The 72,089-nt window shown below is 33.3% G+C and overlaps 3 protein-coding genes and 1 long non-coding RNA gene across 4 annotated transcripts; 3 read left to right on the top strand and 1 right to left on the bottom strand.

Annotated features, from left to right (window-relative positions):
* The first annotated feature begins 5,240 nt into the window (after window positions 1-5,240).
* LOC114186308 (bidirectional sugar transporter SWEET2-like) lies at window positions 5,241-8,040 on the top strand. Its single transcript, XM_028074366.2, has 7 exons — window positions 5,241-5,499; window positions 5,586-5,622; window positions 5,731-5,947; window positions 6,060-6,218; window positions 6,309-6,428; window positions 6,555-6,706; window positions 7,496-8,040. The coding sequence occupies exons 1-6, from the start codon at window positions 5,439-5,441 to the stop codon at window positions 6,666-6,668; spliced, it is 708 nt and encodes a 235-aa protein (XP_027930167.1). The 5' UTR covers window positions 5,241-5,438; the 3' UTR covers window positions 6,669-6,706; window positions 7,496-8,040.
* A 23,174-nt stretch (window positions 8,041-31,214) lies between these two features.
* LOC114184638 (putative sodium/metabolite cotransporter BASS1, chloroplastic) lies at window positions 31,215-37,086 on the top strand. Its single transcript, XM_085672847.1, has 7 exons — window positions 31,215-31,828; window positions 34,871-34,964; window positions 35,096-35,129; window positions 35,244-35,298; window positions 36,019-36,102; window positions 36,200-36,487; window positions 36,776-37,086. The coding sequence occupies exons 1-7, from the start codon at window positions 31,313-31,315 to the stop codon at window positions 36,914-36,916; spliced, it is 1,212 nt and encodes a 403-aa protein (XP_085528973.1). The 5' UTR covers window positions 31,215-31,312; the 3' UTR covers window positions 36,917-37,086.
* Window positions 37,087-47,861: 10,775 nt separating this feature from the next.
* LOC114184002 (uncharacterized) lies at window positions 47,862-50,837 on the bottom strand. The gene is made up of 2 exons (XR_003604531.2): window positions 50,294-50,837; window positions 47,862-48,423 (listed from the first exon to the last, which is right to left on the bottom strand). It is a non-coding gene; the product is annotated as an uncharacterized LOC114184002 (long non-coding RNA).
* A 3,890-nt stretch (window positions 50,838-54,727) lies between these two features.
* LOC114183698 (putative sodium/metabolite cotransporter BASS1, chloroplastic) lies at window positions 54,728-64,432 on the top strand. The gene is made up of 7 exons (XM_028070812.2): window positions 54,728-55,292; window positions 55,568-55,661; window positions 55,742-55,775; window positions 55,866-55,920; window positions 63,308-63,391; window positions 63,501-63,788; window positions 64,113-64,432. Exons 1-7 carry the CDS (start codon window positions 54,780-54,782, stop codon window positions 64,263-64,265), a joined length of 1,221 nt encoding a protein of 406 aa, XP_027926613.1. The 5' UTR covers window positions 54,728-54,779; the 3' UTR covers window positions 64,266-64,432.
* Window positions 64,433-72,089: the final 7,657 nt, after the last annotated feature.

Below are 72,089 nucleotides of genomic sequence, written 5' to 3'. Positions count from 1 at the left end.
ATGATATAACAAATTATTGATGAATTTTGGAAGGTATCTCAAACATCATCTTGTTTAAAAACTTAACTTAAAAAATAATTTAAAGCAAATTATACTAATATTTAAGGAAATGTAAATAAATAAACTATTTCAAATTATTTTTTAATACTTAATTTTTAAAACTATTTGAACTATTTAATGAACATCTTGATTTAAAACATATTTTCTAATTTTACAAATTATGATTCAGTTTAATTTAAAAGATTTTATTTAAAATTATGTAATTTTAAAAACTAAACTAAATGAATCATTCAACTTGACTTCCTTCAAAATAATTCTATTCAATTCAAAGGTATAAATTGTACTTAAACTATATCAATAGTGTACTATAGGATGAAGTAGCCAAAGAATATAAATATTTTTTGGAGTATCAGGAATATCAACGTTGACATCATTTTTGTATTTCAAAGACTCTCATTAAGCCTAAGGACTAGTATATTATATATGTTCAAGATCATCTCAAGTACCTTGTTCGAGATCATTTTGGCTTATATTTTCAATATTGGTTCATACACCTGTTATGCTTAGATTGTGAGACCCTAGAAAATGATGTTTTAAAAAATGATAGTGGTTTAAAAATAGTGAGACTCGATTATTTTAATATTAAAAAGTTTTAGTATAAATAGAATTGTTATAAACGAGTTTCATTATTTTACAACACACTATCTCTCTAGAAATCACTTTTCTATAGCTCTCTGACTTCTCTCTAGAGGTTCTGTCTCTCTCTAGTCGTCTGATTGAAGAACCGAGACCGTAGGATTGATCCTCTCGGCGAGCTCTTCAAATTGGACCGATCAATTTCTCCATTCGCGTAAGTTGAGTTTTCGTTCTCTTTTTAGTCTTTTTTTTTTGTTTTCTGTTGCATGCGAGCCCTTGTCCGCTTGCATGCGACGTTTTAATCATCATTATGAGTCTTTGTTGATCAGTGATCATAACGGTATATCCTGATCGTTCTTGTGATGTTTCTATGTTTAGATAGAGCATCTTGTGGAGTTAGAAGCGTTGACGTTTTTAAGGCATTGATGTTTATAAAGTTGTCTAAGCAGGATAGCAAGTAAGGGAAGCTAACTGATTCTTCTAAATTTCACATATAAACCATGTCTGATGAACTTGATTCCATAATTGTGTGTTGATTTGATGTTTGGAATGTGTGATTAGGTATATGATTGAATGTGGGCATGAATTCTAGGTTGTTGCATGTGAGAACATATTGGGAATCTGATATTTTCACCTAAGTGAGTCGCTCTCGCCTGAGCAAAAACACCATAAACGCATCCCTGTCACTACTCGAGATCTCGCCTAGGCGAGCCAATCTCGCTTGAGCAAGAGTCACTCTCGTCTAAGCGAGACAACTTAGCTTGAGCGAGAATTCGCCCAGAGTTTGGGTTGTTCTCTGTTTCAAGCCTCGCTTAGGCGAGAATGACTCATCTAAGCGAGAGAGCCCTTTCGCTTGGGCGAGACCTTCTAACTTGGGTGAGAACCTCTACAACTTAGTGTTATTTCTTTGTTTCTAATGGATGAAACTATGTTTGAATGTTAAAATGTGAACTTAGTTATAATATGCATGAATTGTTATGACTGGTAATAGGTGTGGTGAAATTTCATGAATTTGGATTATGAAAAGATGTGATTGAACTAGGATTTCAAGGGAAATTCTAAGGAGTATGTTTTAGTATGTGTAAGGACATAAGGACTAACTATTGGTTGATATTCTGAAACTCCAATAATCATTCACGCTCAGATAGAGCAAAATAGATTATGTCGTGAGCAGTGGCGGAACTTGAAGAAAATACGTAGGGGTGCCAAATTAGATGTTTTATATATAATTTTTTAATTAAAAAAATTATTTTCTTTATTTAAATCATGCAATTCAAACTTTTCAATTTTTAATTTTTTTAATTTGTTGAATTCATATAAATGAGTATTCTAATTTTTATTTCAATTCAAGAGTATTCAACTAATTCATTGTATGCATTTGAAAATACAAAATATCAACATTTTATAATGTTGGGTTATATTAATTTGAGAAAATATAATTAAGGTTCATGCCAATTTCATACAAAAAATTCCTAAAATCATAGTTAGGGTTTATACTATTTTTGGGAAACTTAATTTGGGAGAAATATCGTAATGGAAGAATCATAAATCTAACATACATATATCATATTAGGATACTTATTAATGAGATCGTGTGAGTATGCATATTTGTTATCTTTGTTCTCCAATTTCTTTTTCCTAATCTGTCTTTCTTTTATTTCATACTTTTTTATGACTAATTGTAGATAAACCTTATAACCAGATATAAAACCTTAATCTCTTTAATTCTGTTACTAATCCATCAAATTAATTTTTATTTTACTTTTTAAACAATAAAAATATATAATATATATAACTTAATAAAAATAATATAAATTATATATATATATATATATATATATATATATATATATAAAATTAAAAGTTTGGGGGAGCCTTGGCTCCCCTTTGTCCTAACCTAGGTCCGTCATTGGTCGTGAGGAGTAGCAGGAGGTCCTAGTCTTTGGACTTGATCAGTTTTAGACGCGAAGGAGACTTACCCTGGGAGTGGTTGGGTGATAACCCCTTGAGCCCAAACTCTGCAGAGTTTGAGAACCTTCATAGGTGCAAGCCACCAAGAGGCCTGATGTCGCTTACATAATCCGGATATCGAGTCTAGAGTAATATATCTATATTGTGTTTGTGGTGGCCTACGTGATTCTGGTGTAAATGAGAAAGATTGAATGGTTTATATTTATAATTGAATTGCATGATTTTTTCTTATCAGATTAGCTTACCCTTGCTTTTTGTGTTTCGGTATCGTGTTGTATGTTTTCGTTTTGCGATGATCACCTTTTCGGTGGGAGCAGATGTGGTTGCAATGTCAGAGACACTTTTGGAGGATGAAGAGCCATCATTTATGGTTGAGAAGGAGCCCTCTTAGTGGGAGCTTTAGTAGTGGTCGATTCAAGTATAAAGTTTTATTAGTTTAGTTTAAGTGTATAAGTAATATATTTTTATAGTCATATATGTTGTAAGACTGTATTAATGTATTGTGTCAACTGGATTATCTGTTTTGAAACTATGATGAAACTACCTATTTTTATTAAGTTTTAAGCTGATAAAAATGGGATGTTACATAGATAGTTGAGATCTTCTCGATTGACACTATATTATGTCGGTCAATACATTATGAAAGTAGAAAGAAATTGTGACTAATTAAGATTAATAATTAAGACTTATTAGTACTTGTTCAACTAAATCCAATTAGGTAAAAATTCGTAAACATGATATAACTAGAATGTTTATAGGATAAGTTAATTACATTCGTTATTACAATATTTATTATTTGTTGACGTATACTCATAACTTGAATGTTAGAGTATTTTTTGTAGATATGATCTTTTCCGATTCAAAGCGAAAAAGTGAACCCTAAATCAGGGATGAAGAAACTTTTTAGATTGAAGATTGAAAAGTGTTGTGAACTTTTAGAGAAATTGTTATCCGTAAGAACATAAATTATATCTAGTTTATTAAAAATTTTATTTATTTTTAAAGTGTTTGTTTAATTTATCAAAATAAATTCGTACATAATATATAATATAATAGGACTTTTAACATCTGCCTAATAATATCAAAAGTTTCATAGTCTTGTTCAATCACTCTTTAACATTTTATATCAATTATCCCTTATGTTTTATCATAAAAATTACAGTTACACTATAATGACTCGTGAATTGCGTTTTTTTTTTCTAAATTATTTCTTCTGTATTTTTCAAAATAAAAGATTAAAATAACACTAATAGTTTCTTTTATATATATGTTAGGAGTTTTCCGACTAATCCAACAAAATAACTAAATAATATTAAAAAACAAAATTGAAAAGTGATCAAAATCAAATAATTTCTAAAATTCCTATTCTATCGGGAGCAATTTGATTCATACTTGTGATTGAAAAAAAAAACTGCAAAACAATTATCTGTTGAAAATTAATTAATAACTAACAAATATAACAAATTTCGAAGTTGTTTCAGAATTTGAATATATTATAATTATTGTATTTCCCAATTTTATGACGATTTGGTAACAGATATTATACTAACTAGTGATCATTATTCAAAATTTATGAAATGTCTTTTCATTTGAAAAATTTACTGTTTTTTTTAAATGCTTAACATTTTTATAATACAAAATAGTAAAACTAATTATAAATAGTATAATATTAAAATTTAACCAAACAAAATCTCATTTGACTTTTTATGTTTGTTTGAATGATATTTTTATGAAAAAACAGAATGAAATCCAACTGAAGAACCAATATTATTTTTAATAAATATAGAATGCCAGTGTTATATATATATATATATATATATATATATATATATATATATATATATATATATGGAATAATTAAAAGAGATATGTAATTTTAACAACGACTGGAAATGTCAGTTTAATGTATTCTGTAAAAAAATTTCACATTATTATAACTATAATAATACTTTAATTACTTTTCTTAATCTGCGAAAATAAAAATAGTTTCCTTCAATGACTAAATTCTAAAAATTAAATTATCGAAAATAACAATATACAGTAATTGGTTTGGTTTATTCCCTTCAAGATTCATATATACAAAGAATATTCGTAGAACATATCCATAAGAATTAAGAATAACAATCCTACTCAACCACGATAAAGATTAAGACTATTAAAAAAAACATTTTTTTAATTGTTTACAATAACATCATTTAATTTTAATAGTCTTTCTGACGTGCAATACTCCTCAATAAAACCAGTAAATATTTTATTTATAAAATGGCTGATCTTATTATAAATATATAAAAAATTAAACCACGTGCTTTATTAAAATTTACGAAAATCAGTTTATAAAGTGAAATAAAATTATTTATAAAAACTAGAAAGAGAAAACATTGGTATTATTATATTTTCATCACCGTTCTAATCCTTAACAGCTCATCCTTATTCCCAACACAGCACACTTTCACTATAGGCTAAAAAAAGTGCCGTCAAATTAATAGCAATATGTGGACGAACTCAAATCTCAAATGCAAATTGGTTTCTTTTTCGTGGCTTGAAAGTCACTTTATTTTTATTTTATTTTATTTGTGAAGTCCTTTGCTTCAACCATATATAAATAAAATATATATAGATATATATGAGGTTAGCGTTAATCATAAATTTGATTTTGAAGAGAGAGATAAAGGAGGTACCTTGGTGAGAAAAAGGGCAGACGACTTCAAGGGCATGCTTCAAAATTTGTTACAAATAGAAAGTGCATCGTATAATTTGCTTAATTGAGGGTTTGATTTCATTTAGTTAACTCTGTTGGTGTCTATCTGGAGTTGGTGTTTCAGGATCCATCAATGTCTCTGTTTGCTGTTTTTTCCATTTGTAAAGTTGCCAAGGATGCAGCTGGGGTTGCAGGTGCTTTGATGATTTCTATATTAAAAGCAGAACAATTTTAGTTGTTGATTATCACATTTTCACTATATTAACTTGCTTATTTGCAGGGAATGTGTTTGCTTTTGGGTTGTTTGTGTCTCCCATGTAAGTTTCATTATGGATTTTGAAGAACTGTTGATGTCAGACGATTTTTATTTATTTTTTGTTTATTTGTGTTCATAGTGTAACTCTTGTTCTGTTTTTAATACGCAGACCCACATTTAGGAGAATTATCAGAAATGGGTCCACGGAGATGTTCTCAGGGTTGCCATATATTTATTCTCTTTTGAACTGCTTGATCTGCATGTGGTATGGCACACCTCTGATATCTACTGATAATTTGTTGGTTACAACTGTTAACTCAATTGGAGCAGTCTTTCAGTTTGGGTATATAATTCTCTTCCTGATGTATGCTGAGAAATCAAAGAAGGTTATATCTCTGATTCTGTTGAAATTTGGACGATTATTTATTTATTTTATATGATAGAGGACAAAGTTCAGTGGTTACTTCTGAAACTGTATTTTAAACTTCCATTGAGTAGGTGAGAATGATTGTATTATTGGTGGCAGTTCTTGGAGTATTTGCAATCATATTAGTTGGAAGCTTGCAAATAGATGACATTCAAATGCGTCGGTTCTTTGTGGGATTTTTGAGCTGTGCATCTCTCATTTCGATGTTTGCCTCACCATTGTTTATAATTGTGAGTGTGTTGTTTCCTTAATTTCCATGTATAATATGAGCAATATCTATTAAGGGTCAATTTACTTACATTACATGCTATATTTCTCAGAAATTGGTCATTCAGACAAAGAGTGTTGAATTCATGCCATTTTATCTCTCACTTTCCACCTTCCTAATGAGCACCTCTTTCTTTCTTTATGGATTGTTCAATGATGATGCCTTCATTTATGTAAGTTTGCTTCCAACTCCTACTTTTATCTATTTTATTCTTGGATACCCATTTTAGTTTGAAATGTTCATTTTGGTGATTTATATTTGCAGTACAACTGTACCTAAATCTTTACTTGATTTGTAGGTGCCAAATGGGATAGGAACTGTTTTAGGAGTGACACAGTTGATATTATACTTCTACTACGAGAAAAAATCCAGGGACAGCTCCAGAGAACCTCTGATAGTGTCATATGTATGATCAGTTCTGCTGAAAAGACCAAAGGCAAAAGCAAATATGTAATGTTTCTGGTCTTTGCCATAGGCAATCTTTTCATGAGAATCTTCTCAATGCACAAGATAGTTTTCCTACTGAATCAATATATGGACTTAATAATAAGTATTTTGATTCCAAAGAAGAAAAGTAATGATGCAGCATACTCATTTCTGGTTATTACTGAAATAAATAAGTACTTTTATGAGGTTGCCTTTCTCTACTTGTTTCTGGGTACAAGAATGTTTTCTATGAAATTAGTGGATAAAATCCTTGCAGCCAGAGGGTGATGTTAGTCTCTTCTGATAATCTATGGTTTATAGTTAAAATGTATGTGAGCAAGAATTATTCAGTTAAAATTATGTGATTGGTGGGTGCCCACATAGAATAACAGTTTTAATTTGTATGGGTAGTTTTCCTAATAGACAACATGCTAGTTGACATGAAGCATAATCCATGTTATATTTGTTTCCAATTTTCCATATTTTCCAAGTGGCCTTTTATAACCTTTTTGTTCATCATTTATCTCTTTGTGGCTTAACTTTTTAGAGTGTTGATGAATCCTGTAACCTATATTTACTATCTGGTAACAAAATGTCATTTAATGTAATAAAATAATGAGGAAAGATTCATTCAGCATAGATCTGTTATTACTGAACTGGAACAATGTCGTCATAAAACATGCAAATATCAATCTCTATCTGTAGTACTCTAGTAAGAAAAGGGAAATTTCACTAACATAAGTGCTACAGTAATAAATAACTCTTTCTAGTGTAGTTCTTATAGTGACAGCTTCTTGTTCCTGCACAAAACAGATTTCAGGGTAAGAAAAGACCTTTGGCTGCTAGATGTGGTCTGAAACTGGAGTTGGCAACATCCCTGTTTGATTCAATTTGTAGGAGCAATTACTATTTGAGGGTGACAACCAGAAGTTGTGACAATGAATAACTTGAAATTTTGTGTATCATAGTTACCAGGTACGAGGTACAGGTACTGGTATGTGGTACTTATAGGTATAGATTGTCACTTATTTTACATTATTATTGCAAGACTTCCTTTGAAGAGAATCTATTTTGCAATATGTGGCACGGTGAATTCAGTATACAATACTCAGGGTTATATTTATGCAAGCCTTGAGGAGGTGAACAATGCTTTGAAATATGGTATTGCAAGAAAGGCACATTGCACCACTCCTGCAGTCGTTGGTGATGGTCTAAGCTAGCTTCTCTTGCTTTGAGGCCCTTTCCTAGTTCATCAGATGTTAGAGACAAATTTGTACAAATTATTTAAGTTGTTCCATGTTGATCCTTAATGAAAACTTATGTGCAGCAGACATACTTTGTCTCTGTTGATATCCAAATAGCTGTTGAATCATTTAATGACAAATATTTAAGCAGCTATATTTTTATGCCATGATTATATTAATTATGAAACAGCAAAATTATAAAAAAATATTAATAATGTCAGCTCTGCTTATTTTTTTTTATAATACATAAAACTTGAATAATTAAAAACTTTGCTAATTTTCATGACTAGAAATTTAATCAAAATTTTGAAAAGTAGTAATTTAAACAGATTCAATTTTTGTTATTAGCAAATTGTTTGAGGATGTTTTTCACTCCCACAATATCCAGGCAAATACATTTTTATTTAAGAATTTTAATTTTTAAGTAAACATGATTATTATTTTTATCAAAATTTTCCTCTTTGCATTTTACTTAATAAACTTCAACATTTTTTAATTGAGCTAAAAATGAAAACTAACAATATACAATCAAAGTTTGTCCTTTTTATAGAAAAACATAATCCAATCTAAAACAATAATCTTCAACCATATATATATATATATTATATATATATATATATATATATATATATATATATATATATATATATATATATATATATATATTTAAAAAAGAAAATATAATAGTGAAAAATGAAATGTTTAAAAGGCCTCAATAATATTTCCGTATCAACCGTTTAAATTTCAATATATATTAAATTATAAGATACTCCTGTTAAGTTACGTATTCAGCTCTATGGTTTAAAAATAAATAACTAATATCAAATTTTGTACAATTAAATTATCTGCATTTCTCATATTTTTTCTTAACACACATAATAAAATAGAAAGATAATAATTTTATACGTTAAAAAATATCTACTTGTTAATCATTTTAATAATATAATATTATATACTAGTATTTAAATTTTATCGAGTATTTTTTATATAAGATATCAATCCAAAATAAAATGTTAACAAAAAAAGGTGAAGATAAAGTACAAATTACACAATTAAAGTACAAAAGAGAACATTTTAATTTATGCATATAGTATAGCTAGTAACATAAGAATTATTAATTTCAGAATTGTGTGTGAAAACTGGTCAAATATACAAGAAGGAGAGTTGAATTATGTATTTAAATTTTTTGAAAATTTTCCAATGTATGGTTTGATGATGTATAGTCAAATAAGTGTTTTATATCACATATGATATGTCAAAAGTTTTCTAAAACTTAGTTTGTAAAACTCATTTTGTAAGTGCAAAACAATAATATGTAGTGAACAAAGAAATAATAAATAATAGGTAAGAAAATTTTTGCTGGAAATTTTATTCTGATTTGTATGTTAACGAAGATTACATCCAATTCTTATTAATTAATCAAGACTTACTAAGTAGACTAATACTACAAAGATACAAACAAATATTATTTAGAATGTAGCTATTCCTAGCTAAAACTCAAGTATTATTTGGACTACAATGATTTCTTGCTAAAAACGAAAGGTTTATAAATATAATGATATAAAATATCACTAGATTGCTAACTAAAAGAGGAATTGTCTTACGAGGAACTAAATATCACTAGATTACACTTGAATAGTAGCAATGTTCCTCCTTAACATGAGCTCGTTTTTGTATTAAGACCTTTGTCAATCTTCCTTCTTCAAAGAGATCTTCTATATATAAAACTCGGGAATAAAAGAGTCATTGCATAGCCTTTGTGGCTGGTGTGAAGTTCTTCTTCTGCTACTTATTCTTCTTGTATCTAAGCATACTTTAAAGCTTCAAGACTAATAAGTGTCCATTTTGCTTGTTTTTATATCTAATTTAGGCACTTATAGACAACTTTGAAGGATTTTTCGTGAATTAGACCCTTATTAACTTGGAATTACAAAACGATTACATGTAAAGAAGTTACTTCAATTCGTTGACTTAAGTTTACATTTTCTTACATTACAAGAATGTTATTAAAGGAAAATAAACTAGCGTGATGAATTAATGGGTGCCGTCGGATGGTTGACTCATAATGCCTCAATTAGTGGTGTCGGATGGCCTACATATGCTTCAGTTAATTAAAAGAAAAAAAAAATATTAGGTCAAGATTCACAGTAAATTTCACGTTTCCCCCTCTCCCAATTTCACTATTTCCTCCTATTTTGTTTATGCCAAGTGAGGTTCAGCTTGCGCCCCCTTCTGCCAAGTGCTAGAGTGAGCCCCATTTCTAAATGTTTACCCATTTAGGTTTACCCCCATTTCGTTTTCCCGTTTCTGCCACGAGTGTGAGAGAAACGTTTCTTTCTCTACGACGAGTTTCCTTGACCAAGTGAGCCTTAATGGCGACGAGCAAGTGAGTAAGGAATTCATTCCCCCATTTCTCTGCGACGAGCTTTAATCGCATAAGTGAACCTTCAGCAAACCACATTTCTACCTCCTTTCTCTGTGACTGCAAACAATGCCTATGAACAACACTTACGAGGTGATTGGGAGGTGATTGAGAGGCTTGCAAGATGAAAGGGTTTGCGATTTCGTTTGCACTAGGAGGGTTTGTGAAGAGGTAAGTGATTGAAGGCATTGCATTTTTTATTAAATGTAATAAATGCATTACTAACTTAGTAATCTTTTGGTGGTATTGGTTTCTGAATTTGGTGTTCGTCGTTAAGGGTTTTAAGTGGAGGGAAAGAACTTTTGAGGAGTTGAAAGATTGAACCTCAGGTGCGTAAGTGAGATGGGTTTAAAGATTACTTTTTAAATGTATAATATTTTACTTTTGATGTCGTTTTTCACTTTGAATCAGGTGGTCCTGTGATTGGAATCACTGAGTGTTGGGGTTGAAGTAGGGTGTTGGGGCTGAAGCAGAGTGTTGGGGCTGAAGTAAGGACTTTGGAGTAGAGGTTAATTTGTGTTGGCAGTTAACAAGCAAGGTCAGTTTTCTCTTTGGATAATGCCATTGATTAGTCGAGGTTTCATATGTTTTAGCCTATTATAATAAGACTTGCTCTTAATGATATGGTAACATCTCAATCTCTTGAGACTTATTTGATCCCACATTTCTCATTCTACCAAAGTTTGCTATGATCATAACTGACCCATTCAATGAAATCTGCAAAATAGACAATTAAATTTGAAAATTTCAAAACTCATAAGTATTTAACACTACCATATGTTCAAAAAAATATGATAATCATCTTCTTGTCAACAATATATATAACTATTTTTTATTTCTTTCATCATTCTTGTTGGATTCCCTTTGTTGATGATCTTAACTAACAAACACCACACTATTAGTATCTTTTATAACATAGGAAAAGGAAATGTTATGAATACATGTTCTAGTTTACTTCTTTGAACGTATACTTATTTGTTGAAATTTATTGAATATCAATTTTTTTATAGGTCATGTGTAATTCATAAAAAGAACGTATATTGTAATTCAGTTGGGAATTAGTACCATACCTATTTTTCTTTGTCAAAGTATTATATATATATATATATATATATATATATATATATATATATATATATATATATATTATTGAAAACAAAAAAAATCAATAAAGAAGACTTAAATTAGTCGAGATTTCGTATGCTTAATGTTTATTCTTAAAAGAGGAAAATGTAAAAAATGGGGTTGTTTTAGCCACCTTTAGGTATTGGGGGAGTGTATTGGCAGTAATTTTTCCCCTCTTCGGTGAATTGAGTTCACCACAAGTGGGATGCTATTAGAGTCAATTAAATCGACTTTAAAACAACACTATATGTATGTATGGTTGAACATTTTATGTAGTTGTTAAAGTTTTGATGTTTGACATGTAGAAAAAATGGATCGTAGATTGATGTATTACATGCTCGATCCTTCAAGGAGACTTAGACAAGAGTTCATCATTTGAGTGACAAAGTTATAACCAAAGTAATGGAGCAACCTTACTTGATGGAGCTCCAATGTGTGGTGGTTGGTACGAACTTCATAGGAAGCGAAAAGTGGCATGGAGACAAGTTTTTAAGGCTCTTGTAGCAATGGAATTTGGAGTGGTGAAAGGAGAACTAGACTAGAAACTAGACTAGTGGAAGGTGGCTAGAGGAAATGTTGTAAACCTCTAGCTTAGGTACTCTCAAAATAATAGAAGAGTGGAGTGATCTCAACACAAACATTCTATTAGAAATTTCAAGAGTTAAAATGTACAAATGGTCTACTTTTGGCTTTTATATGTGAGCCTAAAAGCTAGACTAATTCTTGGCCCTTAGATCAAGCTTGGAGGAGAAGCTTTAATCATCACTCTTGGATGGTGGCTTGGAGAAGGAGACATCTTCCTAGCCTTTGGATGAAGACTTGAAAAAGAAGACACTCTCTTAGCCCTTGGATGAAGGAGGCGCATGGGTGGAGTGTGGACTTGGCTCCATGGGATGCATGATCCATGAGGATGTCATGGCCTAAGGGAGACTCTTAGTGGGTAGAGCCCATTTGTACATGTAACACTTACTTTTATGTCTTACACCATTATTGAAAGCAAAACCCAAACATTGGCCCAATTTAAAATCTATTCTACTGGGCTTTGATGCACTTCTTTAAGTCTTATTGATTTCTTTGCCCCATGAAAATAATGTGACAAGCCCATTAGATTTATGTCCATCTATTGGGAGGCCCATTTGAATCTTCTTCATCATACTTCTTGTTATTAGGCCTTTTAATGGGCTTGGGCTTGAGCTTGGGCTTGAAGGTGCAATTGGGCTTGGTGGGGTCACATCATTACTTTATCGTAGATAAAGGGATAAGGTGTTTATGCATCAATTGCAAATGTTAGAAAATCCTTAAGCCACCATATGTGAGGGCTCATTTGTTACAATCTAAATTTATGTCAAAATACAACATTTGAGTCAATCATGGAGAAGATGAATCAAATGTTAAGAACTTATGTTATGCATCTAGTAGCTACGAAAGCATGAATTATGGCTTTCAATTTCCAAATGTGACTGAGATGGTGTATGATGCATAGATGTAGACATGTGATTTGTTGCTTGTTGATGGCAGCGTGGGGAGTGAAGAGTCCTCTAATGCTGAAGCGCAAAGGTTTTATAACATGCTAGCTACTACAAATGAAATAATTTATGAAGGGGCAATTGAGTCAAAATTATCAATAACTATAAGGCTTCTAGTAGCTAGAACCAATTGGCATGCTACTGAAAAATGCTTAGATTATTTCATTCAGATGCTTGTTGATGTTACTCCTAAAGATAATTGCATACCTAAGAACTACTATGAAGCCAAAATGATAGTCTCAAGTCTTGGGTTGAAGGCTCAAAAGATTTACTGTTGTGAAGATGGGTGCATGTTGTATTATAAGGATGATGAACAATTAACAAAATGGAAGTTTTGTCATCTTAGCACGAGAAGACACAGAAGTGTTCCGATTAAAAGAATGTTTTACTTGCCAATAATCCCAAGATTACAACGTCTATTTGCATTAATGGAAACTGCAAAACAAATGAGATGGCATTAAGAAAATAAAAGATATGATGGTGTGTTGCGACATCCATCCACTGGAAAAGCTTGGAAACACTTTGACATTGTGTATCAATTTTTTGTTGACCCACAACATATAGGACTCGGTTTATGTTTTGATAGCTTCACTCTTTACGTCTAAGCTTCAACATCTCCTTACTCTTATTGGCCTTTGTTTGTTACTCCTTATAATCTACCACCTGATTTGTGTATGACTAAACCTTTCTTATTTCTAACAAGTCTTATACCAGGTCCAACAAACCCAACAAAAAAAAAATTGATGTGTACTTGCAACCGCTTACTAATGACCTCATAAATTGTGGAATGAAGGTGTCATGACATATGATTGTTTTTGCAAAAGAAAATTGTGTAATGTGAGCTTCCTTGATTGGACAATAGATGACTTTCTTGCTTATGCCATGTTGTGTGGCTGGGGGATGAAAGGAAAATTAGCATGTCCCATTGTATGAAAAACACGAAAGCTTTTACATTAAGTCATAGGGGTAAAAGTACTTGGTTTAATTGTCATAAAAGATTTTTTCCAATAGAGCATCCATTTAGGAAAAGTCAATGAAGATTTTTGAAGAACAATGTTTAATTACCTTTCAAATGGATACATCCAGCGATATTGAATAGGACTACCAAGCATTACTTCGATGGGTAGATGAATAACCTGGTGTTCCATTGAATCAAAGAAACCTAGTGGAAAAATTCTTTCCAATTTACATATTATGAGTGGTATGACGCTGAGGTTCATGTGAAATTGGATGTGGACAATGAAGCTAAGGTTGAGTTTGATGTGGGTGTGAGTGTTGGTAATGCTGAAGATGAAATGTAGTTTGAAGAGTACCCTCAGCCTCAGGTTGAGGTTCATATGGGTGTGAGTGAGGGTCTTGCTAAGGTTGATGTGGGTGTGAGAAAGGGTCAAGTTGCAGTTGATGTGGGTGTGAGTGAGGTTCGGTTGAGGTTGATGTAGGTGTGAGTAGGAGTCAGGTTGAGGTTGATGTGGGTGTGAGTGAGGGTGTTGCTGAGGTTGATAATAAAGACGATGGGATTTAAGAGAGTGTTCATAAGCCGAATGTCGATGAGTTTGATGTGAGTAGTTAGGATGAGTTCGTAGGGGATTCTTTTAATGAAGAAGAACTAGTGGATGTTAGTATCCATAATCAAGATGATGAAGATGACTCTTGGGAAGGTCATGATGATGTGGATGTGGAAGTTGGGATTGGTGAAATTGATTTTAGTGGACCAAGTGTTGATCGCAATCATGCAGAGAATAGGGGTTTATCTGACACTGAGTGGGAATTTGAGAGTTTAAATAGTGTTGAATATAGTGATTCATCTGAACATGATAGAGACAATTTTGGAAAGTGGGGGATTTTTTCAATGCCAAAAAGTATGGAAGACTACAAGTGGGAGGTTGAGACATACTTCACCGAAAAGGAAGAATTTGTAGAAGCTATAGGAACTTATAGTGTGCACAATGGAAGGAAGTTAAAGATTTTTAGAAATGACAAACAAAGAGTGTGTGTTAAATGTTTAGGGGCAAAAGGCACATGTAATTGGTATGCTTACTATGATTATAGAGCTGCACAAAGTAGTTGGCAATTAAAAAGAATAATCAACAAACATAGCTGTAGTAGGGAATTTAATATCAGGTTGATGACTTCAAAATGGTTAAGTTAGAGGTTAGAACAAAAGTATTAGAGACAATCCTGAAATAAATTTGACAAACATAAGAAATAGAGTTGGAAGGAAATAGAATGTGGGCATCTCGAGGTCTACTTCTCATAAAGCAAAAACCATGGCATATAACAATATTGAAGGTTCCTTTAGGGAATAATATAAAATGGTATATGACTATGCACATGAGTTGTTAAGGTCAAATCCTGGATCTACTGTAAATGTTAGTGTTGAAGACAATGAAGGTAACAAAATTTTCAGAATACTTTATGTGTGTTTAAAGGCTTGTAAAGACAACTTTGTAAGTTGTAGACCTATTATTAGGTTAGACATATGTTTTTTAAAAGGAAAATATGGAGTGGAGTTGTTATCAATTGTGGCAAGAGATGGCAATGATCAAATGCTTCCATTGGCATACTCCGTGGTAGAAGCTGAAAATAAGGAAACTTGGAGTTGGTTTTTGGAACTTTTGGTTGATGATCTTGGCGGGCCTAGAGTGTGTTCAGGAACAACTTTCATGTCAGACCAACAGAAAGTGAGTTTCTTTGTCTGAATCATATTTTTTTATATTTTTATTTATTTGTTGTGTAGTATAATTATGTGAGTGTTATTTTACAGGGTCTACTACCAGCATTACAAGAATTATTGCTTGGGTAGAGCAACGATATTGTGTGCGCCACATAAATGCAATTTTTTGAAAAAAATTTCCTGGGAAAAAATTGGAGAGATTGTTATGGAAGGTAACAACATGTACTCACCCTCAAGCTTGGGAGGCAGTCATGAGAGACATGAAGGATATCAATGAAGATGCCTTTAAGCATTTGTTAGCTATTCCACCAAGGTTCGCTTTGCATTCACTTTTGTTATAATCTGTCAACTATTAACATCTGCTATAGTACTAATTGATGCCTTTCATTTTGATGTTTTGCAATAGATTTTGGTCCAGGTCCAAGTTCACGGGCAAGGCTATATATGACACACTTATCAATAATATGCGCGAGGCCTTCAATAGTGTAATAGTCAATGCCAGAAGTAAACCAATCATCACAATGATGGAAGAGATAAGAATATATCTTATGAAAATATGGATAAGAAATATGACTAACATCAAGACCATTGAGGGATCCCTCTACCCCAAAATAAAGAAAAGACTAGACAAAGAATTAGAGAAGACCCAATTCTGGATACCAAGGTTTGTGGTTTTGCAATTTCATGTAGTTTGTTTAATAGAATTGTTTCATAAGCCTAATCTTAATTGACTTGTTTTGATAGTTGGGCTGGAGAAAAACTGTTTGAGGTCAGGCACATGACCATGGTTGGGGACAAGTTTGTGGTCAACCTTGATCAATTTGAATTTACCTGTAGGAAGTGGACAATTACGGGAATACCATGACGTCACTCCCTAACTATCATGAGGTTTCTAAATCTGAATGTGGAACAAACTATCCCACACTAGTTTAATAGATCAACCTATGAAGAGACGTATATTCCACTCATACCCAGTCAACAATCTAGATATATGGGAGATGAATTCAAACATTGAAGTTATGTCACCATCAAAACGGATCTTGCTAGGAAAAAAATGCCATTTAGAAAAGGAGCAGTTTAGAAGCCATGAATTAGTTGTTCTTAAAGATTTTGAACATGTAAGATATATTTATAATGTACTTTTTGGGATTTAGAACTTCATGATGTATTTTGAGATGCATTTTGGTTTGAACAAGGCCCCACTAATATCACTGTGAAATTGGAAAGTTGTCTGCTACTGAATGTAAGACTCGTTAAAATTAATTAATTAATTAATTAATTAATTAATTAATAAATGTAGGTAGGAAGAGCCTTTATGACATTAAATATTGTTTGATGTGACGTGGAAAGGTAGTAGCTCAAGTGGTTGAGAGTACTTTGATTGTGTGAGAGGACTTGGGTTTGAGTCTTATGTATGCCTGTTGTGTGTTATTTGATTTATTATCATTTTGTTAATATATTTGTAAATAGTGAGTGATATCATAACTATAGGATTATAACAGTTATCACTAAATGTGAATTGACATAGTGGTTGTGCTTTGGCCTTATGAGTGGAAGGTCACGGGTTTAAACCTTGATAGAAAGGAATTAACCTTTATTTTTGCCAAATTTAGCTTGGAGTGAACGTGAAAAGGTAGAGAGAACCCTAGCAGAATGGGGAAGCCAAGAGGGTCTAAAAAAGTGTTGAGTTTATTTGTACGAGTTTTGCATGTGTTTCTGCATTTTATTCTAAATTGGACTTTATGTGGTATGATTGTGGTATTATGTGCACTGTGATTGAGAATTGATGGATGGGATGTTGTGTATAAAGTCCTTTTGGGTGTTTTATATGAGTTGAATGAGGGTTTTCGTACTGTTGATGTTGTTTATGGCCAAACCTTGTTTTTTGGGGATTAAAACATGCTTAAAGTCTGTTCTTATGGTTTTATTGATAAAACAGATTGAATAAGAATGTATATATTGTAAATTTGGCATTGTTTTGGTGTTGTTGGTGCATGAACAGTGGTGAAACTCTGCAAGTTTCGCCCAAGCGAGTCTCTCTCGCCTAGGCGAGAGTTGCAAAAGCTCATTCAGGGTTTTGGTTTGAGTTTTTCACTCAAGCGACCAAGTTAGGGGTTGAGCGACATGTTCTCTTGCTCAAGCAAGATTGGCTCGCCTAAGTGAGGTCGCAAGGAAACCTGGACGTTTTGAGCGCGATTTCTCGCCCAGACGAGGAGTTTTGGGGTTTTGAGCGATAGATACACTCGCTTAGGCGAGAATGGTTCGCCTAAGCGAGGTCGCGATGAGACTTAGTGTTTTTCTTCGTTGAATCCTCGTCCAGGCAAGGAGCTTTGAGTGTTGAGCGAACAGAGGGCTCACCCAGGCGAGAAGAGCTCGCCTAAGCGAGATGAAGTGGTACAACCACTGTGACACGCTCGCTCAGGCGAGGTAGGTTGGCTTAAGCGAGGATGATGGTTTAGCCTGGGTGAAGACACTTGGCTTAAGCGAGAATGATGCATTATTTATGTTTGTGTGAGCTGTTTAAGCTAATTTGTTTGTTGTTCATAAATTTTAGGGATTTTATGCTTGTGTTGGTGATGTTATGGCTTGAAGGACTAAGTCCATAGGATTTTGGGATGTGCTTCGAATGAGTCGTGAACGAGGAGTTCGTGTTGAGTGGACCGCATGCGGAACGTGGACAGTTAGTTCACCGGAGGTACTCTTGTTGGGATGAATGAGTGAGGGAGTTCATTTCATGTTCAACTTGAGAATCCTATGAGCGAGGGAGTTCATAGTAGGAAAGGCGGGTATGCGGTCCGGGTCTGAGTGAGGAGTTCGGATGACGGACGAAGGAGTCCGTGAAGCAGGACTACAAGCGGGATAGGCTTGTAGGTTGGACCACGAGCGAGGAGGGTCGTGGAAGCACATGAAATCCCAAGATTTTAGAATACATGCATGAACTCATAATTTGTTATGAGTGGGGGAAAATGGGTGTTTTTGGAAATAAATAAATAATTATTCACTGGCTGGGAATTATTTCATATTTAATTATGATTATGTGCATAACTCACCCTATCTCTGTGTGTGTGTGGCGATGATCGGGTAACTTGTTATTCGGGAGCAGATAATATTTCAAGTGAGCCAAGAGATGCTTATTGGCGGAGTGAGGGATCAACATACATGGGAATTTTACAAAGATTATTATTAAATTTTCTTGTAATTTGAATTATTGTTTTTATTTTGGTTTTAAATTTGTAAATGTGAATTCTAGATATTTTGACTATGAACTATCGTATCACGAACTTTAAAGTTTTAAAATTTCCCGCGTGTTTGGGAAACAGATTAATAATAAATGAGGTATTTATTTCTGTTTTATTTAATTATTTATTTTTAAGTAATATCCTACCGGGATGTTACACTGGACACATTATTTTGGTCTTTATCTTGTATTCAACAATGAACGTGCTTTGTTATCGTATGATTGTGAATTTGGGTGTTTATCTTGGATGTTTATCTTGTAGTCAACAAATATGACTGTGAATTTGCTAAATTGGATCTACGAATCATTGATTTTCTTTTGTGTAACTTATCGTATGCAATTACCATAGTCAAGTTTTTAAGTGAGAATTTAGATTTAATGTTGCTATGTACATCTCATTCATTAGATCAATTTCAGCCATATTTAAACCACATTTTATGCTTCTCTTTATATTTGTATACAAGTCATTATTGTAACAAGAAGAAGAAATGAAACTTCCCATTCATTTCATATTGCAGTAAATTACAATCATTCAAAAAAATATAATCATTCTTTTTCACACCATATCCAAATCACTATAGCCATTCAACGAATTTTAAACAACACATATACAATGATGATGTTAATCAAACCTAAAAATAATATCGTCCCAATTAAAAATTTAACCCACTTCTCAAAATGTATCAGGGCTTCCTCTAGATCATTGATTTTTTTGCTCTGTCTACCAATAGTTGCATCCCTTTCATCCAAAATATCTTCATTGCACCATTTGAAGTAATTGCATCCTTTGAAATGTTCGTTTCCACTTCGCTGTTGAACAAAAAAAAACATCAACAAATATCTCCTTATCCTTCAACACTACTACTAACCAAAAAATTAATGAAAATCATAGCTCAAACCTTATAGTTAGGGCAACCCCAAAATTTTTTCCCACCATTCTTCACTATTCTTACCACTCTCAACACTACAATCTCCCCATAATGGCAAATTGGAGATCCACCCAATGACCCACACCACCCACGATGATAAAGGATTGATCCCTACCAAGGATGATGGCCCATGGCACATGCTTAGAAAAAAAGGAGTTCCTTGATCCCTTCCTTTGCTTTTATTTTCTTTAGTTTAAAATTCCATTAAGTTGACTTGGTTGACTATTTTTAAGTTGACTTGTTGACCTTGACATTGGGTTGACTTGTTGACTTAAAGGATTAGCTTAACCTAAAGCCCACATGCTAATTCAAAATTCACTTGTGTTTGTAGGTTCATTAAGAGGTGGGACAAGGAAGGACAAGTGGCCCATTTAGATGGCTTTTGGAAAGCACATGTGGAGGAAAGAGAAGTAGCAAAGCTTTCTAGAAACATCTAGAAAGGATGACCACATGCCTTGGCCTCCAAGAAGTCTAGAAACATCTAGAAGGAGCATCCACCTTGCCTTGGCCAAGAAGGCTTCTAGAATGTGTCCATGTGCTCCTTTGTTGACCTACTTTCTAGACTCTAGGTTTTGTTATTTACATTATAATCCTTTTTAACTTATTTGTTTTTGCCAATGGCCCCTAGATAGTTCTATTTAAGGGGACCTCTAACACTTGTACAAGGGTTTAAAATTTTGGAGAAATTAAACAACTTTGTGTATCAACCATTGTGAGAGTCTTTCTCCCTAGGGAGTGGAGTTCTTTTAAGCCTTATCTTGAATCTTGATTCAAGTGGCGACACACATCCACTCATCTTCAAGGTTGCCATGGCTTCTTCTAGCCTAGCCTTGTAGTGGTGTGCTTCTCGCATTTTTATCATTCATTTCCTTTCCATTTTATGCTTTCTTCTTTCTTTGTGTGTGTGAATTGGGTTTTACTCTTTTTATGTATTGTCCACTCTTATTTGTTTTGAATCAATCCATTCTTCTCTTCTCTAGAACCTTGGAAAGGAACCTTCACATCTAGATAGTTTTCTATCTTAATGTCCAGTGGGGATTTCCTTGGTTTTCTTAATCAATCATCACCATATTCAATAATATTCTAAAAGGAACAAGATAATCCTACATCACATGAGAAAAAGAGACGTTGTGATTTTGGGACCCATACGAACAAGAAGAACAAGGATGACTACGACTGCGAGACATTATCTTCAACAAATCCCTTTATCTGCTCAGTGATGAAGATGAATAGGAAAATGGAGGTTGGGGCAAAATGAAGTTTAGGGCAAAAAAATGAAGACCTCCATTTAAAACAAACCACTACACACGTAACACAAAAAATGCCATAGTACAATTTAGATTTGTGGCACATTTCAGTTATCCTATGCCACATCACCTTATTCTTAATGGCGTTTGTGAAAAATTAATCGGATGTACTACATTGATGCCAATTAACAAATTTGTGTACTAAATTGGCACAAACATAAAAGTGGATACCATTTTAAAATTTTGGAACGAAACTAGGTATGTTTCGAATAATTAAGCATTAAATCAATATTTAACTTACTAATTGTGTAAATTTCCTCCTGTAAGATTGTTCTTACAAATGAACTCCATCAATCCTGAACAAGCCTCCACTGCTATACACCAGTCCTTTCCCGAATGGTTTAACTACTATGTAAGTATTTGTGTATGAGATGTCCATATCTCGTTATTGACTTCCTATCTTCTAACTTGTATATGTGTATGCAAAATATAGGTTAACAATGAAATGAATGAGATCACAAACCCAAATCTAAAGGCATTAGCAGGGGAACCTAGTTCACTTGCAACATCATGGAACATGTACTTTGTTAATGGGTATAAGTTTCATACAAAGCAATAGAGTGAGGAAAAAAAACCACGAACTGTGGGGTTCATGTAAAAGGTGTAACAGAAGGAGAAGAGGATGCCTTCTATTGTATCATTGAGAACATTTTTGAGTTGGAATACGAGAAACTAAGTAAGAAAATTCCTCTCTTTTATTGCAGATGGTTTGATCCCACATCGAAAAGTGGCACAAGGATTCATTCACAACACAATATTGTAGAAATCAAGATGAATGTAAAAATATGCTATACGATCTATTCATTCATCCAGAAAAGTTAGACAAAGTGTACTACATCCCTTATCCTGCAACATGTACAAGTTTTCATGGTTAGTGCGTAGCAATCACAAAAAAGCCAAAAGGTCATGTTGAAATAGATAACTTAGAAGAAGAATTTCCTTATAGAAATGCCAAATGTTGTACCAATTCCAACAATCGAACGATTACAAGGTTTAATTGACTCCTCAACTCTAGAATTGATAATTGATGTGTCATCGAAATATTGGAGGACTATGATGAACATGTACATGATTCCTAAAAAGAGGATGAAGATAGAGACGAAGATTGAGACCTTGACAATATAGATGATTAATTTAGGTCTATGTTATTTCTTTGCATTTCTTATAAAGAATTTGATAAATAAAGAAATTTATTGCAAACTTAAATTTTATATTCCCTTTTGTAGGAAACATGCCTAGAATGTGAGGAAGGGATGGTAAGGTCATCCTATAACATTTCGGTCGGATATTACGGATTTAAATAATAAAATAGAGAAATAAAAGCAAAACCTCATTTATTATGAATTCATTTCCCAAAACGCAGAAAATTTAAAACTTTGTTTACATCGTAAAATAACTTAAAATCCATACTTATAAAATTTTAATACAATATCCAGGTCTGATAATATAAAAGTTTACAATTTATTCAAAAACATAATAAAACTCTGGTAAAAATTTTCTCCCAAACTAGCCCTGCTATGGCGCTATGTCTCACCAGATCCACCTACAACATCATCTGCTCACGTGTAACACAATACATGATCATCGTCAAACACAAGCAGATAGGATGAGCTAACAGTATAAAATATACACACACATTGTATATAATTTATTACACATCAAAGGAACTCATATCCTTCAATTCCACACAACATGGCCACCACCATGTCACCTATGATCTACGTCTTTAGGTGAATACCTCAAGATGTCTTGCTGCCATACCTACAAGCCACAACTTGTAGAACTTGTGCGGGAAACCTACAGACCATACTTTATAACGCTAGGTAGAGTTCCTAATACGAACATAGTTCGTAACATCCTAAGACTATGAAACTCGTCAGCTAAATACTGAGGAGGACAATCTATCTGGACCCATCCGTACGAGCCACAACTCACACCTCACACCAGTAGCACTCGCCAACCCGAGCCACAACTCAAGAGTTACTCATGTTCATCTGTCATCCCGAGCCACAACTCAAGAGATGCCATTTCGAGCCACAACTCAAGGAACATTCAGCAAACCGACCTTTAAGGTATCACCAAAGCCTTGTAGACCACGCACATCCAAAGCAAACAAATCACAAGCCCTGCCTCTGCATTATCGTTTAGTGCTGGTCCAAAGCCACCAGGCGAAACTCGCTTCCAAACCGCCTGGTGAGGGACACGTGCAGCCATGCGCCAAGCGCCTCGAAGAACACTGATGTTGCAGACATCACCTGGCGAGACCACCCTCACCACTAGGCGCCACACGTTCCAGTGCGCCATACCCTCGCACAGTACTAGTTTTTAAGCACACAAAACAGATTGCAACCCCCAATCTTGGTATCCAAACTAATAGTAATATCTACCAAGTTAATTGCCTTAATTCTCACGGGTTTAGCTTCCCCCCAATTTTCCTATTCCTTTTTAGATTCACCAATCCAAGGATCTTAATAATTTGAGTTGCTTCAGATTAACCTTGCTCACCCACATGTGAACCCCATCATAGGATAACACTCCAAGATGTTCCAACTCCCGTTATTAGTAGCATTACTCTCAATTGAAGTTCCAATCTTAGTAGTTTACTCAACTATAATCAATACTCCCAAATAGTTTTCCTATCATTTCAATGATCACAACAATCCTTAGAATCATAATTTTCTCCCACTTTCAACTGGTTACTTACAAAAGAGTCTCCAGAGTTTTTCATCTTATTCTGTCACAAACACATGTCTAACCAAAGTGTCATTAACTTAGTCTGCACTGTCTACATCATAACAATTCTTCTAACTTACACTTAAACCTCAATTTAATCTTATCTAAAGGATATGCATATATCACGACCTTAGGTTGTTGTCTGAGTCTTCCTCACTTCAATTTTCTTTGTAATCAACTTCTCAAATTGACCAAAATCACCATTTCTTCATAGCCACGCAGATCCTATTTTTTCTGCGCTGGCGCCTGGCGGCCCAACTCGTATCGTCAGGCAGTTCATGCCATTTTGAAAATTCCAGAATTTCCAGAATCTCCAGCACCTGCAAAGCCCCTACCAAAAGTTCCCCAATGCATTTCCCTGCCTATCTTTGTCGTTCCACAAGTGATCATGATAATAGTGGTACCATTATTCAACTTACAATATATCCAGCAACAATTCCAGTGCAAATCAACAACAATTACACTCAATTCATCAAAACCCCCAATCTTCCAACCCTAAAAGATGTTCATAGGAATTTCATCAAATTAACTTCCAATGTCAACCTAATTCAACAATATATGACATCTGATAATCAATCAACCGATATAGCTTCTCGGTTTCCCAATCAGAATCAACCTAGACATCCCGAAACACCAAAATCGAGCCATTTTTGCTCGTGTTGCCTGGCGACTATTCATCACAGCCAGGCCGTTCATCAAAAACCCAGAAAATTGTGTTGCTCAACTTGCGTCGCTTAACGACACATCGCTGACCGCCAGGCGATTCCTCACAGGAACGTGGAATTACACTAAAATTGGCATAAGTCGCCTAGCGTATTTAAAGGCTCGCTAGGCGGTTTCTGGAAAATTTTCTAGAAACGCGAAATTCAAGCAACAATAGAGAATATTCATACATAAACATGCCATACATGATGCAGTTAAACATGAAATTAACGAGGCTCAGCTCCCCATAACCTGGGTTCCTTGCTTAAGTCTTGGAATTTCTCAAGCCTTTGTGTACCAGAAAAAGTCCAACCCCTTGTCTCCTTCAAAGCTTGTTTCCAATCCTCTACACTTGACCTCCAACTCGCTCTCAAATTCCAATTTCTAGTGCAATTGATTAGTATCTCCTTAGAAACCATCTTCCTCTCACTAAACTTCCCTTTACCCCTACTTTCAAGCCTAGTTTTAATTGCCTTAATGACCAAAACGAAAATTGACATTAAACTAGACATAATGATCATTCAATGGCTATTTTGCAATAATTTTCCCAGCCTTCTTAGTTTCTCTCAGACGGCTAGGGTTTCCCTGCCCCTCAAATTCATGCAAAAAGAATTTTGGCAAAAAAGAAAGTTTAATTTGTGTCTACCAAGGTTCAAACACACAATCGTGCACTTATGTCAAGTCAATGCACAACCATTGAACCAATTCATGTTTCGTGATAATTCTTATAATTCTAGGATTATATTATGACTCATCACGATCAAGCATATTATTAAAATAATAACAATTAAATAACACACAATTGGTACACATAGAACTCGAACCCAAGTCCTTTCAACACAACTAAGTACTCTCAACCACTTGAGTTAGTACTTTTTCACGTCATTAAAAATTAACTTTAATTACCATAAAGGCTCTCACCACCCGTATTTATTAATTAATTATTTGTTTAATTAATTAAATTTCGCGCTTCTTACACATCTGCCAGGCCAATATTGGTTTGGCATGCATAGAGCCTTGCATGGTCGTCTTACCATTTAACTTGTCAATATTCATTTTAATTCTCAGTCCTAGCTGACAACCTCTAACCTTTCTAGTAGCCAACAACCTCATATGTTTGATTCCTCTACAACCTCCACAACCCCACGGTCTAGGATGTTTGATTTCTCTACCCCATCCACAAATCAACATCCTAGTATACACTATTCCTCTATACCATCCACTAGTCAACAACCTAGAACATCTAATTCCTTTCCCCCACACGGGCAGACAACCTATGCTCTCTCATTCCTCTCCACCCTTCTAAGGCCAAAATGCTACGATTTCATACGCTTCTTCACACTCTGGAGTGCCACATATTACTCCTTTTCACTCCTCTACTATAGTTGGTTAGACTATTCAGTTTGGCCCAAATCATATAGTTCTCATCCCAGCTCCTATAGGTCCTGTCGTCCAGACCGCACCTGATGTGACCCCAATAAGACTTATAGCATTGGGCTAACGCCTAGGCCCATTTCTTTTAATTTCTTTTATTTTTAATCAAATAAATGATTATCTAATTTGGTTTTTTTTTTTAAATTGTAGCTATTTTTCACGCTGCTCAATTCTTCACAATACCAATGTTTCCCAACCAGTGTGCATAAATAAGTGGACTGAGAAGCCTGCTTTAATTCTTAGCATGGATCAACAACATATTAGAAGCCCAAATCACATTAGCTATAATGAGATGTTGTTGCCAACGTTTTTCATCACGTGTTGGACTTCCGGATGATTCTGCCAGCAACCATTTTGTTTCAAAGCCAACACTATGTGGCAGCATCAGGGATCCCAATCTTCACGTGTGTCAACACGTATTGGGCTTCCAGCCCAATTCCTCCAGAACTAACTACAGCCAAACTCTTCCTTTCCGGAAAGTGAATCAGCCCACTTCGTGTGCGTCAAGATTCAGAATTCCTTTCACGCGTGTTTTCCTGAAGCACGCTTGCTAGGGTTTCAGTACTATATCTTCACGCCTCTCCCCATCACGCGAGCTTTCTCTTTTAAAGCCCAACCTCTGTTAGGGCTAGGGTTCTATAACGTTGTCTAAACCATTCTTACGTTTTCGTCATTAGGAACCTTGTTAGATGGCGTTTCTTCGTTTCCAATTGCTTTCTCACGGCTGCCCTTCAATATATAAAAGGTGCAGGCCATTTCATTGTAAATAAGCTTAGATGAATGAGATAGTGGTTGAGTTTTCTCCCCCCATTCGTCAGCTCACCTTTCACCTTAGATGAGGATTTCTCCTCCTAGGGTTCCAAACACACAACTGTGTGCATTTCCGTGAGAGACGAGAGTGCACCGAACCCCAATCGAGTATTTCACTGCGTTTTCAATTGATTCCACCGAACGAATCAACATCTAAAAGTCGATCCAGACGTTCATCGTCGAACGGAGCAGATTTCCACCGATTAACGACACCAACAGCCTCATCACCACATCCTTCTCTCCAGACCTCAACTGATGTCCTAGTGGACCCCTCCCCATCTATTGAACCTCTATTGAACCATGATTTACCTATTAAGGAGGTGCAACATAATGAACATGGCAAGGTCATTATTACACCAATTGGTAAAGGGTAAGTTTTCTACGTTATTTAATTTTCTTTCTAATTGATGTACTTAAAAACAAAAAAATGTGTTTCTTTCTTTTTAGGTGGACACTTAACCACCATGGCAGTGAGCCAATTGGCCAGGCAATAAGGACACAGTTCAGGGGGCTATACCATCATTATGAGGAGGTTCCTAAAGATGTTCAACTTAAATGGTTCACATATTTTAAGGTAATAGAATATATTTTTTATGAGCTATGATATTATATAAAAGTTATAATTATATTTTTCTATTTTTGCAGTGCCATATTACTTGGGCACCTGAGAACATGTGGCATATTCAAAAGGTATATGAGGCGAAAGTTAGAAAACCCCTTTGTGATATGCTCACCAAAGCTAGGACCAAAATGAAGAAACCTAATTGGATGGGTGAAAATACTTGGTCTTAGTTGTTGGACTATTGGGAGAGTAAAGAGTTCAACGACATATCCTTTCAGAATAAAACAAATAGAGCATCAGGTAAAGGTGGAACAATACATTCTACAGGGCACAAATCTCACCTTGAGATTGCATTGAGACTTGTAATTTTTCTTTAACACGTCTAACACATTTGCTTACATTATTGAACATTCTATATGACTGAATATAAAATCTTACTAATTGCATAACTTTTATCAAGAGCGAAAACATGGTCGTCTTGAATCCAAATGAGTTATTTCTTGTCACTCATATGAAGAAAGACAATGCTTGCGTAAATTCACATGCACATGAAACATATGTAGGTTGTCGATAGTTGGTTTAGTTTTCTTTTCTTCATATAATTCTAACAATTTTCAAATATTATGAATAAATAGGAGACATATCATCAGCGTGTGCGGGACATGGAGATGGATAGTTCTACAGGAACTACAACAACAAAGATTCAATGCTAGAAATATGTTATTGGAGGGGAAAGTAGAGGTAGAGTTTATGGCACAAGAGACTTAGCTGCCAAAATTCATCATGGTGTGTCATCTCTCACTCAGCCTTCTACTTTAGCCTGCACAATTCATCATGTACAGGCATGACAATTGCTTGAGATAGAGAGGCTTCTAGAAATAGTAAAAGAAGCCACTATGAGAGCTGAACAAGCCACTATGATAGTTGATGAAACTGATAAGAAATTTGTTCTCGTTCAAGAAAGATTGAGTTTGATTAAGCAACAATTAGCCATGATGTTAGAGAAATAGGTTGTGGACTCTTCAACAAGCACTAGTCGCTTACATCCACATTATGATGAAGACTTGGATGATCAGCTCATCCCTATGGTACATCTTTGTCTTTGTTAAAATTGTGTATTCATGTTTTAAAAATTTACTTTCTTAATTATATTTTAAGATACTCATTAAGTGGCTTTAGAGATTACTCCCTTACATTTTAGTTTTTCACTTTTTAGGTTTCACTTCAATCCTTTTCTCTTCCATTGTGGATTGCAACTTGGATGAGCATTGTGGCTTGATCGTGGTTGCTACTAGATTTTATATGCTTAGTATAAGCTAAGTAGTTAGGCTTAGTATATGTTAAGTAGTAAACTTTAGAATGTAATGCCAATGTGACTATAATGTGGCTGTAATGACAATGCCAATAGACTCGTCTTATTTTGATCTTAGACTTATGGACTTTGTATAATTCTTGTAATTTGATCACATTCAAGTCACAATGCTCTTAATTTTTTTTTGCAATTTCTTGGATATGCTTGGATGTAGGCTTTGGGATGCTTGAAATGATAATGGATTCCTGGATTGTTGTTCGAATGCATGTTCTTGAATTGGATGCAGTCTTTGGGATGTGCTTGGGAACAAATATTTCATTTCCAAATTCGCAGACATTTGCGTCAGCCAAGCCCTCGCTAAGTCGACGCCAACAATTTAATTTGAATATGTTGCGTCCACTAAGCCCACGTTATACCCACTCAAAGCTATTTTAAACATTTTTTTATTTCCATCTTGAGTGGGCTTAGCCCACGCATAAAAAATGATTATTATATTCTGATGTGTTTTTGTCGGTTAAGCCGACACGAATTGATCCGTAAATCTCCATCTGCTTTTGACCTTTGAATCTAGGAAATTGGCATGGTACACCATACAATCACTAGGCCGATACGATCTTCCTCCTAGTGTCAATTTTGCTCGTATTTGGTTTTGGCTTTATAGCGTCTTATTTGGGCCGACGCCAAAAGGATACATTCTTGTAGTGTTATTATATCAAGCAAAAATCAGAACAGTTAAATTTGGTAAGCACATGAAGCTAGAGTTGATTAAGTGCAAAAAAACAAGTTCAAAATCTTACCCTCAAATTGGAAATGCACTAAACTAAGAAGAAAACCATCAAAGGAATAAATAAAGACCTAAGCAAGCTCTAAAGGACTAAGCAAACTGAAAAGATTCTCAACAGTAGAAGAAAACCCTTCAGAAGAGGTAATACATCCTCTTAGTGAAGTGTAAAAAAGGTGAGCACAAAAGCAATCCTACACATATGGAAAGATCATATACTAACTGGAGCACTTAGGCGTTGAGTGAAACATTCGGTGAAAACAAAGCAACTTCACTCTATAAATAGAGAGAAGTTGTAGTGATTTAGTAGGTTGTATTAGATAGAGTTTTATATAGTAAACAATGTATTATATGTTGTTTGGATTCATATTAACATCTTACTCATCATGAGTAGCTAAGCTTCTTTGTGTTGGAATTGAAGGGCATTATAATCTCTTTGTCTCATATATGCAATTATATTTCATTGTTTTCCATTTGATTTAGTTTTATGCATAGTATTTGACTAAAGAGGAATCTTTGTACTTGATTATAGATTTTTAGTGGAAAATACTTTCATTATCTAAACTAAATGAAATTATCCAAAGACAATTGTTGCGAACAAAGTTGTGTTTTTGGCCTCCACTATTTTGAATCCTAATGTATGAATTTAGTAAATTCAGTGCAAGGAATTTATTAAAGTTGTTTGGATCGTTGGATAACCATGATTAAGGAATTAACTTGGTCTGGCCGAATGGAATAGGGAAAACTAAGATATCATTGTATGTATGAGCAAGAGCTGCATATTAGTTTACTACCACTATTCAGTTCCAACACTTATTAGAACTAAAAATCACAATCATTATATTTAGTCTTTATCTTATTCGATCCATATTTGTGTAAACTTTAATTTGTTCTTTGTGTATTTGCTATTGTCATATCTATGAAATTTTGTGTAAAAGTAATCCATAACTATCAATATACTTTATAGTCTTGTGGATCAATTTGACAACTCCTTTTTTGGTTGTACTACAAGTGACTTGGTTCACTTGTTGAGATTACAAATCAAAACCAGATCATAAATATAGATGCATTAAATGCTCTTGACATAACATTGAATGCATATGACTTATTTTGCATGCCTCTAGAGAATGATAAAGCTTCACAAACCAAGGTAGGCTTCTCTCAATCTTTTTTAGTAGAGCGTAGGCCTGAGCACAACTGAAATAACTTCAACTCAAATAACTTTGAAAGAGTAATACCTACCTTTTCTAAAAAAGTTGTTTGCATAAAACTTTCAACACATTATTCTTGAAGGAACGAGGAAGTATATAGTCTCTATAAGTATAAATAAAAATTTATTAAAGTTTGGCATGTATTATAAAATGTTTAAAACTATATAATCACAATCTTTTCAAAAGATGCATGTGTATGACACTTTGCATTTGTCAAGCACACTTTAAACCGTGCTTGTATATATTCAGTCACATATGTATACTATTAGGTTAGACTAGATACTTCACATTATTACATAGTCTAATTAATACACAGAAAATTACGTTTTACATTTGATTATAAATACACAATCAAAACCAAATACGAGGGTCAATTGAATTTCGATCTAACACTATATAATAAATGAAGCCATACTACTTATTATTAATTATCTTCATAAAAAAGTTAGTATTAACTATCAAAACTGTACATAAATATTTCTATTTCAACAATTGTATTATTCATTAAATATATTTGCTAACGTTAATCCGCAACTTTAAATAGTTGGGTTGTGCAACACTTTATTCATCATCCCAAACTTTCCTTGTTGGGTGTGGAACAAGCAACCCAGAGAAAGAAAATGCAAGCTTCAATGGCATGCAGTCTTCATGTACATGGATTTAATCCTCTGCAGTCCCACACCAACCATCTTCCTGAAACAACCCTTCGACTAAAACCTCCCTACTACGCTTTCACTCAACCCAGATCACCACCTTCTGGGATAACACTCAGGCGCAATTTCCAACCTCAACCACTGCTAAACCTTTGCACACCAAAAGTGTCCAGTTCCAAAGTGAGTCCACTTCGATGTGGCATTTTGTCGAACATGTACGGTGGAAAAGAAAATAGGGGTGTTGGGGAGTGGCTTGTGGTGGCTAGTGAGGTTCTTTCAACAGCATTTCCATTGTGGGTCTCAATTGGGTGTGTTGTGGGGTTGATGAAACCCAGTTTCTTCAATTGGGTCACTCCCAAGTTGACAATTATGGGACTCAACATCGTCATGCTTGGCATGGGCATGACTCTCTCCATTGATGATCTTCGTGGGGCACTTGCCATGCCTAAGCAAGTTCTCTATGCTTTTGCCCTTCAGTATTCGGTCAGTATCTGCACACAGTGATTATTTGGAGTTTTATCAGTTCATAATATGATTAGTATCATCCACTTAATTCTTCAACAACAGTTCATAATTACTACACTTTTAAACTGTTAAAACAGATATTAAATTCACTTATACATAATGATTTTACAGTTTTTGGCTTCGCGCCCTCTGTTATTTATTATATTTTAATGATTGAAATTTATTTATTTTTTAAATAGGCAAATTAAAATGACTAATTTTGAAACAAAAAAGTCGCAATAGTTTCGATTTTAGCTTTTTAATTATGATCTAATGGGTTTCATAATGAAATCTGATTCAATTGTTTGTTTAGTTTCAATTAAATTGGTTTTCGATTGTTTTTAAAGAGTGTATGATTGTTAAAGAAAATTATAAAATCCATAAATTAGCCTAACATGGTCAAACTCAAACATTAGATTTTGTAAATAACTCTCACCGTGTTTCTAAATATTGATTTAAATTCTGAGTTGGAGATAATTTTTTAAATTTTCAAAGAGCAAATACAAAGTAAATTTATAGTTCATACGAGTTCTGAAACATAAAGTGTCTAATTATGAAAAAAGCATTGAATGGTTTTAAAAATATATATCTTGAATAATTATTACAATAGATACACAGTACAATTAGTTTGGTTTGCATTATATCGGATTTTAATTCAGAAAAAAGATCATTTTTTTTAATACAGACATTTGTGATATTACGAATTTTTTTGCTTCAATTGTTACTGTTTGCATTAAATTGAATTGGTTCATGCATAAACCGTCTAAATTGAATTGCTTGATGAACCCCCAAATTTGACTATGAATTTGAGCTGCCTTTTAATTCAACAAAATTCCTTTTATTAGATTTTGTATTGTGTGATATTACCACGTAGTTATTATATTCAAAACTTTTGATAATAATAATTAATTAAAGAATATATATTTTTTGAAAAATCTTTTATTGTTTTACAATTTTATATTTTAATTATTATTTTTTAAATTTAAATAATTATTCATAATGAAAAATTATTTAGTTTAATAATTTTAATAACTATTTTCTGATTTTAAATAATTATTCATTATAAAAAAGTTATTTATTATTTATTATTTTAATAATTATTTTTTTAATTTTAAATAATTATTCACAATAAAAAATATTTACACAATATTATTTATTTTATCTATAATTATTTATATTTTTTATTTTTTCAATTTTATCTATTTAGTTATTATTTTTAAAATTTAAATAATTTATAGATATTTGAAAAAATACGAACACATGTATTCGACTAGTGTTGTACATGTGTGATAAGGTGTGATAATTAGGGATATCAATGACGCGTGTATAGTACGGGTAGTAGTTTCCCCATACCCTAACCGCTACATAAATATTCGCCCTATACCCGTATCTATATCCGTGCAGGTATTTGTTATGCGGGTATCCATATAATTTTTTAATATCTGCAGGTATTTACAAAAAAAATAAAAATAAATATTTAACGACATATTTTAATCATAAATTCAAATAAAATACAATATATAACATTCATAAATTTCAAATAAAGTCCGGATAACCCATTTAAATAGTATTGAATGACAGTTTACAAAGAAATAATATTGTTTAAACTAATTAATAAAAAAATAACTCATTCAAAATCAATATGTTAATATTTTAATCACATTTTTTTTATGTTTTTAAATTTAAATTAGAGTATAGCGGGTACGGGTATCCACGAGTACGGATACTATAATACCCATACCCACCCCGCTAACATGCAGATATAAAAAATACTCATACCCATTATCCACGAGTATCCATTTATAATATTCATTTCTCAACCGTTACGAATTTTATCTGTGAATGTCCATGGGTACAAATTTTTTTGACATCCCTAATGATAACGCCTATTATTATTATTATTATTATTATTGTTATTATTATTATTATTATTATTGTTATTATTATTATTATTATTATTATTATTATTATTATTATTATTATTATTATTATTATTATTATTACGGTTTGAGTGTGAATAGATAATTAAAGTACTTTAATTAAATATTTGTAATTAAATTATTCTATTGTCTGTCATTATTTTTACTTTTTATGATTATGTAAATATTAATCAAAGGCTAATTATACTTCCAAATATCAGTTGTCCATCTAAAAATGGAAACTCAATTAATTACTCATAAAAATTATTAAAAGTATCGTAAAATCAAATAAAACTAAAATTCCTATGCAAAATACATAGGTACGAAAATCTAGTTATTTGGAAAAAAACAAAAGGTTAAATAATTTTTTTTATTTTGTTTTTTATAATATCTTTTAGTTTCATTTCACTATTATAAATTATTTTATTGATACTATTTTTTAAAAAATGAGTCAATTTAATTTTTTTAATTATGTCAAATTTGTAATGAGATACGTGACATTTATTATTTATGTACAGTTTCATCATTGTTGTCAAAAGTCAATTTCGACAAATAACATATAGTTTGTCATTCATGTAACGTATTACTAACACTTTAACAAAATTAACTTATTTTTTTAAAAGATGTGAAAGCAAATTGAAAATATTTAAAATACATAAAAAAAAGTTTTACCAAAAACAATAAAAATAAAGAAACAAAAAATATATTTGAATTTATAACATATAAATGAATATAAATTTCATCTTACGGGTAAATCTTAAATTAGTGTTAAATTTAGCTTCTTATATTTGAATTATTCAAAATCTATTTTATCATCTATCAAATTATTATTGAATCACTTATTAATATTTAATATCATACTCAATAAATAAATATATATATATATATATATATATATATATATATATATATATATATATATATATATATATATATATATATATATATATTAACAGGTTATACGAAAGATCACTCGTTATATGAAAGATCAAACATCAACTAAAATTTAGACATTTTTACAATATATAATCTTAAATTAGACTAAAATTGACTTCCTAGCAGTATTCTTGATATGTTTGTGTGAATTGCTAACCATTTTCAGGTGATGCCACTGACTGGAATTCTCATAAGCAAAATTTTCAATCTCCCACCACATTTTGCAGCAGGTTTAATATTAATTGGTGGCTGTCCAGGAGGTATATGAATTTTAATTTATCTGAAAAAAAAATCCAAGATAATATTATTAGAATTGTTTATATTTTGTGAAATTATTTATGCAGATTTTTCATAAAAAATGAAATGATTTTTAATTTTTTTTTTCTTGCAGCGGCTTCCAGTAACATCATCACGTATCTTTCACGGTATTATTATTTATGAAATTATGGATGAGTTATTGGAATGAATTAATAGTTGTGGGTTTGATTTGATGATAGATGAAGCAGAGATGACGCAATTAATGTGTTTATGTTTGACAGGGGAAATGTGGCGCTGTCTGTAATAATCACAACTGCGAGCACCTTAACTGCAACGGTCTGTACTTTATTACAATTGCAATTTGGTTTCCATTTTTGACCAAATTAAATGTAGGCAGGGCATTATATTATTGTAAGAATTATCAGAGTATATTTTTATCCTTATTTTATATAAAAATAGTGACAAAATTAACGAAAATTAAAACTTATTTAAATACAAAAATAAAATTATGATTGATATGGTAAAAGTTGACAAAATTTAAGGTAAAAAAATATTTTAACTTATAAAAATATTATAAAACACATATTTAGATAAGTTATTTACTTTTATAATCTTTATTTATGATTAAGGTCTTAAATTATTTATGAATAAAAAAAATTGTAAGACTCAAGTGATATATTGTCTGGCCCTAGAAAAAGACATAATACAATCAATTTTTCATTGTCAGACCAAGTTTTCTCATCAGCAGCCCCCTCTTGTAAAGCCTAATAACTTCAAATATTTTATCAATTTATTTTCGATTATTTTGCTTATAAATATTATTAAGAAATCAAGATAAAAATTAACGTACAAAAATATAAATTAATTTCACTGTAAATTAAAATTAACTTATTTATAAACTGTATAAAAATAATTTGTTTTTCACATTTTGTTTTTCGAAATTCTTACGATCAGTTTGTACAATTATACGGCATGTCTTCTATGTATACTTGCAATGTTGTACAATTATACATTTGATTTTGTTTCATGTTTAAAACTGAATATTAAATATTGCAGATGATGACTCCTTTTGTGACAGCAAAACTTGCTGGTAAATTTGTGACAGTGGATGCATCTGGGTTATTGGTTTCAACATTGCAAGTAAAAGCCTTAACTCTCTCATGTTAATCAATGTTGTCTTTGTTTAAAACTATGTTGCAAATGCTCTTTGTGATTGTTACTTTGTGTCTCTCAACAGGTTGTTCTTGTTCCTGTGCTGGCTGGTGCATTTCTGAATCAGTTTTTGAAACCAACTGTGAAAGTTGTCTCTCCGATGATGCCACCGTTTGCAGTAACAAGTGTGGCAATTTTATGTGGAAATGCTATTGCTCAGAGTTCTTCAGCAATCCTTGTGTGTGGTGGAGAAGTTATTTTAGCCACCTTTGTTCTTCATGCTTCTGGCTTTTTCTTTGGCTACGTTTTTGCAAGATTGATTGGGCTAGATTTGTCATCATCACGAACCATATCCACTCAGGTTGGCATGAAGGTATAAAGTTTATGTCCCTTTTAATAACATCTCAAGTTAATGAAAAATAATTGTCCATTACCATTTGTGAAGCATTAAGTCATATTATGTAATTTTTATTTTATAAATAGATTTTATAAAGATAATTAAGTTACGTTTAAATTCCATTTCCGATCGATCCTTCCTTAAAACACCATCAAATTCTTTCTTTACAAACTAATTTTATAAAAATAAATCAAGTTTAAATTCATCTTCTAGGAATAAAAACCATTTCATTTATGATGACTGTTATTTGATGGGATTTTGTAGAACTCAATTCTTGGGGTTGTTTTGGCAATGAAGCACTTTGGGGATCCCCTGGCTGCTGTACCTGCTGCTGTTTCAACTGTGTGTCAGTCAATCATTGGTAGCATCCTTGCACGAATTTGGAGAAACTCTGACCATGTTTAATCGCTGAGGGAAACTATCTTCCTGCATTCGCTTATGCTCATAACCCAAAGGAAAATCATGAGCACAAACCTTATGTTAGTAAGGAAAATAAAGACAGATAAGTGTTAGAAAATGTTTAATGGTGAGGGAATATTTACACATAATGGGAGGTGTATTCTCATGTTTTGAAATAAATCATGGTTCTATTATTTAAATAAGAATAATTATGTGTGATGATTTTTATATATTCCTAATTTAGAATTTAGTTTTCACATTTTAAATTATATATATTATTCACTAAAAAAAAGTTTTTTTATATGTTTATTATTTTATGTTCGTTATGTTTGGTCAAACATAATTGTGAAACACGTAAATTTATATTTGTTTATATTTTCGATGTAAATTTATTTTTTTATGGATTAAGATACTTAAATTTATGTTTATCGGTAGAACAACATATGTAAATTTATGTTTGTAGATGGAACATCATATGTAAATTTTTTAATTAGTTTATAAAAATTACGTTTATAACTAGAATAACAAACATTAATTTATTGCTATTAATGGAGTAATATACGTAAATTTATTTATTTTTTATTTATTTAAACTGATTATTTTTTTTGCATAAAATCAAAAACATGAAAAATAAAAATTATTTATGCATCTCAAATATAACATTTCTCGTACATAATAAACATTTTCAAGTTAAAATTGTAACGTCCCATTTAATTAATACGTATAATTAAAAGAAACGCCACACATAAAATAGTATAATAACGCAGTCTTGGGGTTCTTAACACCACCCCTACAAAACTGGGCACACTATGATGCCAACAGAAATAGGATAACGTTTGACTAAAAGTATACAAATCCAAGAACAACGAATACATGGGCCATAGCCCTAACGAAAAGCCCAAAAGAAACTAAAGTCCAATCCACGCGGACTATGCAGCGAAATTGCCACCTCCCTGTTGTCCACGGGTGTTCCTCGTCTCTGCTCACACCAACAAGTTGATGATCATCGCAACAGAGAGTACCACACAGCAAAACACACAACAACAAAAGTAGGGTAAGCTAGAGCATAAAATCATTTCATCAATGGATTTAGATACATTTTCACAGTCCAGCATACATACATCGCACAAGCATGTTACGACCTTCCAAACAATACGCTACGACTCGACTCGACTCATCCGGATATATTTATATATATATATATAACTTGGTCAGATTCAGCGGACACTTTGCTCACCCCCGAGCTATGTGTTACAAGTGTTTCATTGAATCAATTTCCCTCACCACAAGGTTAGCCCTTAATGAATTTCAGGCCTCCTGCTACTCTCACCACAGGATTCAGTCCGCTCTAAGTGAGACTAACTGGTCCCTTAGAGTGTCAAGATGCAGTCCTTACCTTGAATCCTTACCTAGTTATACAGATGGGGCACCACCATGGGCACCCACTAACAAGGGCCATGGAATTACGTCCCGACCACTGAAGCACGACCCTGAAAAGTCTCACCTAGAGACTCCAAGGAATTACGCATTGACACGAACTATATCGAAAATCAATCAACAAGGGAATACTCATCATGCATATAACCTCAGGTCCACCTTTATAACTCATACTCATTCGTATATCCCAGCGGGATCAACATCATCTCACTCCTCCTAGAGCACGACTACGGATTTGCATCATCACACCACAACCATGTCTCTTTTGTACCAACCCTCTCATTTAAGTTTCATACCCATCACATACCAAAATCATACATACAATTCAATATCTAAAGATTTTCATTCTCTTTACAAGTCTCATACTTTAATTAGGGCAGAATCATACCACAAACAGTTCACAACCATTAAACAGAGATAAACAGCGCGTCCCGCAGCGGGTCTCGCTCAAGCCAGAGACATTCGCTCAGGCGAGGGGAGTGCCCTCGCTCAAGCAGCAGGCTCTCGCTTAGGCTAGACTGCGTTGAGGAACCTGGGAGCTTCGCGAAGGCTCGCTTAGGCGAGGCCATCTCGCCTGAGCGAGATGGACTTTCGCACAAAACACCATCCACTCGCCTAGGCGAGTATTCGAGAGAAAAATCCTGGGTGAGGACCTGTAAATCTCGCTTAGGCGAGATGAGCCCGCCTGGGCGAAAATAACAGGTTTCCCCCACTATTTGACATCTGCAACTCCAAATACAACACATTTCCATACCAATCACACAAAACGAGTCCATATACATTCAATAATATTCTAAGCACGCACAGATAAACAAACCACACTCTTTATCATGCACACACGAATGGTCTAGCTTCCCGTACTTGGACTAGCCAAAGCTTTGACACTTGAACAGTGAAGAACAATAGCTCACGGGACAGCTTTGCGAGCTGAAAAACAGTGGACAGGTTCCGAAAACGAGCTCATTAGGAAGCTCTATCTGAGAACATACGGGAAAAACAAAAGAACAAAGAGTTTGAGTTAGGAGGAACTTACGCGGAACGGAAGAATGAGGCTGAGCTTGCTAAAGCTATGACGATTCCAAACCCTGGCAGAGGATGACGGCAGCTGCTCTAAGAGATGTGAGGGATCTGTTTTACAAAGAGTGGTTACTAGTTAGGGTTTTGGGGTACCTTAGGTCAAATTTTGAATTGGGCCAACCCCATGTAGGCCCAAAAGATTGGACAGCCTCTAAAATAAAATGGGCAGAAAATAATTGGGCCTTACAAAAATAAGTATCTATTAAATAGAAAAGATAATCTAACTTAAAATAAAAAGCTAATATTTGGATCATATCCTTCCTTGATATAGGTGATGGATTCTCAAACACATAAAACAATGATAGAGTAGAGTTTCTCAAATCACATAATTCATGCACATGTTATAAGTGTTTATCCTTATCCAGTTTTCATGAATTCCTGCCTGAATGATAAACTTATCCACTACATGATATGATACCCACATTCAAAGCAAGTAATTAATATGCTTATTACACTAAATAAATGATGAAAAAAATTAATATCATACAACCTCTACACAAAAGAATTAGACTTAAATACACATTTAGTCTTTATTTCGTCATTTTTATTCAATTTGTTCCTCATTTTGGTTTAGTGTTCAATTAGGTGATAATTTTCGTCATTTTTTGTCAATTTGGTCCTTTTTGTTAACGATGAATAATTAACAGTCACCACATGAAAATGTCTCATTAGTAACTCATCTTAGTGACGAAAAGTTGTTAGTTACTATAATGACTAATTTAGATATCAATTTACAAAGTAAAAAATTATTGGTTACTGAAATAGTTACTATTATAAATAAAAAATTATAATTGGTCACTAAATTGGTTTTTAAAATTAGGTACCATGGTATTGATTACCAAAGGAAACTGTTACTAAAAATTAGTTACCTAGGTTTTGGCTAATAAAATGACTTAGTTACTAAATTGGTCTCTAATTAATTAGTGACCAATTATAATTTTTAATTTTGTAAATTGATATCTAAATTGGTCACTATAGTGACTAACAACTTTTGGCCACTAAAATTTGTTAGGCTTAAATATACATTTGGTCCCTGTTTTTGTCAAAATTATTCAATTTGGTCCTTATTTTCGTTGTTTGTTCAATTTGGTCCTCATTTTTGTAAAATCGCATTCAATCGAGTCCTTTTGGCAAACAGTGTTAAAATTGTTAATAGCATAGTGACACGGTGTAACTGTTTGGGTTACGTGTCAAAATTTTGAATACATGATGACACACGTTGGCACAATGTTTCGTTAAAAAGAGATTAGGGAAAAAAGTTTGAATTACGTAAAAAGATAAAACATGGTAAAGTGAAAAAAATTAAAAAGTTTGAATTGAGGGTTTACTACAGCGAGAGTTGTCGTTGAGTGAAAAACTGAAATAGTGCATTCGAGAGCTCGAGAGATAAGGAAAAATTAGGCTTGGTGAGAAAGGGGAAAGTTAGGGTTCTTGGGTGGTGGAGTTTGTTGTTCATCAATTAGGGTTCGTGAAGAGGGGAAATTGCGCTTGGAGAGTGATTTACGATTGAAGCTTCGAGATTGCGCTTGGAGGTTGTCATTCGAGATTGGAGCGTCAACCAGGTTCATTCGAAGTTCTTGCCACTCGAAGCACTGCAACTTCTCCACATTTGCAAATGGGGATTAAACCCATACCCTTGGAACCACGAATATGAGACCCACCACAATTTGGTTGCCCCCAACTATTACAGCAAGAGGAGGAAGACGAATGGTGACGAGACATACCTCTCAAACACGAATTCCGAATCACCAATTGGATTGTGCACAAGTTTCTTGCTGGCCACAATTTTGCTTCAAACCTCTCAAACCCTAATTTCTTCCCCAAATCAATTTCACTAACTTTTAAACCTACAACGGCCATAAAATTTCATTGTGCCAACGTCACTGCAAAAAATTTGACACGTAACCCAGACAGTTCCACTATGTCATTGTTCCGTTAACAATTTTAACACCGTTTGCCAAAAGGACTCGATTGAATGCGATTTTACAAAAATGATGACCAAATTGAACAAACAACGAAAATAGGGACCAAATTGAATAATTTTGACAAAAATAAGGACCAAATGTATATTTAAGCCAATTTGTTACTAATGAGACATTTTCTTGTAATAAGTGCATGTCACGTGTCAACTCTTATTTTCTTTTTCTGTTTTTGTAATTTCTTTTTTGAAAAACTTAAATTTTAAAAAAATTGTCCATGTGTCAAGTCACTATTGTGCCACGTGTCAATGTTACTAACATGTGTCAGTTTGTGGTTATGTTATTCTTTTTTGTCAATTTAGACTTTATATTCGTTATTTTTGTTCAACTTAGTCTAATATTTTGTTAAAGTGGAACAATTTTGTTTCTTCTAAATTAAGACTAAATTTATTTTTTTATAAATATTATGCTAATATTTTTATTAAAATTGACATTTCTATTAATTATTTTTAAAATTCAATTATAAATTATTAGATTTAATTATTAAATAGAATATTTTATTTAAAATATTATTAAAATATAATTATTAAATATTATTAAAATATAATTATTAAATACTAACATTTCTAAAATTGACATTGAAATCTAAAACAATTAATATTTTTATTGTGTTTTAGATATTAAAACTTAAAATATTTTATATTTAAATGTTAATTTTAAAAATATTTGTATTTTAGAATATAATTATTAAAGGAAAACATTTAATAATTATATTTAACATTTAACAATTAATCTATAAATTATATTCAATTTATAATTAAATCTAATAATTTATAATTAAATTTAAAAATATTTAATAAAAATGTCAATTTTAGAAAAAAAAATATTAGTTGTCTATAAAAAAATTAAATTTGGTCTCAATTTGAAAAGGATAAAATTATTTCATATTAACAAGAATTGAGACTAAATTGAACAAAAGTAACATATAGAGAATGAATTGAACAAAAAAACAAATATAGGGACTAAATTGAACAAAAGAAAATAACACACTCACAAACTGACACATGGAACTGACCTTGATACATGGCACAGTGGTAACTTGACTCATGCACAATTTTCTTTAAAATTTTAAAATTTTTAAAATTAAAAAGAAAATATATATATAAATTGACACGTGACATGCATTGTTCATTGACGTTAACTATTTAAACACCGTTAAAAAAAGGACTAAATTGACAAAAAATGACGAAAATTATGACCTAATTGAACACTAAAACAGAATGTGGACCCAATTGAACAAAAGCGACGAAAATAAATGTGTATTTAAGCCAAATAATTAATTTAAGGATTAAAAAATATATAACCTTAGGATATATAATTTGAACTTGCATTGTTTATTCCTTTGACATAAAATGTTTGTGCTAACCACAACTATGATTAAATTAAAGACACGTTAGTCATGACTGTTATATACAATTTTTGTAGTTTAAGTGAACTTTTATGTAGCTATTGTCCAAATAACCAAAGCATAATGGGCTTTTTACTTCATTCCTAAAGAGCCGAAGCGCAGTGGCTCTAAAATTTTTCAAAATTTTCACTATTTTAAAATTTTTAATTTGAATATAGAGGTTTAGGCTGCAGTCGCTTTGAAGTTCGTTAAATTAACAAAATTGCCATTTTTTTAATTATTTTATTTGGGTCATGGCATCGATTCTCATAGAACCGAAGCAGAATAGTACTAAATGCTTCAGTTCTTTATTCCCATAGAATCGGGCACAATAGTACTAAATGCTTCAGTTTTTTAATAACCGAGACCTACAAATTCTTGGAAGACTTAAAAGTAATACATAGTATTTCAACCCATCATTGAAGCATAATATCTCCATGACTAACACCATGTGGATTAAGAATTTAAGGGATTGAGATACTTTATCCAACTCTATTGTAATAGTGAATAAACTATTTATAAATTCCGGATTTTCTATATACAAATAAAACATATTGAGATTAATTACTCCTTTATTTGTGATGAGATTTCGATAAATAATATTCAACCATCTTATATTCCTATCGTAGAGATTGTAATATATTTACGAAAACTCTTGCGATAAAAGAATTTTTGTTTCAAAACTTTCACAAGCCAACTTAATGGCGGTAATGTGAATATATGTTATAAATGTGAAGATATATGTGCCTTGGTTGGTTTGTGAAATAGCTAATTATACAAACAATGATTAAGTTTTCATTGGATCATTATGTCTAGGAGGTAATATGCTTATATAATTTACTTTCTAATTTTGGAAAGTTTGAGATTTATTAATGTGACACTAGGAGAAAATATGTTCTAATTAAATATGTATATAAATAGGTGTTTCCATAAATAAAACAATTCGAGAGATACTTTTAGTTGTTTATTAGTATGAGATCCGTGTTTATGCACGACTAATTTAGATTAAGAAAATTAATATTTTTATTGTTATATTTGAATAAATTATTTATTTATATTATTATATTTTATTATTACAATTACATATATGATATTTTTATCTCGTCCAATTCTTGAACGTATACCATTTCTTTAACTAATTTATTCCTTTTCACTCAATACAATACATACAAATGTCAACAAAGGTTTCGTATTATTACATTTGAGGAAGAACAAATCAAGAAAAGGGATAGAGAGTATTATTCAAAACAACTTTCAACTACTACAACAAATGGCAAATTACAGAGGAGGATGAATGCATGTTGTAGACTGCAACACTTCTGAAGCACTTTTGTACATGAGGTAGCTTCTCTGTTTATTCAAATCAACCCATCGAATACTCTAAAAAAACCCATATTAAAATCAACCCATCGAATTCAGCTTCTCTCATCTAGAATGATGGAAATCATTCACGGGAAATTTGGTTCTGCTTAATAAAGGCATAAACATCACTGTATATAGCCACCACGTTAGAGAAGACATCCAAGACTATCATAACATAAAATCTTGTCTGATCTAGTTGCAATGTTGTAGCGGTCCCTACATGGTTAAAATGATGGTTGGAAATACATTAAATAGGTATCGACATAGGCCAAAATCAACCAATTGTGTCTATGAGTTTTCATTTAATAAAATATGTGCATTCTTCACACATCTCTATGGGATTTTGGGTGGATAACAACTATTATGTAGATATTTGAACCCTCCATCAATCAAATTCTTAGCACGAATATATAGAAAGAATCAATAAAGGGGGCTTACAATCATTAGGTGAGATTCTTCAATATCTATTAGCATTCCATTGAACATCTCCATTATGTAAAGATTACATGTTAGAGAAGATAGCCAAGACTATCATAACATAAAATCTTGTCTGATCTAGTTGCAATGTTGTAGCGGTCCCTACACGGTTAAAATGATGGTTGGAAATACATTAAACAAGTATCAACATAGGCCAAAATCAACCAATTGTGTCTATGAGTTTTCATTTAATAAAATATGTGCACTTTTCACACATCTCTATGGGATTTTGGGTGGATAACAACCATTATGAGTTATTTGAACCTTCCATCAATCAAATTCTTAGCACAAATATATAGAAAGAATCAATAAAGGGGGCTTACAGTTATTAGGTGAGATTCTTCAATATCTATTAGCATTCCATTGAACATCTCCATTATATAAAGATTACATGTTAGAGAAGACAACCAAGACTATCATAACATTTGTCTGATCTAGTTGCAATGTTGTAGTGGTCTATACACGGTTAAAATGATGGTTGGAAATACATTAAATAGGTATCAGCATAGGCCAAAATCAACCAATTGTGTCTAGGAGTTTTCATTTAATAAAATATGTGCACTCTTCACACATCTCTATGGGATTTTGGGTGAATAACTATTGGCACAAGCAAGCTTGAAGCAAAGAATTGATAAAGCCATGTGCATGAAGATTTTAAGTGCTTGATGAAGATTGATAAAAATTGATGAAGATCCTCTTGAAGATTAAGTTTTAGTGTGTTAAATATGTATATAACATGTTAAATGTAATGTGTTAGTGTTATACTTTGTTGATAGGCTATATGACATAGGTTAGATGTCTTGTGTGCCTTAGTGTGTCTGTTTTAATCTATTAAAATGGGTTCTAAAAGGTTAAAAGGCTTGTTGTATATAGTTTCTGGTATGAATGCTTTCAGTCAGTTGAATTATTTTTCAATCGACTGATTTGATTTAAGTCAGGTGAAATCAGTTGTCTGTACGGAAAATTCAATCGACTGTTTTCACTTAAATCAGACTATATAAGCTGTGTTTTCGCGAGAAGAGGTTTGAATCTGAGTTTTTCTGAACGAAATCGTGACATTCATCTCTAAAAAGCGTTCTCTCTCTGCAATACACAACTGCAACTCGTGTTTGAAGATCTTGGTTGATCTTGGAGGCATTTTGGCTTGTGAATAGCTTGAAGAACTCATGTATGGTGTGCTAGGGACAACCACCATCAGGTTTGGACGTTCTTGTGCCTCTGAATGGTTTGCCTTATGTGATTTCAAGTCTGCAAGTGTGATTCTTGTAGGTTGTGGTTCTAGATTTTTGTGTGAGTCAAAAATCTTGTGTGCTTTATGTTCAAAAGTGTAATCTTGGTGTTTGATCTGTAAAACTTTTGAATATAGTGGAAACCAGGCTGAGGTTGTCCTGGAAAACTGGATGTAGCTTTGTGATTAAGTGAACCAGTATAAAAACAGCTTTGCATTCTTCTTTCCCTCATCTCACTCTCTTTGAAACTCTTTAAAAACTCAAGAAAACCTAGCAATTTGATCTTTGGTGTGATTTAATGCGTTCTTGTGTAATCTGAGGCTTTATACTTATTATAAATACTTATTGGAACATGTCTTGTATGTAAAAGATTGTTGTTTGAGTTGAATTCGTGAATTCTGCATTTTTCATAATTCTCCAATATTTTAGCCGACTGATTTGTATTTTGAATCGACTGTTTCATAGCATCAAGAACAATTTAGTCTGCTGTTTTATATTTTAATCGACTGAAAGTGTACTGGTCTGCTACATTTACATCCAAACATTCCAATCTATTAGATTCAATTGAAAAAGGTTTTAAGCTTTCGAAAAAGTTTTAGAAAGCCAATTCAACCCCCCCCCCCCCTTCTTGGCTAAACTCACCATTTCAAAACTAACAATAACAACTATTATGTAGATATTTGAACCCTCCATCAATCAAATTCTTAGCACGAATATATAGAAAGAATCAATAAGGGGGGCTTACATTAATTAGGTGAGATTCTTCAATATCTATTAGCACTCCATTGAACATCTCCATTATGTAAAGATTACATGCTAGTGATCTTACATAACCAAACAATGGTGAGTGCAATGTTAACCACCAAGCTCTCAACTACTAGAACAAGTTATTGATCAAGAAAAAGGAACTATAAACATATTTATAAATAAAAGAACAAGTTGTGTTTGGAATTCAAATAGCATAATTCACTACAACAAATTCAAAGATTAGCGAGGGAATAATCCCAAGCTAATCCATCGCTAATCCCTCTAAATCCATCCCAAGATAAATCATTCAGCGAGGGAATAACGAGGAAATAGCGAGGATACTAAATCGTCTAAATTATAGGTAGCTAAGTCGCTAGGGAACTACTCCGTAACTAATCTCTAGCTAATCCCTAGCCAAATGGTTGTAGCAAATCCCTAGCTAATCCCTAGCTAATTAGTTGTAGCAAATCCCTAACTAATCCCTAGCAAAAAGATTGTAGCAAATCCCTAGCCAATCCCTAGCAAACTAGTTGTAGCAAATCCCTAGCTAATCCCTAGCAAAATGTTTGTAGCAAATCCCTAGCTAATCCCTAGCAAAATGTTTGTAGCAAATTCCTAGCCAATCCCTAGCAAACTAGTTGTAGCAAATCTCTAGCTAATCCCTAACAAACTAGTTGTAGCAAATCCCTAGCTAATCCCTAGCAAAATGTTTGTAGCAAATCCTTAGTTAATCCCTAACAAAATGTTTGTAGCAAATCCTTAACTAATCCCTAGAAAATTGTTTGTAGCAAATCCTTAGCTAATCCCTAGCAAAATGTTTGTAGCAAATCCCTAGCTAATGCCTAACAAACTAGTTGTAGCAAATCCCTAACTCATCCCTAGCATAGTGGTTATAGCAAATTCTTGCTTGTTGTAATGGAGGAACCGAAAAAGATTTTTATCTCTAAACTAATTCATGGAAACTATGCAAGCCAATTTGTAAGTTAATTGTTAAAAAGAGGAAATGTCTTAACCATATTACTTAAAGCCGAGGCTTGAACAACCACAAAAGATTGAAAAGATGCCACATTTGTTACGAACATGCAAGAAAATAAAATTTTGTAAATTTTTACTAAATTGAATGTAAAGGAATTACAAAAAATGTGTCAAAAAGAGTGTTACAAACAATTCTCTTCTGAAATAATTCCAAAATGTTAATTTCTATGCAAAAAAAAGCATTTATAAATTAATCTAAATCAACACCAAACATAATAAGATAGGATAGAAAGGATGATGAATCAATGGGATAGAAAAGCCAGAAAAATGTTTACACGTTAATTCAGATCTTAGCTATACATTTGATGCTGAGAGTAAATCATGTGAAAGCAATATCCAGCTAAATATAAAGCAAATTTGCTTTATATTTAGTGTAATATTTGTCAGCTAAGAGAATCCATACAAGATCAGGATCAGAAGATGCAAGTTCGTGGAGGGAATTGAGAAGCATCCCGAAGTCCAACAACACTGCTACAGGCTATTCCCACAACCAAATCACTAAACTTCTTCAATCTGAACCTTGAGATTGCTTGTCTCAGCGAATGAATCCTCTGAATTCATGGAATTGCTTCTATAAGGTAGTTGCAAAGGAATACTTTCATCTTTGGAACATGACTCTTTATGAAATGCGGATGTGATCAGAAGTTTCCAAAATTGAGTCCCATCAGAGAGGAAACGACGTGTGAAGAAATCTCCTCTACAAACGGGCATTAAATTGTTGATCCATTGTTCCTCTATATCTTCTTGAATCATTTAACTTGAATAAAAGTTCCTCCGAGTAATCTACAAGCAAAACTCTTCACTTAATAATAATTGACAAACAACCATTACCACAAGAGAATAGGTATCACATAATTTGGTTGATGCAAAAGCACCAATATAAGTCCTATTATACTATTTTATAGCAACACAATCAAGGAAATTAAGTTTAAGAAATAAAATTACGGGTGTGAACCCGATAAAGTCTTAGGAGGCCTAGCACTTGAGAGACATGGTAATCGTAACAACGTGAACATATAAATGATTGATAATATACTTAGTAAAATTAAAGTAACAATAATTCATATTATGTAATTATTACTTACTACCAATTATTTTCACTCTAGAATTATACTATTATAAACTGAAATATGAAGAATTAGAAGATAGTTGTTTGTTGGTGGCTAAGACCTCATATTATTATCCATTCATGGATTAGGAATTTTAAGAAATTCTCTTTTTAAGTTAACGCACGAAGCAAGAAATTTTAGAAAATCTAGATTGATAAAAAAATGTTAAATATCTCATGTAGATATTTTGAAAAACTGTTCCAAACCTGGATTCAAAGATGAATATAAAAAGATGAAGATAAACATTGTGAATTGAATTCTTTAGGTGGTTAATAAAGTAAGAAATTGTACTTGTTGAGAAGTCACAGCCACCAGGACTTGGAATCTGTATAGCCAAGGCTTATAACTATAGTTCTTGAATCAAATATGGTGGCAATATAGATATTTTAATGATCAGATGCTTGGAAAAAATAAACTACCTAGATAGACTCCATGGTTGAGCCTATTATAAATAAGTACATCATATTATTTAAAATATACATATTATTTTCAAGAAAATATGTGGCAATTATAATAGAAAATTACAAGATATTGGTGCCCATATTTTATGAGCAACTTTATATGCAAGGGCCAATAGGTAGTAGGAGGGAATTTTTAAGACAGAATAAAAACACCTAGCCCATTCCTCGGAAAACTTAGTTATATTGGGTAAAGTCTGGATGAAGTCACTCAAGTGGTATAGATAGAGTGCTATGTGTCCATTACAAGGGCTACTGTACTGGAACAGTTTAGTGTAGCAGCCATAGCGAACCAAATATTGGGTTGAATAGTGGTGCTATGCTCTGATTCTAGAAAATCCCTCTGAACACGTACAATACAGTTCTTTCATTAATATTGCCAATAACAAAATCCCCACAAAATCACTTCTAACACTTGTAGGACCAGAAACAAATTTATGAATCAGATTTAATGGTAAAAAAAGTTAGACTAGGTGATAATACTTGTATCAGACATAATGTGTCATTTTCCCACTAATATTATTATTTTAACATGACATAATGTGTCATTTTCCCACTAAATCAACTTCATTAAACCACTGAAAGGGTATTCTATACCTAGGCTACCGTTCATCTCCTAAGATCAAGTTTTAATGATAATAAACTATCAAAATATAAAATTTCCGTATTCTGAACTTATAGTATCAATAGTTTGTCTAAAAAATGTGATTAGAGAAAACAAGACAACAACACCTGACAAATCACAAATTGTCTTCGAAATTAGACCTTAGAATACATGATTAAGCAAACATTAACATTTTACTCACAAATTGGCAGCTTCTTTGGTAACTTGATATATAACCAACACGTTTTTATTCCAAAGCATGTATTCAAGGGCATGAAGGAGTTTAAACACAGGGACTAACATGCATTTTTTTAAGTTACAAAGATGAATTCTAAAGTTGAAAGAAAAAAAAAGTTATTCCAAATCAAGAAAATTAAAAGTATATGTAATCTGCAATACTTTAATTATTGTTTGATCTCAACAATTGAATCAAAATCCAAAACCAGAGATTCAACAATTGCAAAAACAATAACTAATAATACCTTTGGAGAAAACATAGGTTTGGCCATTGAGTTGTTCGAGCACCTAATTACCTAGTTAGAGAGAGCGAAGAAAAGAGAGCACAAAAGAGAAGATGAAAAACATAATAATATTATTACAAAATAAAAAAAATCGGTGCCTTGGCAGTGCGAGTGAGACGGTCACCGTTCTCACTGACGGAGATGTTGAGGATCATCGCGAAGCGCCTCTCTTTGCTTTTCCAGCCTGTGGAGGATGATAACGACGACAGCGATGGCGAGAAATGCCGAGTGACATATTTCAACCTTTACGGCGTGCAGGTTTTTGGCGTGAAGGACGATGCCACAGATTTTCTTCAACGAGAATAACAGCGGGGAATTAGACCGGATAGTAACGGAAATGCTCAACAAGAGGCGGTCCGATAGAAATGCACCGTGGCCGCTGGAGAACGAGTTTGATTGCACGGAAGAGGTTGAAGTGGTTAGGGTTCTGCAGTAGAGGATCGTGATTGTTTGTTGGTGAGAGTGAAGATCGTGATTCGTGAGTGAGAATGTCGTAAAAGTATCTGAGAAGCCCAATAACGATAATAATAATAATATTATTATTTATTAAGATTTTAAATATAACATTTTACTTATAAAAATAAATATATAAAAATATAATATTATTCTTAATATTATTAATATTATAAAATTTGTATGTATTAATATTGATTTTCTAGTGATATCTTTTTGAGAAAGAATTTGTAATTTTTAAAAAAAAATAATTTCCAAAACTTTATAGATATTTTTTATGAAAAATAGTTCACAGTATAAAATAATTCTAAAACAATTTTATGAATATTTTATAATTAAAACTACAAGTATTTTTTTTAGATATTTATTTTAAGAAAATTTGAAACAAAGGATTCTTTCTCAGTGATCTCATGCTAAATAGTGAGGAATAATTTTTCATGTTAATTTCTTTCGCAAATTAGCTACGATTTTTTTTTTGTCATTAATTCCTCTCTAAATAGTGAGGAATAAATTTTCTCACTAATTTTTCTCGCAAATTAGCTACAGATCATTTTTGTTGCTGATCCCTCGCTAAATAGTGAGGAATAAATATCCTCGCTAATTTCCCTCGCAAATTTGATACGGAACTTTCTTGGTTGCTGATCCCTCGCTAAATAGTGAGAAATAAATTTTCTCGCTAATTTCCCTCGCTAATTAGCTATGAAACTTTTTTCGTTGCTGATCCATCGCTAAATAGTGAGAAATTAGTGAGAAATAGATTATCTCGTTAATTGCCTCGCAAATTAGCTACGAATTATTTTTGTCACTAATCCCTCGCTAAATAGCGAGAAATTTTTTTCCTCGCTAATTTCCCTTGCGAATTAGCTTTTTTGTTGTAGTGATTCTCACAGGCTTATTCATGGATTTGATTCGACAGTAGCTGGAAGATGTCATAAATCTGCATTTCATGCACCAAAATGAAATTGTTGGCCATTTTACTCCAGATGATTTCATCAGGCATAAATGTAGGTGATTGTTTTAAATAAAGAGAAATATTTCAAAATAAAAGACAAAATCAATAATATGCAGGACATAGTGTTAGATAAAAGTTAAGAAAGAAAACTTATGAAGAAAGGCCTGTAACCTTTATAAAATGAGATACTAATGGAAAATGACCTTTTGTCCACCTCATTAGTAGCCTGGAAAAACAAAAAGGTAAAGCATGTAAAGAAGTTATGGAAGGCTCTCAGCTTGTTCATAATTTTTAATTATGATTAAACAATACTATCTTTTTATTAATAGACAATCAAATAGAGAATGTCATAATTTTGTTATAAGAATATTAATTCTATAAGCAAGACCTCTATCCAAGATCCTTCCTTAATATTCGTTGGCATCCTTACAATACCGAGGTCTAAGCTTTACAAGTGTATTGCAACTACCAAAAACATGGCCTGATTAGAGTCCCTAATCTGCAAATACAATAGCTTACCTCCATTTTAATTATATTTACCAATTAACTCTTGCAAATTATGGCACAAACACAAATATATACCTAAAATATATGTTTTCATATATTTTAGATTCTACGGTCCATAATCTGGGGAGCCAGAATCAGTTTTTGAATGTAGAACTAAACATGTGAGCATATATACCTAAAACCAAGTCAATCCATCAATAGTTGAATGTTAATTCATACATGTAGTGAACAATTTCACACTAAAGGTAATTGACAGGGGATCCACAAGCTATACAAACAGATAGAGTACATGAAATATCCTTAAAACCTGTTGGATGGAGGAAAAACTAATAAAAAGAGTATTTCCATGGAAACAAAAAGGCAAGCACAACACACAACAAAGCAAAAAACATTGCATAAACATAAAAATCAAAACCTGCAAATAGGTAACAATATCAGACCCTTCTTGCTGTTGCTTGAGAATCCACTGGTACAATTTCTCCTATCAGGACGAGACAAAAGCAACATTAATCACACAATAAACGAAACAAAGAACCAGATTCCCATCAACGCATCCAAAGTCAATAATCTCTAGTTTCTCAGAGAAACAAACAAATTGGAAATCACGAATTAAATCAAAATCCGAAATTGTTCAAAGTAACCCTAACACATCAAACATGAATTAAAACAAAAGGACCATGCTTTCATTCAATGTGCGTGCATGTGCAAATCCCATTTAATCGTGACAAAAAAATTCAAAAATTAGGGAAAAAACATGAAAGGTCGGAGTAGGAGAGGAGGGGTCACGAGAACGTGTCGTTCACTGGCCTAGAAGGAGAGTTTCTATTGGTTCATGGCGTGGGTGTAGAGATGAGAGAGGGAGTTGGCGGTGCTCCAAAAAGTGGAGTACATGGTGCGATCCACTTCGTCGAGGCGCATGGCCACTGACTTTCGCTTTCTCGCCATCGAAGGAGAAGGAGCACTGCGAAGTTGGTGGTGTGTTTCATTTGGTGTTGTGGGTGTGTTTTATTTGGTGTTGTGGGTGTGTTTGAGAGAGAAAGAAATTAAGAAAAAAAAAACAAAAATCAAATATCGCAATCCTCACAAATAGAAACGGTAACACGATCCGAGCACCACCATGATCGGAACCGACGCATGTTCCTGTTGTCGTCTCTAATATCATAACTTTCCTTGAAAGTCAAGACTTCTAAAAAAACCCTAATGAACCATGAAATAAAATTAAATAAGAAAACAAAAACAAAACTTAGAAAATCTAAAAAGAAATAAAGCTTACCCGGGAGAAGAAAACCTATTTGTGCAGGTGTTTATTTGAATTGCTGCAACATTTCACCAAAAAAAAATCACCTTACAAAAATTTCCATCAACAGCAAAAAAAAATCGGTATTTACTTCAACATTCCTTTTGTCAACGACAACTACAAAAGTTCAAAAAAGGAAAGATGAGAAACATCTAAAGCATAAAGAGAAAAACAAAAAAAAAAAACTAAAAATCGAATCTTTTTTAATCTCCTTTTTGCAAACCACCTTACATCCTTACCTCCACACCTTGTTTCTCCAAACCTGAAAAATTCAAAATCAAAAGCTTCCAAAAATTTAACACAAAAATTCAGCTGTTGAATCTAAGAAAAACAAAAGTGAAAGCAATAGACAACGCTCAATTTCTCGGAACCAAAGAATAGAGGAGCGGGAAACGGGTTTAGGAGGAAGGAAAATACTGAAGATTCAAATTCTTCGTAAGCCACAATCGCAAAAGATGGATCTTTAACTGAGCGGGAAAAGTTAAAAGAATTAGAAGAGAAGAAGGACAGAAAAACAAAAAAATTGAACATGTGTTGAAAAATTAGATACGGATATAAGAGTATTTTTCAAAGGTGTTTGTTTTCGTATATTTTAGATTTTAATATGTCTGGCCACGTTTTAAACATGATTGGTCATTTATTTTGGATTTAGAAATTAGCAAAATATTTAATCCTTTTTGGATGAATTTAAAAGGAAATGTGAAGGCTAGTTATTCATGTATGTGTTCTACTTTCACCTTGGTCATTTTTGTAGACATAAATGAATCGGAATGAACTTAGATATTATTTCTAGATATTATTTTCCATTAATCAAGTCTGTAACAAAATATTTTAAAATTTATGTAAAGTGTAGTTTGATGATGATATAAAAATATGGACCAAGTATATTTTTTGTTTTAAATTTTTAGTAAAAATTAGAATTAGTGTTTTTTTTGGAAATTTTAAATTTATTTAGTACCTTATTTTAAAAACTATGTGAATTTAATACTTTAAATTAAATTTTGTTAAAATTTATTTAATGTTTTTGCATTAATATTAAGATGAATATGGATCAAATAAAATAAATAAAATATTATAATAAAATATAATTTAATCAATTTGTTTTAAAAAAGTTAAATCCACATCGATAGAGTTGAAGTACTCAAATCATATTTAAGCTTAAAATTATTATAACGAGACTGAAACTTATTAAATCTCAACAGTCATAGTTGTCTCGACTGCAATTTTTGAAGGCGAAGATGCAAACATCTGTAGCATGCACTCCACATCTGTATAGAGCAGCCAAAGGAAGAGTGCATTCTCACACCAACCTTGTTCCAACAACCATTTGCCTCAAACCTCACTCTACTTTTACTTTATCGGAATCATCTTCTAACCTCACACTACGATGCAAGGCTCAGCCTCAACAGCTGCTGAATATCTGTACATCAACAAACAGCAGCTTCAGGGCTGGTCCACTTCAGTGTGGCAATTCGTCGAACGGGTACAGTGGGAATGAAGGTAGAGGTCTTCGGGAATGGATTGAGCTGGTTGGTGAAGCTCTATCAACGGCATTTCCATTGTGGGTGACAATTGGGTGCGTTTTAGGGTTGTTTCGACCCAGTTGCTTCAATTGGGTCACTCCAAAATTGAACATTTTTGGCCTCACCATTATCATGCTTGGTATGGGTATGACCCTCACTCTTGATGATCTTCGTGGGGCTCTTTCCATGCCTAAGGAAGTCCTCGCGGGTTTTATCCTCCAGTATTCGGTTAGTGGAATTATTTACTGAGGTAGTTATCTGCAAGTAGAGGACATTTTGAAGAGCCTTGAATTTTTCTTTAACTAATCATATCATACTGTTACTTAAAGTTGAAAGTGACTAGTTATTGAACTTCTGAAACTGGCTTATGACCCTTTAAACACTTTTTCTTCGGAAAATAGAAAATAAATAAAAATCGAAAATGTTTCCTCCAACTAAAAATTTGGTTATTTATTTGCATTACCATTCATCTTGATAAAGGATCTCTTTGCTTACAACTTCAGGTGATGCCATTATCTGGATTTCTTGTAAGCAAACTGTTGAATCTTCCATCACATTATGCAGCTGGTTTAATTCTTGTTGGGTGCTGTCCAGGCGGTATGTATTTTAATCTGGTGAATTATATGCTTTTTCTGTCTGCACTCTGCCTTCTTTAATTAGTCTTTATTTATTTGCAGGCACTGCTAGTAACATTATTACATATCTTGCCCGGTAAATTGGCCCCCAGAAATGCTGTTCCAATTAATGCATTTAATGGATTTGATGAGCTTGGGAAATCTGATTACCTGTTTGTTTTTCCAGAGGAAATGTGGCGCTTTCTGTGATAATGACAGCTGCAAGCACCATATGTGCCGTGGTTAGTGTATTATAGTTTTAGTCCAATTGTTGATTTGAAATCTATTACCATATTGTTTAGACATACTTTTGAAAAATATGTTGAGAACAAACACACACACACACATATATATATATATATATATATATATATATATATATATATACTTTAATGTGTTAATTGATGGATTCTTTGTCATGGTATCAAAGGCTAGGGAGATTTTAGGGAAAACACAAATTTCTGCAGTAGTTTAGCCTCCTTAAGGGATCATGGTTAACATAAAATGAGATGGTGACAAAAGGGTGGATATATCGTTCCAGGTGTTTCAGGAACTCAACTGCAACAATCGTTGGAACTTTTGAACTTAACCAAAAGGTTGACTACATTGTAAGAACACTAATTTTAGTTGAATTATCGATACAGGAGACTCAAACCTTGTCATGGGTGATTTGTCTCTTGAAAAATGTGAGAAAATGAAATACTGCTTAGTGGGATTGCCATATGGAAACACAGCAGAAGCCAACCAAGAGGGGAGTGTTGTGTTGCCAGGAAGATTGAAGCTTGACAATGTGCTTCATACCCTATGATTAACATCCAATTTAATTTGTGAATCAATTAATTGATGAATCAAATTGGGTTGTACACTTCACTACTGGTATTTGTGTTATATAAATTCAACTAACGAGGAAGGTGATTGAAGTGGGTTAAATATTGGATGGACTATTTTTTATGTGATGAAATGAAAGAGTAGGTCTTGACGATGAATGGTGATTTTGTTGGGCTTAAAATAAACTTAAATGAATTAGCCGTTGGAGTCTTAATAGTAGTTAATGAGTTAGCCGTTGTGGGTAGTTAATGTGTTAGCCGTTGAGGTAGTTAATGTACTATCCGTTGTGGGTAATTTGTGTACTAGCTGTTTATAGCTGTTGTGAGTACAACGGACAAAAAAACGAGTCTATAAATTGTATTGTGAATTCTATGAATGAACAACAACAAGTGGTGAATCAAGTTTTTTCACAAAGTTAGAGAGTTGTTTTGGGCATCTGTTGTTAACAGCAATATTACCTAGCTAGTTAGTCTTTGGTTAGGAGTTAAAACTGCCTTGGTTAATAGTTAATCAGTTGGTACATTGTAACAGAAAAAACTTCTGCTGTAACAACACTATCTATAAAGAAGGAAGTAAGAGAAATAAAGAATGTGTTTTCTATCAGAATTCTTTTTCATTAAATATTGTTGAGAATAAAGAAAATAGGGATTGAGATGAATCTCCCTTGTGTATAAACCACACATAGGGTAATCTATTTATAATAGAGAGAGGTACAAGTAAAAAGAGTAATTGAAAATAAAAAGATTAAATAAAAGATATTGTTTGATATTGTGGTTATCAATATCTAACAATATCTTAATAATATCAAACAATATCTAACACTCCCCCTCAAACTGGAGCATACAAATTGTATGTGTCAAGCTTGCTACAAATATAATCAATTTTAGGCCCTCGTAAAGACTTAGTAAAAATATCTGCTAACTGATCACTTGAGTTAACAAACTCAGTCTTGATGTCTCCAGACATAACCTTTTTTCGAAGGAAATGACAATCAATCTCAATGTGTTTGGTCCTCTCATGAAAGACAGGATTAGAGCTAATATGAAGAGCAGCCTGATTGTCACACACAAGTGTCATTTGAGTAACATCTCCAAATTGTAACTCTTGAAGCAATTGCTTGAGCCAAACAAGTTCACAGGCAGCTGAGGCCATAGCTTTATATTCTGATTCTGCACTGGATCTTGCTACAACACTCTATTTCTTACTTTTCCACGAGATCAAGTTACCACCAATGGAGACACAATACCCAGATGTAGATCTTCTATCAGAAGGATATCCTGCCCAATCAGCATCTGAATAGCAAACAACTCTTGTATGGTTATTAGAACCGTATAACAATCCTTTTCCAGGAGATTTTTTAATATACTTCAAGATGCGAATGACTGCATTCCAATGATCTTCACATGGAGAATTAAGAAATTGGTATACCACACTGACTACAAAGGAAATGTCAGGACGAGTAATAGTAAGATAATTCAATTTCCCAACCAATCGTCTATACTGCTCAGGATCAGATATAGGCTCCCCCTGATTTGGTAGAAGTTTAGTATTGGGATCCAAGGGTGTATCAACAGACTTTGAACTCATCAACCCAGCTTCCTCCAGAATATCCATGGCATACTTTCTCTGAGATATAACAATACCATCATTAGACTGTGCCACCTCAATACCCAAGAAATATTTGAGTTTGCCAAGATCTTTGGTCTGAAAATGGTGACAGATATGTTGTTTCAACTGAGAGATGCCATGGTTGTTACTCCCTGTAAGAACGATGTCATCAACATATACTATCAAGTAAACACATCCAGCACTCGAATGTTGATAAAAGACAGAATGATATGCTTCACACTGAGTCATACCAAATTGCTGAATAACATTGCTAAACTTTCCAAACCAAGCCCTAGGAGATTGTTTTAGGCCATATAGGGATTTGCGAAGACGACATACCATCCCAGAAGACTCCCCCTGAGCAACAAATCCAGGAGGTTGCTCCATATAGATTTCTTCTTGCAAATCACCATTGAGGAAAGCATTTTTAACATCTAGTTGATAAAGAGGCCATTGTTGAAGAGCAGCCATGGCGATAAATAAACGAACAGAAGCCACCTTTGCCACGGGGAAAAAGTATCTCCATAATCCAATCCAAAAATTTGAGTATAACCTTTGGCCACAAGACGAGCTTTGAGGCGATCAATAGTACCATCAGGTCCAACTTTGATAGCAAACACCCACCGGCAACCAACAACAGATTTCCCAAACGGCAACGGGACCAGTTCCCAAGTTCCACTGTTATGAAGAGCACTTAATTCATCTGTCATGGCCTGACGCCAACCAGGATGGGCTAAAGCGTCACGGACAGTTTTTGGAATGGTCACAGAAGAAAGAGAGGAAAAATATGTATAAAAAGGTAATGACAATCGATGATAACTCAAAGCAATATAATGGGGAGAGGGATTACGGGTACAACGCATACCTTTTCGGAGGACAATAGGAAGTCAGACTTAGGTGTCAAAGCCGGAGGAGACAGAGTAGTTGGCACTGGAGTGGAGTCACATGATGGTGGTTGTGATCGATTACGGCGATTATAAACCTGAAGAAGTGGTGGAGGAGCAGATGACTGTGGAGCAGGAACTGAGGGTGAAGAAGACACAGTAAGAGGGTCACAAACAATAGGAACATTAAAGGTATTAGAAGAGTTGTCAGGATTGGATGGAGTCAGAGGTGAAGATTGACTCTTAAAATAAAGGGAGAACTCATTAAAGGTGACATCTGCAGACACAAAATAACGGTTAAGAAAAGGAGAAAAACATTTGTATCCTCTTTATGATCTTGTAAACCCTAAGAAAACACACTTATGTGATCTAGGAGAAAGCTTGTCTAGACCAGGATTAAAATTATGAACAAAACATGTAGACCCAAAAACTCTTAAAGGTAAGGGATGAAGAGGTTCATGAGGGAATAAAATGGAATGACGTATGTTATTCTTTAAAACCAAAGAAGACATACGATTAATGAGATAACAAGCAGTAAGAATGGCATCACCCCAGAAATGTTCAGGAACCTCGCCATGAATTAAAAGAGTGCGAGTGGTTTCCATAAGATGTCTATTTTTACGTTCAGCTACACCATTTTGTTGAGGGGTATAAGCACAAGAAGTTTGATGCAGAATGCCGTGAGAAGCCATAAATTGTTTGAAAGAATGAGAAAGATATTCACGGCCATTATCACTACGCAAAACTCTAATAGAAACACCGAACTGAGTTTTAATTTCATTAAAAAAAGATTGAAAGATATGAAATAATTCCGAACGATGTTTCATTAAAAATAACCAAGTGCATCTGGAATAATCATCAATGAAAGTAACAAAGTATTGAAAACCTAAAGTAGACTTAACGCGGCTAGGACCCCAAATGTCAGAGTGAACCAAGGCAAAAGGGGACGAAGCATCACGTGTGACACTACGAGGAAAAGAAGTACGAGTATGCTTGCCTAATTGACACGACTCACAATCCAAACGAGATAACTTGGACAAGGCAGGGACAAGCTGTTGTAACTTGGCAAGGCTTGGATGACCTAACTGAGCATGAATAAGAGAGGGAGACTCCATAACTGCACCAACGTATGTAGAGGGACGAAGATGATAAAGACCATGAGACTCATATCCTGTGCCAATCACCTGTTTCGAACTCCGGCGGGCGGCGCCGGCAGTGGCACCGGTGGCTTCGGTGGCAGTAGCGGCGGTGGCAGCAGAGGCGGAGGCAGCGGTAGCAAAAAAAAAAACCTTAAGCTCTAGATACCATGTTGAGAATAAAGAAAATAGGGATTGAGATTAATCTCCCTTGTGTATAAACCACACATAGGGTAATCTATTTATAATAGAGAGAGGTACAAATAAAAAGAGTAACTGAAAATAAAAAGATTAAATAGAAGATATTGTTTGATATTGTGGTTATCAATATCTAACAATATCTGAATAATATCAAACAATATCTAACAAATAGTTTTGACATCTTTTGGAGAAAATATTTGAGATGATGTCAAGTCAAGTTCTTTGAGAAATAATTTTCTTTTGCAACAAATTAAACACAAATATGTGGTGACTCTATGTTGGCGAACAATGAGAATGAGCATGGAGTGAGGATGAGGGTTTTGATGAGTGTGATATGTATGTTGAGGGGTGTCTACCCTTGAAAGGGGTATGGTGTTGCGATGGAACTCATACAACAGTAGAGTAGTTCGAGGAGAGAGAAGAAATATTTTGGTGAGAGAAAAATCAATCATGGAGGGAGAATGGGAATACTATTTGTATCCTTTTGTATTCTGCTTTCGTTAACAAAATAATACATATCAATGTTTACTTCATTTCTTTCCACTTTCTGCTTGCCTTTTAGGTGTGGGTCTGTAACAATGAGCTAGGATGAGGAAAACGAGCCAAAACTCCTTCAACATGTATCGTGATTTTGTTACTCGTATAGTAAGGAAAATAAGTTCATATGAGAAGTCGTCAGCTCCTTCATCTTCCTCAAGTTGGTCTTATCCTATAACAAATTTTGTGAATTGTGAACGTTTTTTCTGTAAGACAAGATTTTTCTTGTAGGAGTGATAGCGGGAAATGAGTCAAAGCATTTTAAAGAAGTGAGGAAAGACCTGGTATGATGAGAGTTGAATGGTAAGAAAATATGAGTCCTTGAAGACAGCGGGACTTGGGTAATGGAACTTCCACCCATAAAGAAAACACTAGGGAGCTTGTGAATATATAAAATTAGGTATAAGTCTGATGACAACACACATGGATTGAAACAAGGCTTCTGGTCTATGAAAAATCATTAGGTTGAAGGAATTGACTACAACGAGACATTTGCTTCAGTGGAAAAAATGGTGATAGTTCGTGTTTTATTTGCAATTTTTATTGTTGAGAATTGGGAGGTAAATCAAGTGGATATGCATGTTTTTCTTAATGGTGACTTAAGTGAAGAAGTTTAGGTTTCAAAATTACAAAGCCTAATACGGTTTAGAGGTTGAAAAATTCATTTCATGGTGTGAAATAATCTCCCTAATGTTTGTTTGCAATGCTATCAACAAATTGAAGAGTTATGGATTTCTGTAATCCTATTTAGATTATTCCTTATTTAGGTTGTGCAAGGGAAGAACTCATATCAACATGTTAGTTTATGTTGATGACATGATTAGTAAGGAATGATAAAATTGTATTGACAACTTTTAGAGATTACCTTGGTAGTTGCTTTCATATGAAGGATTTGAAAGTTTTGAAATATTTCTTAGGACTAGAGGTAGCTCGTAATTTAGAAGGAATATTTCTTTACGAAAGAAAATACTCGATCAAGATATTTTCGGAAACAGGTTTATTAGGAGCAAAGCCTAAAACATTTCCTATGAAATTGGCCCTTAGTAAGGGTGAGTTCCTTGCGAATCCAATACCTTATAGGTGGTTTGAATGGAGTTTTGATTTACTTATATGTCAGTATACTTGATATTGTTTATTTGGTTCATATTTCATCCCATTTAATTTTGTGGGGATCATTGGGAGGCAGCTCTTTAGGTTTTGAGATATTCGAAGAAGCGGACTATACTTCGTATTGATAGTGACCTAAGTCCAGAAGGGTGGTGTGATTCAAATTTGGCTAGGTGTATACTTATGTGGCGTTCCTTGACAAAATGGTTTGTGTTACTTGGTGGTTTTCTTGTGTTGTGGAAGACCAAGATGCAACGAACAATGTTTAGATCATATGTTGAGACTAAGTATAGATTAATGGCAACAATGGTATGAGATCAAGTGACTTAAACACCTTTTAGAGAACATGGGTATGCCACATCCGAAGGGTATAAGTTGTACAAGGATAGTCATTTGCCAATGTACACCGTTCAAAATCTAATTTTTCATGAAAGAACTAAGCATATAAGGGCTGACTATCATTTTGTTAAAAATGTGATGACTAATGGGATAATTGTTTGTCATATGTTTCTAGTAGTGTTCAATTGATAGACATGTTTACAAAAACATTAGAGAAAGAAAAATTTGTGTTTCTGCTATGCAACTTCTAGATCTCCAAGTAGAGGGAGTATTATGATATTATTCAGACACTTTTAAAAATATTTTGAGAGTATAACGCATATCTATGCATATCTTTCAACAATATTATTGGTTAATTTAGTAAAGATTTTTAGTAGTGTAAGGATTCTCAGCGATATTTTGTAATATATACTTCACTGTGGTGAATGAGAACACCAAGAGAAATTGATGAAGAATTTGTGAATTTTCTTATTTGATGACAAAAGATAATGGAACAATCGACTGCAAGTGGCACTATGTGGATTTCTGAAGTCCAATATGATAGTTTTGATGAACTCTATCTCTCTAACCTGAACCGGTTGGTTAGAATAAGTCATTTTAAGACAAAATTATTCTGAAGAATAGAATTTTGCATGAAACATGGCATCAGGTCTCAGATTGATAATAAATTGACTGCTCGGGTTTGAACTTGTGCAGTGTAAAAGTTTCTGTATCACAGCCTTTTGGCTCTCTGGTATTGTAATAATAGTTTAAAGTAATGATAGAACTTAGACACAGTATCATATAGGTGGTGTTAGTTTTTGTTTTTCGATTAGAACAGTTTCAGGTAATTTGCGTAATAAATATTTCCACTAAAGGTTATAATATATTATTAACACATTGGCTGAAAACTTTTTGAAAGGTTATAATATATTATTGAAGGTTATAATATGATTGACCAACACTTTTTGAAAACTTTTCTCACATTGGCTGACAAATTAACATTGCAGGTCATGACTCCTTTTCTGACCTCCAAACTTGCTGGTAAATATGTAACTGTGGATGCATCGGGCTTATTGATTTCAACATTGCAAGTAAGCTTTCCTTCTCAAGTTAAAGTTTTCTCCATTTCTAATTTGTTGCTATGCTCCTTTCTCATTGTCACTCCCCTCTCTCTCTCTCTCTCTCTCTCTCTCTCAACAGGTTGTACTTTTTCCTGTGTTGGCTGGTGCATTTCTAAATCAGTATTTCCAACCTCTTGTTAAAGTTGTCTCTCCATTGATGCCACCCATGGCTGTAGCAGCTGTGGCAATTTTATGTGGGAATGCTATTGCTCAAAGCTCTTCAGCCATCCTTATATCTGGTGGACAAGTGATTTTAGCCTCTTCTCTTCTTCATGCTTCTGGTTTTTTCTTTGGTTATGTACTTGCAAGAATGCAGGGGGTAGACGTGTCATCATCACGAACCATATCCATTGAGGTTGGCATGCAGGTAAAGATAGCACTCTGTATTACGAAATGATGCATTGTTTATCAGGTATAATTGCATGAATGCTTGATAAACCCTTTTGTGGTCATTGCTTCAAGTCCAAAATAATTTATCCATCTTGATAGAGATATCTTTGATATCTTTTTTCAGTTTTCTGTTAGGTCTTTTGTTATGATTTTCTGTTGTTTGTGTTTTCCCTTTATATTCAAACATATTTCACTCTGTAAAATAATTCAGTCATCATACTTTCAATAAACTATTTTTCTTCAAATTTTCTCTCACTTGTGTCTTATCAAACACTACATATCTCTCCATTTCAAAATGCAGAACTCAGCTCTTGGGGTTGTTCTTGCTACCAAACACTTTGGAGATCCCCTAACTGCAGTACCTTGTGCTGTTTCAAGTGTGATTCAGGCAATCTTTGGGAGCATGCTTGCAGGAATTTGGAGACAATCTGTTCCTGCTGAGATGAAACACTGAAAATATGTAATGGCATTGTTTCGTTGTTGACTTGTAATAGTTTATGAATCCTAATAAAAACTCATCCTTTTCAATTGAGGGCCTTCAGTCATTTTTTTTCCAAAGTAATCTGTTGTAAAATGATTTGGATGGGTTTAGTCTTTTATTAATGTGCTATGTTGGCCTAAGACTATGCATTCATTAGTTTCGTATGTGACATAACTCATTTATGTATGATCATTTAGGAAATTAATCATAATAATCAAGTTTAACTAAATATTTTAAAGACAAAAAATAAAATTATTTTATTTTATTTCATTATCTAGTACTTGTCCCACAATCTGTGATACTTTGGTCATAAAGTAACGAGGTGAGAATTTTTTCCCCCTAGGTATTTTTACTATTAGTAGTAAGCCTGTTACAAACTTTGATGAAAAAATGACATGAAAAAATTTGACATTTTTCTCTCTAACTCAAACTTACTTTTAGCCTCTATAAATTAAATAATTTTTTTTAATATTTGAAATTCATATTTTTAGTATTTATATACGTACATATCTTAATGTTAGTCCTTATATTTCCAAATATTCATTTTATAGCCTTACAAATGAGGAGACATGTAGTTGGTTGCAAAAGACACAAGAAGTTGTATAGGTTGACTTACATTTAAGTATCCTGTAGTAATAAATAAGACCATTTCTATTTACCTTATGAACTGCATTGTCTTTAGTTCCTGTGATTTACATGAAAAATTTCTTTATAAGGTTGTAGAGAAGACATTTTGAACACTGTAATCCAAGTTGGAGAAGTTGCACGTGAGGAAGTTCATTAACAACAAGCTTTTTTTGAGGAGGAGGTTGTTTGAGCTCTCTATGAAGGAAGGTATGCCACTCAAGGTGATGGCCTTCTTCCAAGTTTGCTTGCATCCATGGTGGAAGATGATGGAGAAAAGATGATGAGTGGCATGGAAGTAATGAGAATGAGAGTTTTGGTTCTATTTAGGTGAGGTTTTCTAAAGAGATGTGAGACCAACTCTAACACCCTTTTCAGTATATCACTATGAATTAAATGACTTAACTAAGTTACTTCGATACCATCCTAATAAAATAGGAATCTTCAGAAAAACTTTATTTCAACACAATTCAAAATTTAAAACTGAACCAAACCGGTATAAGTCGTCAAATGGAAATTTATCCAATTTGAAAATTTATAAAATTGTCAAACTATTACATCTTATTTCAAAAAAACAATTCCAATTTCCAAAATTCCCATAAGCTTTCCCCACGAGACTCCTCACAACTATGTTTCTTCATTTCCATCTGTATCAACTTCTACTCCCATATAACAAAAGTTATACGATCATTGCACAAACACAAATCATACAAGGGTGAACTAACGATAAAAAAACATCATATATCAAACTATTATATTCAAGCAACTCCCCAAACATAATTATCAGTACTCATACAACACATGCCTAACACATATAACCACTAAGTAATATAAACAAGCAGTATGTCATTCTCTCATAACCAACCACCACCTTTCCTACACACCAATGCCTCTCGGAAAGGACCTTTCCACTGCTTTCATAGACTTACAAGCAAACACTTCTCTACCCAACTCACCAAAGCCCTCTAGGTAGGAGCACTATTGCTAAGCTCATGCCAAAAGCCTTACGATAGGTACAAACCTCTTATACTCAGCTTACCAAAGCCCTCTAGGTAATTGGTTAGAAAGGATAAAGGCATTTGTTTGATATGTTTAAAAGATATATATTTAGGATATTCAATTACAAAATCAAGTACAAAATTGTAGGCCCAGTCCAATTTGAAAAATCTATAAATAAGGGGCTTAACAAAGGTTTAAGGCAAAAAAGAAATCCCTTTTGGGAGAGAGAGGGAAAGAAGGTAGAGGCATATTCTAAAGGCTGGAGTCATTCATCTTCATCATATTCTAGTATTCAGAATGTTAAGGAGTAGTTAACTCCCTTATTCATGGGGGTTGGGTGTAATGTATTGTTAACTCTTTGTGAATTTTACTATTCAATATAATTCTTTTCTACCACTCTTGTGTTCTATTCTTAATTTAACTGCATGATAATTATTGATTGCATATTTTTGGGTCTCTATTTATTGGACATGATATTAGAACCTAAACTAGAGCATACAACTAATTGATTTGCATCTAGACATAAGGTACAATATGATCATTCATAACATCATAATTTTGATCATTAATGTGAATCCTAATAAAATTGCTAACACATTAGAGTTTTTATTATTTAAGTTCAGAGTTGTCGCTAAGACATTAAAACTTGTCACATGAGGTGTTAATGCTTAGAAGAATATTGTTTGGCGTTTTTGCTTTGAATTGGATCATGAAACCCAATCCAATTGAATCCTTTATCATATATTGTTGCATAACCATATGTTTGATAAAAATATAAAAATACAAAGAGTTTTATTTTTATTTTTGTGAAATTTATTGTCTAATTGAGTTATGAATTGCAAGAGTTGTTAAGTGTTTCACAAGTCTCTTGAGAAACGATACTTGGACTTCCCACTTATTACTTGTATGATTTGTTACATTTGCCAATCCCATAGCAACTACAATAAACTTATCAAGAAATAGCCTAAAGATTTTGATAATATAATCCATAAACATGGCAAGAGTGTTAGTCACACCAAATGGCATAACTCCACACTCATAGTGCTCATATCTGGACCTAAAGGTTGTCTTCTGCACATCATCAATCTTAACCAGAATCTGATGGTACCCCAATCTCAAATATATATTTGAAAATATCACTGCACCATGCAACTGATCCATCAGGTCATCTATCCTCAGTAAATGGTACTTGTTCTTGAGGGTCAACTTATTCAACTTCTTACACAGCTTATAACTATCATCCCTCTTCTTCACTAACGACACCGGTGCTTCCCATGGTGACACTTTACATGATAAATTGCTTTTCTAACAACTTTTCTATTTGTTTCTTCAATTCTGCCAACTCTACTAGAGCCATCCAATATGGGAATATTGATACTAGTCGTGTTCCTGACACCAAACCAATTGAAAACTTCATTTCTATTTTAGGAGGCAACCCCAACACTTCATCCGGAAAACATCTACAAACTCTCTCACCACAGGTATCTTAACATTTCCATCACCTCCCTCTACAAACAACCGAGTCAAGATGATAAAACATTGAGATCCTTCTTTGACCTCCTTAACCACCTGCTCAGAAGATAACAACCTTTCCTCTTATAATCATGGAAATAACAACTTTTTCTCATTGCAATCAATAAGAATATGATTGGAAGCTAACCAATTGATGAATGTTGCTTCATGGTTAAACTCCAAATTCTCGATTTGATCGGTGAGAATCCACAGTGAAGTCCCCAAATGCCGATCTATTAGTGAAGATTGATGAACTCGCAACGAAAGATTTGAATTGGTAGAAGGTTTCCCCTAAGCTCCTTCGGTGGAACTCAAAAATTCTCGAATGAGGCAACCCTAGGTTGAATCTCTTGTGGAAAAGGTGAACTTTGAAGAGAGGACACAAAAGCAATTTAAACTCAAATAGTGGTCTGCCTTTTATAAAGAAGAAAGGCAATCGTGAAAGGAGAAGATCAAGCTCTAACCTTAATGGTTTTACGAGAGACATTCATTCTACAAAAAGAGGGAAAAGACCTAGTTGCTTTAGGAGGTTGAACTTCTAAAGGACGATAAAGCAAGAACCTTCATTACTAGAGGTTGATGGCTTATGACAAAAACCCTGGTTGGTAATGGGTGGTGGTCTATGGAGCTGCCTAAGGGTTGAGGAACAAGGAGGCATAAGGAACTCTAGCTTTCTTGCACGTTTAAGGCCATGTCGAGCTCCTTTATTTCATCATATTTGGGCTCCTTTATTTAAGTTCACATTTGGGCTGACGCCACATGGTTTGGTCCTTGGTCCATGCAGTCACTCATCATGCTTCTTGGATTCTTGGCCTAAACATATTACGAAGACAAATTGAAAATAACAAATTGACTTAGGCCTCAAATACAAGTCCACAAACATACTAATTACATAAAAAAAACAATAATCCTATACAATTCTACATTTATTTAATTATTTAAAAGCAAACAAATAAATGTTGGCTTATTTCTTAGCCTACGATGTAGACACTTAGGACAAAAGTCATCACCAATCCATCCCTAAGATCACATCCAACCCTTGTAGAGGTAAACATATAAGATTTACATTGCACTTACGTTCCTCTACAAAAATTGAGCATCTAGCACACACTACAAACATCTTGACTAACCTTGAAGTTAGAGTAGATACATGTAGATCATATTGTAGCTCCCTAATCAACAAACCCAACTCTTGTATCCAAGATTCTAACACAAAGGAGTGTGTCGCTCTAGAATCATATAGAACACATAAACTCACACTTGCTATCACACAACACCCAATTATGAGATTACTTGAACTTGTTGCCTCCATGCTTGTCATAGCATAAATTATCTGTGACGCTTGAGGTTTGTCACCTCTCATTCTCTATTGAGGCTAAGGCCGAGGTCTTGCTACAATGCTCCTGGAAAAAGGACAGTCCTTGATGAAGTGACGAGGATGTTCTGCCAGGCAGTCTGCACTGGTTTTGCCTGGTGGGGCTTAGGCTGCGCCAAGCGATAATGCTGCGGACAGTGGCTTATGTGTGTTGCTTTTACGTAGTGATGAGATACTTGGCTTATGAGGTTCATGGATGGTGGTGAACATGTGATGATATGAGCGGGGAGGTTCATATCTGGTTACTCTCGTGTGCAGATACGAGTAAGGTAGGTTCGTTTGTTCTATGCTCACACTTGAGAGATGTTGCGTGTGGGGAGGTACGTAGCTAGTGGATCACATGTATTGCACTACGGGCGAGCAAGTCCGTAGAGAAAGACTATGAGTGGGGAGGTTCGTAGAGTAGGACTACGAGCAGGGAGGTTCGTAGAGGCAGGACCATGGGCGGGCAGGTTCGTGTGAGCATCACAAATCTTGAGTCCAAGGCTAACTAATTGTGTGATTTGAAGGTTGAAAAACCTTGGGGATTAAGGTCTTGGTCAAGAACTAATTAGAATGAATAAGTTGGTGAATTACTTTTATTTTATTGACTTATATCTTATTTTGTGTATAAGCTCACCCTTTCTGTTTGTGATTGGCGATGATCGTGTGATTCGTTACACGAGAGCAGATGATAATACAGGTGATGTTGTGGATGCATAGACGATGGAGTGAGGGCTAACTTGGGGACTTGAGCTAGGGATTTTACTATGTTTCTTTTACTATTGTATTGGATTTTTGGAATTGTGATACTTTCATTACTACCATTTCATAGTTTTTTGCGTATTAAATAACATTTTAAATTTTCCCGCGTTTGGGAATAATAATATTACGACGTTTGAATTTTAACTTTTATTTATCTATTTTAATTAAGTAATTTCCCTTAGGGACGTTACAGTACACACTCTTTAGATCCAATTATCCAAATTTATGCATTGACTCAGATATAATAAGTTGTGCACCTGTCATAAAAGTGGATTGCGACAAAGGTCTTGGCTCCACTTGACCTAACCAACATGATTCAATTTCCTCTGGACAAGGTAAGTTACTTATGGCATCGCCAGATTAGGGATCCTACCCCTAATCTTGCTATAAGAACCTCTTTCAACTCTTACCACCTAGGCCACAACACTCTATATGATTTTGTATACCTAGTAGAATATAAGGTAGATTTTGACAAACACATATCCCTAGCCAATGCATAACAATGTACTATAAAGGATTTTCACTTCTTCCTTAGAAGCATAACCCTTATACAACAAACAATACAAATCATTTTTTTTCATTCCATTCCAATAAGTTCCACTTTCACTCTCTTAAAACCAACACACTTTCTTAGAACATAATTCACAACTTTTTTGACCAATATTTCCACTTCATACACTACTCATCATCATAATGCAACTTCCCCTAGATGAGTTTATGAATACCATAACAAGATTCCACAAAATATAAATAAAACCATTTCATCATCTTAGCATGCTTTACTATGCATATCATACACATTTATCATTCTTATAACACATACTTCAATATCAAGATCAACCCAAGACCACAACACTACATAAGAACCTACTAACTCATGAAGTAGGAATACTCTTCATAAAAGAGAACCTAAAGTATAGGTCAAACATGAGAAATTAACTAGTCTAACTACAAACCTCAAATCAAAGATCCCACTAGTCAAAGTGAATAATCATGTGTCTCTAACAAAATTTCAGCTCGATCCGACAGTTAACGAAGTAGAAATCTCATTTTTCCCAAGAAAACGCAAACTAGAAAAACAGGGTGGCACCCTGCGTGGGAAAAGTGGCGCTCAACACCCAGTCCCTAGTATCCATTTACTTATGGCGTCCCGGGGTCCAAAAGTGGTGTCCGACGACACTAAGTCAGGGGCCTAGCACCCGATGACACTATGATGGCGCTCGATAGTGTATCAACAACAATAATTTAGGGAAATTAACCCAGTGTATTTGACTAATTGGGCATCTTTCCTTCTAGTGTTTTTGATTCCAAATAGTTTTTAGAGAGTTGAAACTGATACCCTATCACTCAAGACACAGATCCAAACCTTTCCCCAAATCAAGACCAAACACAGATCAAAATCAAACCATTCAACATACAACTTTCAAAAACCCATATCAAACAGTTCAACATACAACTCATCAATTGAACAACCACATCAAACAATTCAACATACAACTCATCATTTCAACAAACCACATCACAATTAACCACCAAGACGATCAATTCAACAGAAAACTAGCTTCCTTTACTTGACAAAGCAGTTCCATAGATCCAAACAAGTTTAAGCACACTAAAATGCTTCTAACTGCACATGATGTTCTATCTACACATAGAAACATCATAAGAACGATTATACATACTGTTATGATCATTGATCAGCAAATTCTCAACTAGAAGATGAAAACCTCACATGTAACAAAAGCAAAAGAAGACCTAGAAAACGGTTGAAACTTAACTTACGCAAACGAAGAAATTGATCGATCCAAATTAAAGAGCTTGTCGCGAAGATCAATCAAGCGAAAAGAGGAGAAATACCCTCAGAGATAACTCAGAGATAAGTCAGAGAGAACTCTAGAAAAGTGATTTATGGAGAGATAATGTGTTTTAAAATTAATGAAACTCGTCTATAACAATTATATTTATACTAAAACCTTTTAACATTAAAATAATCGAGTCTTATTATTTTTAAACCATTATCACTTCCAAAACATCATTTTTGTAGGGTTTTACATTATATATATATATATATATATATATATATATATATATATATATATATATATATATTAAAGTTGCTTATGATTATATAAATATTTTATGCTAAATTATTTCATCATAAATTAAAAATTAATTTATAAGTATTAATTGTTTAAATAATAATATTATAATTTAATACAAAAAGATGCAATTTTTAAAATTACAAGTTTCTATTCTTATTTTAATAAATCAATTAGTTCAAAAAGTTTACTCTAATTTTCAGTGATAAACTTAATTAATTTCTTACAGGTCAGGTTTGGTTTTTTTATTTTTTTTATTAGTGTTGATACGCCCATTTGTACTTAACACCTATCCAATACTAATAAAATGACATTTTTATTTTAAAATATAAAATAATTAAGATGAATCAACCAAAAAGTGAAAATATTATTTTTTATTAAGTATTAGAAAAATTAAGATTAAAACAAATAATACTTTGACATTCTTTAAAAAAGTACGCTTAC

The sequence above is a fragment of the Vigna unguiculata genome, chromosome 5 (genome assembly GCF_037176805.1).
Source record: "Vigna unguiculata cultivar grain cowpea cultivar isolate G323 ecotype 2 chromosome 5, ASM3717680v1, whole genome shotgun sequence".
NCBI lineage: Eukaryota > Viridiplantae > Streptophyta > Magnoliopsida > Fabales > Fabaceae > Vigna > Vigna unguiculata.
The sequence above is the reverse complement of the archived record's forward strand: the minus strand, read 5'-3'. Positions and strand labels throughout refer to the sequence as shown.

What these genes read in the sequence shown, in the direction of transcription:
- LOC114183698 (XM_028070812.2), top strand. Translation starts at nt 54,780, where the DNA reads ATGCAAACATCTGTAGCATGCACTCCACATCTGTATAGAGCAGCCAAA. An exon ending in ATTATTACATATCTTGCCCG is followed by an intron (nt 55,776 to 55,865) that starts GTAAATTGGCCC and finishes TTGTTTTTCCAG; the next exon opens with AGGAAATGTGGCGCTTTCTG. An exon ending in CCATTGAGGTTGGCATGCAG is followed by an intron (nt 63,789 to 64,112) that starts GTAAAGATAGCA and finishes TTCAAAATGCAG; the next exon opens with AACTCAGCTCTTGGGGTTGT.
- LOC114184638 (XM_085672847.1), top strand. Translation starts at nt 31,313, where the DNA reads ATGCAAGCTTCAATGGCATGCAGTCTTCATGTACATGGATTTAATCCT. An exon ending in TATTGGTTTCAACATTGCAA is followed by an intron (nt 36,103 to 36,199) that starts GTAAAAGCCTTA and finishes GTCTCTCAACAG; the next exon opens with GTTGTTCTTGTTCCTGTGCT. An exon ending in CCACTCAGGTTGGCATGAAG is followed by an intron (nt 36,488 to 36,775) that starts GTATAAAGTTTA and finishes GGGATTTTGTAG; the next exon opens with AACTCAATTCTTGGGGTTGT.
- LOC114186308 (XM_028074366.2), top strand. Translation starts at nt 5,439, where the DNA reads ATGTCTCTGTTTGCTGTTTTTTCCATTTGTAAAGTTGCCAAGGATGCA. An exon ending in CCTCACCATTGTTTATAATT is followed by an intron (nt 6,219 to 6,308) that starts GTGAGTGTGTTG and finishes TATATTTCTCAG; the next exon opens with AAATTGGTCATTCAGACAAA. An exon ending in ATGATGATGCCTTCATTTAT is followed by an intron (nt 6,429 to 6,554) that starts GTAAGTTTGCTT and finishes CTTGATTTGTAG; the next exon opens with GTGCCAAATGGGATAGGAAC.